Source organism: Brachyhypopomus gauderio, chromosome 18, assembly GCF_052324685.1.
Source record: "Brachyhypopomus gauderio isolate BG-103 chromosome 18, BGAUD_0.2, whole genome shotgun sequence".
NCBI lineage: Eukaryota > Metazoa > Chordata > Actinopteri > Gymnotiformes > Hypopomidae > Brachyhypopomus > Brachyhypopomus gauderio.
Window position 1 is genome coordinate 5038609 of NC_135228.1, and position 72089 is coordinate 5110697.

Here is a 72089-nt window from a genome sequence, read left to right on the forward strand (position 1 = left end):
TGAATAGGCCCCTTCTGTTCTCCTCAAGGCCACTGGCCACTCCTGCTTTCCCACAGTCTTCCTGAAAAACACTAAATTGACACATCAAGTTATTAGCCTTTAATTTTCTTTTTTCCAACATAGACAACATTACAATGTCAGGTCTTTGCATCATCTTAGTTATCTCAGTTGGAAAAATGAGCTTTTTGTCCAAGTCGACACACATTTCCCAGCTCTTGCCAGGGCTTAGCAGACATGCTAACTTCCCACTGCTGTCTTTTGTCTTATCTCCCCTGGCTTGATAAAGGCAATGCTTGGCCGCTGGAGTTCTGCCGAGCTGTTCGCCCTGACCCTGCACTGCTCCAACAGCTCTGCCAGTTTCCTCAGCACCTGATTTTGCCTCCACCGGAAGTGCCCCTGCATTAGGGCAACGTTGCACCCTGAAAGAATGTGCTGGATGCCGGCATTGTCCTTGCTACACAGGGGGCACTTGCTTTTACTTCCGAACCATTGGGAAAGGTTACAAGGGCATGGAAGGGTGTCATAGGCTGCCCTCAGGAGGAAACTGAGCAGTGACTGTGGGGTTCGCCAGATGTCAGCCCATGTTACGACTCTGTGGATGATATCTTCCCAGTGAGTCCAACCTCCCTGTTTTGCCTGGGACACCGCCTTGATGATGTAGTGGTCCTGTGCCACTTGAGAGACCTCTTCCACTACCATAGCCTTCCTCTGTTCCCTTGTGGCTTTGGACCACAACTGGATTGGTTGCCCCCAGCCTAACCCTGCCCGACTGACTTGGACTCTTCTAAGAATCTCCTTGTGTTGCAGTCTGGAGACCGCTTGGTCCACTTCCTCCTGTGCCCTCCATTTCTGCCCAGTACGGACGGTCACTGCTGCACCCTTCACTGCTTTGTCTCTGGCCTCTCTCAGCTCAAGGACAAGGCGAGTCTTCTCCTGTCTATATCCTGTGCTGATGGACTTCAGAGGGAGTTGCAGGGTGTTCTTGCCAAAGAGGCCGGTGTCTGAGAAAAAGCTAGGCAGTCCCAACCACTTCCTGATGTACCTCTTTGAGATGCTGTCCAGCTTGCTGGTAATGGACGATGGGATTTCTCCCACTTTCAGTGGCCACATCAGTAGATGGAAGAGAGTGACCTGGTAGCACCATACATTCTGCTTGCCTGGAAGTTGGCTACTATAGATCCTGTACTATAGGCCCTCTCTTAACTGTTTCTGTACTGTCCTCCCCATCTGCCTGTCCGATAACTCCAGTGTATACTCTCTCCCAAGACTTTGGATAGGCTGTTCTTCTAGGATCTTCTCTCCTCCTGCTGTGAAGACAGTTCTGTCATCCCTAACCCCTTTTCTGATTGAGAGGCTCCTAGACTTGGCTGCCTTGATCTTCATCCTTGCCCAGGCTATCAATTAATCGAATCACTTGAGGAGTCGTGCTGTACATGGAGCAGTTTGTAAGATGCTCGTTACATCATCCATGTACCCTCTGAGCGCAGGGAGTCTTCCAACTGTCCCGGTTTTCACGTGCCTGTCCCGGTTTTCAAGGGCTGTCCCGGTTTTTCTTCTTTATAATATTTGGTCCCAGCCAAAAAACTAGGGTAGTTCAAACCACGATTCAGACTGTTTTTGCACACCTTAAATCTGTTTTTCTTCTCACTGTGTCCATTTTAAACCCCTCTGGTAACATTTTACATTACGTTTTAAACCCCTCGCCCCCCGCTCAACAACTTACGTTCCCTGTCACATCCCCCCCCACCCGTGTCACCGCCACCCTGTGTCAGTATGACAGTGTCCTTGTTTTTTGTCGGACCTAGGTGGCAACCCTAGGTACTGAGCCATAGGCATTTGCCAAGTCTAGCCATACCGCGTGTAGTTTGCCCTTCTCCCTTTTGGCACGCTGAATTTGCTCCCATATCACAGATGCATGCTCAATACAACCCGAAATGCCTGGACGCCTGCCTTTCTGACAGCTTGTGTCGATGTAGTGGTTTTCGTGGAGGAAGCCGACCATCCTTCTGGACAGGACTGAGAAAAAGATTTTCCCCTCCACTTTCAGCAAGGCAATCGGCCTAAACTGTCTGATGTCTGTGGAATCTTGCACCTTGGGGATGAAAATTCTAACTGCCTCTTGACACTCTCCTGGGATGGAATGCTTCTTCCACACAGTGCACATGAGCTTCCACAAGATATTTAATACCTGTGGACAGTTCTTGTACATCTTGTAAGTCAGCCCGTTTGGTCCTGGAGCTGAGGCCGACCTTGCTCTTCTGATGACCTCTTCAACCTCACGCAGCCTGGGTGGGGTAGTGTCAAACAGGTTCTTTGGGGAGTCTGGACGTGGTATGTAGCCTGGTGAGCCAAGAGGTATATCTTTGGCTATGTCTGTGTATGGGCCATTGATGTACTGTTCTAGCTCCTTTTTTGAGATGGCGAGTTTGCCACTTCGCTTCTCGTCTTGCAGCTGACGGGCATAATGGAACGGCTCTTTGAAGAAATCTTTTCTTGCCTTCTCCTTCCGTCTCCGGCGCCTCCTGAGTCTCTCTGCCCAACGTAGCTTGGCAAGCCTTTGCTTGAGGTCGTCCCATAGTGCCTTGAGGCCTTCCTTTTCCTCCGGGGCTGCTTTCCTCCACCTTTTTCGTAGCTGGCGCCTATTGGCTATGAGCTCCTCTATGTATCTCTCCCTCTGTCCTTTCTGTCTCTGAGCTGTGGCTCGCCTGGTCTCACACACTCCAAATCTCTCTTTGCACGCCTCATAGCTGATCTTACTCAGCAAGGCCAGTTTCTGCTCAACTGTTCCTCGCAGGGAGTGCTCCAGCACTTCTTTCAGGTGATCATCAAGTCTGCGCCACTCATCTTGGTCTTTTGCTCGTGGCCACTTGATTTTTGGGTGCCTTTCTGGATGTTTGTGCAAGTTTACTGGTGTGGCTCTTGGGGGAACATTAAGAGCATCCTTCTCAGAAGCTGCCTCCATCTCCTCTCTAACATTTGCTGAGGTTACCCTCTCAGCACTGCTGGGACCTGCTGCACTGTGATTTGTCACTTGGCTTTCAGTCCCTTCTGTCTCACCTGCCAAAACAGTGCGGTCATGCTGGTTGGGAGTCCTCCCACACTTCATTCTCTCTTGATGGATGCGCAACCCTTTGAATGATGTCACCTTCAGCCACCCGCAAGGACACTTCCGGAGAAACTTCTCATTGCCGTTGTTTGTTCCATTTGTCACCATTTGATCCATCAAAGTAGGCCCATCTTCCACCCCGCTTCTCGCAGGGCCTTCGGGTTGTTTCTTCTCATATCTATTTGTATATATATATTAGGGGTGGGCATATGTAACGGGGGTGTCTTGCCCCGTTTGGTCGGGGTAGTAGCAACAACCTTACCTTGGACGACGGGAGAGCGGAAGGATCTGGGTCCCCACCCTTCAGTATAATTAGCCTCAGTGCTTATGTGTATAAGTATGGATAGCCTGCCCTGTTCTATGCTATGGCTCCTAACTTCCCCAATAAATAGATGTAAGGTAAGCCTCTGCCTGAAATGGTGAGGTGGGCTTCGGTAGACCCTGACACGGTGGCAGCCCGAAGGATTGGCGTTAACCACACTGTGAATGGCAACAGGTTTGTTAACCCCCCTTTCCTCCCTCCCTAGATCCGGACAGGACAGGTGAGACGCCCCCACTCCAAGGTAGGTACACCAGTAACACAGTAAATACCCTGTTGGGCATACACGTATACACAATATAACTTAAACAGTCACTATACTTAAACAACTATAATTTGAACAATTATTAGCATAGCTTATTCATTTAAAACATAGAAATCTGGGTTTTCCTCTGAAATTAAATGAAATAAAAAATAAATAAGTGACAATGACAGCAGTAAATAATCCACAATATTACTTCTGCACTCCCATTGGATATATTTGACAGTCCACGGTTTGAGAGAAAGAGTCTATGAACAGTCACGTGGATCTCAGTCTCTGATCACGAGGCAAAAGACTCTCTTTTAACGAAGCCTCATAAATAAAATACCCAGTAAAGACAAACAAATACAAAATAAGTCACTTCCCTTCAACTGAGGAGGCGAACTGCTGAGAGGATGTCGTCTGGATGGCAGGGTACACGGCAACAGTCTGGCACGGAGAAACAGTCTCTGGAGACCAGGAACATGCTGATTCTCTGTGTGGCCCTCCCACACTGCCGCCAGACGGTAGACGCGGTCGCAATCTCTCGCGTTGTGCGCGAATACGGCTCCTGCTCAACTTGTAGCTGACGCTAGCCTAAACGTGCGCACACGGACACGCAGGAAAGTGTACAAAAATAATAATAAACCAGCAGCCTTCATCTGCGGCAACGCTGTATCCTCCACCACATGCATGTTACAGAAAAGGCCTCACGTGCTCTTTCTGCTACACGAAGGTGGGCACGTCCGCCATTTCGCGCGCTACACAACAGCTAAGTTTTCCTCGAGGCAAGTCCCGACTCGATACGCACCGGAGTCTAGTTAAAGAGCCCTCAGACCTGTTCGTCTCACTCCCAAAGCTGGTGCTCACAAAGACAGACTTTCTCTCATTTGAAAACACGTAAACACTCGTTTGTTTTCTCTACATGGCTGGAGAGCAAGCATAGACGTTTACTGCTCTTACCTCCCTGTTCACTTTCGATTTCCTTGACCCGCCCCAAAAGCCATATTGCGACCTGCCATTCGTCTTCGGACAATACTTTAACCCTTGCATGCCCCGGTACACATAGTACATTGCTGGAGATTGCAGAAAAGTAACCGAAGCATCATAAATATTTGTGTACTCCACACATAGATTAATTTTTTTTAATCTAGATTAATCTCACTGAAATCTTTTTAATCTAGATTAAAATGGCTCATTCAGAATATGCGTGCTACCCAAGTAATGACTAAAAGTCAGTCTTTGAGATAGGGTTTCTTAATACAGAGGGTGCATTAGACCAGGGGCTGATCTCCTGTTTCCAAAATGCATCAATGACTGCTTGAGAAAGCTGTTCTACTTTGATACTTGAAGAAAAAAAAACATGCTCAATAAAATGTAGGCTACTCGTGTTTAACGGTTTATTCAGTTAAACTTTAAGCCTACATACTTTAAGAGGGCATATTCAGTGAAACATGAATTTGTAAGCCTACATACTGTACATTAAAAGGAGTTTATAACATTTTATTCAGCTAAACATGAGATTTGAAATTGTGTTGATTCCACTAATTTTACCTGGATTGCTAATTAGAAAATCTAGCAAGCTTGAGCAAAATCCTGGTAAGGACTTTTAATCGCAGCACCTGCAATTGACAGCACTAATATATATATATATATATATATATATATATATATATATATATATATATATATATATATATATATATATATATATGTATATATATAGTGTTTGTATGTGTGGATAGATAGATATGTGACCCGGGGTGGTATACAATGTACTTAATGAACGTAAGTTGTTGATTGACGGGGGGGTGGAGGTAGCGAACGTAAATTCTTACTGGGGGAGTGTAAAATGCACTTGCGAGATGGTAAAATTTGCTGTTGGAAAAAAATTAATTTCAAGATTACAACTTGAATTTTTCACATAAAAAAAATTCAGATCTTTAAATTCAAATCAAAACTCAGAAATACAGATTCAGACTTGCAATGGAACATCCACGCATCTCAGGAAAAGTAAACCTTTTAGAGCAATCTGTGGCGGTGAAGTATTGCTCGGTCTGTAACGCTTTGGTGGTGGGTATATCAGTATCCACTCCAAACCGGATAGAACAGAGTCTTACAACTGAGTTCAGGGGATGAGTCGTGGAGGAGGGAGGAGGCCAGAAACAAACGCGGCAGTCGTGTTTACTACAAGAAGCCTAGTTTATTTGGCACAGTCTGGGCTCCAGCTCTACGGGACCATCCATACATGAACGAAAATCACTGTTACAAGCTCTCTTGCGTTACTCAATGAAAACAACATAAATGAGCAAGGGCCAAGCAGTCTGTCGGTGAGTCGTACCGAGGGAAAACTAACAAACTCTCTCTGCGTGCTACGTACTGATGCAGGCGCACTCGCTGTTTCTTAAAGAGACAGTGTACAGTTCTGACTGTTACAGGTCGCGTTTGTGGCAGAGAAAACTAATGAATCCCAACGAGGTAAGTTCTTCAGATTCACGTATTCGGCTAATTATTTATAGTTATTGGAAATATACAATGCGCTACACGGCAAGTTTGATGTGTTGCGTTACTTAACGGTGGTTGTGTTATAATGTAGGGTAACTTTAGCTAGCTAGCTTGTTAGTAGTGGTTAACTAAGAGCTTTGGTTAGTATGAGGTGCTCTGACTTTAGGAAGGCTTGGATATTCCGTTGCTTGCACGTATTGAAACGGGGAGTTCAGAAATAACTTTTAAGCACTGTTGTCAAATTGTCAAACCTGGTGTGCCATATAGCACTTGAGAGTTCAGTTTTTAACTCAACTGAAACACCTGGTTCGACTCATCTGGTCAGTTGGGGTTGATACTCATCTCTTCAGGGCTGTGGTCTGCTTGGAATTATTTAAATGTAAGATTTTACTGTCAAGAGATGTCTGTTAGGACTTATGTATGTTTAAATGACACGGTAATTAAAAAATATTTGTTCTTGTTTTCTGTTTAGCAACTAACCTTTCTTTAAAATCATATTTGGGAGATGCTTCGCTTGTGTCTGGAGCATGTCCTTGACAGGATTCCTTTGGATTTAGATTATATGGAATTTATCTATGCTCAAGATCTAGTTTTCCTCACTGCCATCTCCCCTAACATCAACATACCCCATAATATATCGGAAGCTTTAACAGAGCTAAATATTGCAATTAACATGGCAAAGCAACAGAATGAGACACGCGTGGTGGTTGCACAACAGGAACAAGGAAGGGTGCCTTGGACTGTAATGGGACAGACTCATGAGGCTGATTTGGATCCATGCGCAGGTTTTAATAAAAAAATAGGACAATCCAGAGAACGTAGTCGAATACACAGGCAGAGGTCAAAATCCAAAAATCCACAATAGAACAGAGGTAGCAGAAGGGATAGGCAAAGGCGAGGTGAGAACAGGACAGAGATCATACACTAGAGACGGAAATCAGGGGAAAACGCTCGGTATGCAAACACTGGTGGAATGGCAATACTTCGCAGTGAGAAAGGGGCTGGGCGGGTTTACATAGCCTGTCCATCACTCCTGTTATCAAACAGCTGATCTGTTTAAAACTCCGGGGAGTCGGACCTCTGGTGGCGAGGCCTGGGAGTGCAGGACCTGACATGGATGACCAAAAATGGTGATCAGTCAAGATCACCTGACCAGTTTACTTGACATGCTTTTAATTTTTTTTTTTATAAATGTTGAGCATATTGTAATATTTTACATATTTTTTAAATGCTCTTTTAATTACAATTTTTTCAGAATTGCTTTAGCCAAACCCATGACCTTGCCATTGCTAGTGCTTTGCGTAGTAGCAAATATGTACCATTAAGTTAATAATTGTGCCATTCACATATTTTTATATATTCTGCAACAAGTTGAGAATGACCAGATATCACGCCTCATGTTCACAGTCTGTGGGACTGGGAGGAGCAGTTTAATTTCTGGAAAAAGTGTCCACAACCAGCAGTGCGTTTAAACCAAAATATGTATCAGGCATTCTCATATTCTCTTTAATCCTGTGACATGGCAGACCAAACACACCAGAGTACAGAGTTCTAGTGTGATGGGATTTTGTATATGGAAGCTTGTTTATTGAAATAACAAAGCAGATATACATCACCATCATAATAACATTAGGGTATAAATAGATGATTCAGTATATTAAAGTGACCACTCATTTAGTGTTTAAACACTTGTCTCTCTCTCTCTCTCTCTGTCACACACGTTTGTGTAAATGTGGTCGGGGTCTATATATGTACTTCTGTGTGTGTGGCTGTTTATGTAAGTGTTCACTCATCTAATTAGTCTAATGTACTACACGTGGTGCTCATTGTGTTAAGTATATATTGTGTGCGTTAGTCTTTGTGAGTCTACGGTCGTACTTGTTACGTGTCTGTTAATTTTGTAGCTAGTGTATGTTAATAAATGTGGTTATTCTGGAAAGTCGACACACGCGTGGGTGTGGGTGTGAAGAGAAAGAAGAAGAGAAAAGTTTGCGGTCAGCACTTTGCTACTCAAGCTACGTTTGCAGACTATATATTAACCCAACAGACACCATTTAAATTAGTCAGTTTACCAAACTGTGTAGTGCTGGAGGCTTTACTTCGTCAGTGAGTCTACACCCACTACAGAGGAGGAGCAGAACGCTGCACTGTGAGTGGTGTATTTTCACAGCCCATTTGATCAACTCCACCAAGCGTTGTGCACCGGTTGGAAACAAGTGCATCCACACCTTTGTCCGCTACAGGACAAAGTACAGGACAGGACAGGAACTCAGCTGGATAATCCCTGACTGCTGCCTCAGACAAACGCAAGTGAGAGTTCTGAACCTGTGAGTATCTCTCCAATGGACCTTTCTTACTCACTGAATCACTTTATGTTTCGAGGTCCGCGTAAGTGCATCAACAAAATGAGCCCCAACTTTATAAGCACTTAAAAGAACTGTCACACATCCGTGTGTTTGTTGTTCTTTTTGCATCTTTATGTATTTTTATAACCTTTGACGCCATTTTACTTTGTGTGTTTGAATAATTGTTCTCTTATCGGAGCATTACTAAATCTGAGTGGGTCAGTATAGGAACGTATTTAATTATTCAGTGAGGAGCTGGATTAGTTTTTGTATTGAAAGTTTAGAAATATTTAGGAACTACTGTGGTGTAATTTGTGATTATCAATTTTTTCTCATGTCACTTTGCTTTTAAATAGTAAATAGCTACAGCGTTTCTGTCCACCTGAGTAAAATGTGGTTTTGTTGTTCCTTTGCCACCAAAACGCTAAAGACTCTTCAGGTAGTCCTGCAATATATATTTTTGAAGGCACTGCTTTATTAAACTCTGAATTTGAATTAGGCGCTTTTGGGGAGGGGTTACAAACATAAAGTACATTTAGTGTAGTAGTATAGACACAAATTATTTTTATTACTCCTATGCACCAATTTAGGTTGTCAACTCGGCATCAAGAACAATGAGTCATTATTTTATGCATGTGTAGTGTTGGGAGACGCGGGAAGGATTCATGAAGGAAGTGTTCACGATGAGTGTTTGCTCCTTATTCATAAAGGGTGTTTTCATGAAGATGAGGCAGACGCAAATGCTGAGGAGAGCAAATTAAAGGGTAATCCCAAATCAGGGTCATATAGACAGTCTAGGTGCAGATCAGTTAGGGCAGGGGTGTCCAAACTTTTTTCACTGAGGGCCACATAGGCCTACATAAAAATATAGGAGAGGCTGGGCCACTTACTAGAAAGATAACCACCAAAGATATATAGCCTTAACTTTAGTGTATTAAAGTTAGAAAAATAAATTAAAAGTGGTCAAATATTTTATATTGTTGAATATAATTCAATAAATTGATCTTTATTGATTTATATAAAAAAATAAACTTTGGTAGCTTTTTCTCAGACCATCAGCTTCATGTTTCTTAGAAGATTTACAGTACAGAGAAAAAACAATAAAGGGGGGAAAATGCGACGGGTAAGTTTTAAGCTTATTTAAGTTATTAACATTGATTTGAAATGGTTATCAACATTAACAGATTGAGCTGGACTTAATAACAGGAGTACCTATGTGGCACTATTGAATAGTAGTATACATGGAAATAGTAGCCCCCCATTTAATTTTGATGTCCAAGGTCATTCTTTTCTGTAATTTAACAGTTTAATATATTTCACCAGTAGAGGGCGCTTGGTACCATATTCACCACTAACTGCCGCTCTGACCGACAGAAGTAGTCGGCCAGTCAGTAGCGAACGCACCGAGTGGTAACCTGCCGTTTTCTCTGTTGTGCAGGTAAGCTGGGTGGTAGGCTAAATGATATAAAATGAGAGCGAATATGAGATGATTCTTGTGCAGTGTAAATGGTGGACTCTTGGTCCGAGGCAGTTGTGGTAACAGGCTGCAGAGCGGGTTTATGTCTGTAAGCTAAAGCTAATGGTATGATCGGACAGGCTAATGCTAGGCTGTGGAGCGCACATGGTCGTATACCTGAACTAGTTAAGTTAGTTGGCCGGGATTAGCATCCGTGCTAACGATATAGCTGTGTTTAGTTTAAAACTGCACTATATATGTTTTCTGTTTACTGGAGGAAATGTAAAATACTTGTTGTTCATTTAATTAAAACGGAGTTCATTTGAAGATGCAATTCATAAGAGTACTAAAAGAGGTTGAAACTGATTTAAGATGGCGGTTAAGGACACGGTAAACCGGGATAAGAGTTTATACTGATACTGGTTTATACAGTAAACTACATTCTGGTTATTTAGTGAGTTCATGATAGCGATGTTTGTAGACATAAAACTGTAAAAGTGCAGAGACATTAATGTAATTGATGATTATTGATTGAATTGATGAAATGCAAATTGTTCAAATAATACTGTTTTATTATTTGCATTTACAATACATGTCTTGTGTAACTGCCGCTCTGGGGTGGGTTTCCCAAAACATTCGTAGCGCTAAGTAGTTCTTAACCTCGTACGTTTCATACGAGGTTACGAAGTACTTAGCGCTATGAACGTTTCGGGAAACCCACCCCTGACCGACAGAAGTAGTCGGCCAGTCAGTAGCGAACGCACCGAGTGGTAACCTGCCGTTTTCTCTGTTGTGCAGACAAAATAAATATGTTGCACCTGGGTTGCAACCCAGATGGGTTGGCCCATCATTTTCAGAAGTGTAACACATATAATTTTAGTAAATTGTTCTGGTGAGTATCAGCTGCGGTAGGTATGTAAATCGGGCCATCCAGCTGCGGTGCTGATCCGAAGCCACTTGTGCAGTCGTACATTATACCAGAGGCGATTGCTCTAAGACTGCAAGTGTCTAATATGTGAAAAAATAAGTGATCAAATATACTGTTGTGTGTACATGTCATTGACTATATATGCGGTACAATGCGCTGTTTACAGGGGTCGGCAACCTATGGCACGCTGGCCAGCATCAGGAAAAAAAATTAATAATAAAAAATCTGACAGAGAGCATGATCCTCCAATCGAAATTTAAAGGGGTGTGGTGATAAGGTGATTGACAGTTAATAGCTGCGTTGGTTGACATCTAATACCAGACGCTCAAACGTGAACGCGCTCAACAGCAAAACTCTATCAAAACTCAACAGCAAAACTCTCGACAGCAGTATTGAAACCTTTTACCTTTGTTTATTTTGTAAAACGTCAAAAGTGTCTATACTGGTGGGCGTATCCTAACGAATGTCGGGGCGGAGATACGGTCTCTGGTGGAGATATTGTCCCGCCTACTGGTTCTAATGTGCATGATCTAGCTCCAATTTTCATCTACTGCGCAAGCGCATCCAAGATGGCGGTGTCCGTGCGGCCATCTTGGTGGCTTCAAAAGTTCACAATGGGAGTCAACGGTAACATACCCCCCCCCCCCCCCCCACTCCAATCTTATTTCTTGATAGTGGCACACTCATTGACTAGACACGTTAAAGTTGGCACTCCATGCCTCAGGTTGCTGACACCTGGTGTGGTATATTATTAGAATTATCTGGGATCATCTGTTATCGACTAGTTTACCCTAGAGACGTATCAGTGTTCGTTACGTTGTGCCTGTTTCTGGTGTGTGTCTAGCGCGGGTAAAAAAAAATAAAGGTCACATACAAAGTGTTCACCGGTAATATGCCTCACCGTTTATCTTATTAGTGTAACAAGTACACAACATAATGTATGCTCCTATGATCATTTGTTTAATTTATCTCTCTTATAAACGAAGTGTGTAGCAAACACGCATCGTGAACACACCCTTTATGAACAAGGAACCAACTTCAGCTGTGAATAAGTAACCAAACGAATCGGGAGCTGCAAATAAGGAACCAACTTCAGCGTCATAACAAAAGCGGGAATCCAATCACCAGTGGGACTCGCGAAGCAGCGGAGCTGAGCTGAAACTTTAGCACTAAGCGTTGAAAATGGCCAAGCGAAAAATATCGCATTGTTCATCACAGTCTACGGACCATAAGAGAACACACTTCTTTATAATAATAATAATAATAATAATGCATTTTATTTAATGGCGCCTTTCTAGCACCCAAGGACACCGTACAATAAAAGACAATCATAAAATTAGACAAAGGAAATAAACATTAAAGATAAAACTAAATTAAATAAAATATTCCAATAAAGACAGAGGAAGTTTTATAAAGAAAATGCAATTTTAAACAGATGAGTTTTGAGTCTGGATTTAAATTCTGTGAGTGAGTCTGTATTCCGGAGTGCAGATGGTAGTGAGTTCCAGAGTCGGGGAGCAGAGCGGCTGAAAGCTCTGCTCCCCATAGTGACAAGACGAACAGAGGGTACAGTTAACTGTAAGAAGAGGATCTGAGAGTACGGGCAGGAGTGGTGACTTGAAGTAGATCTGACAGATATGAAGGAGAAAGATTGTGGATCACCTTAAATGTAAGCAGAAGAATTTTGTAATCTGAGCGGAACTTGATGGGTAACCAGTGTAGCTGTTGTAAAACAGGAGTGATGTGGTGCGTGGAGGGGGTTCTGGTGATAATTTGGGCAGCTGCATTCTGGACTAGTTGGATTTTATGGAGGGATTTGTTGGGGAGGCTGGAGAGAAGAGAGTTGCAGTAGTCCAGACGGGAAGTGACAAGACTATTAATAAGAATGGCAGTGGTATGGGGGGTAAGCGAGGGGCGGAGGCGGTTAATATTACGAAGGTGGAAATAAGCAGACCGGGTTATGTTATTGATGTGTGATTGAAATGATAGAGTGCTGTCGAGAATGACACCCAGACTCTTAACCTGAGGGGAAGGGGAAACTGAACAGTTATCGATGATTAAGGAAAAACTGTTTACTTTGGATAGTGATGCTTTTGTACCTATGAGAAGAACCTCAGTTTTGTCACTGTTTAGTTTAAGGAAATTTGTAGTAAACCAGGATTTTATTTCTGCTAAGCAGTCTGTGAGGGTGGAAGTCTGGAGGCTGGGGGACGGTTTTTTTTTTTTTTTTTTTTTTTTGACAATTATTTTTATTGTGGAAAGTATTAAAAGTACAAATTACAAGAGAATATCGATTACACAGTTTTCCATTTTCTATCTTACACAAGAACAAACAAACAACAAAAATACACCCTCCCCACCCTATCCCCTAGACATAAAACTAAAATTATTTAGGCAAAAGAAGGCAAGTGTATCTGAAACCATTATCACTACATATACATAAAATTCACACAAATACAGGAGCGCGTTTACACAAGCACATCTGCCTACACCTTATGGCTTTAGATACATCATTCACAGAAAAACACAACTGTAATGCCAGAAAGCGCGACAGTGTATTCCGTAACAGGTCTTATGCTGATCATATTTTAGATAGAGTTATCTATAAATTACTCATACAGATTGGGTGTTCTGAACAATGTCAGGCATAAATGTAAGCGTACCAACATATGTTAGGACTTGTTCCCAAGTGAAAAGAAATTTATCCCTAGACCCTCTAAGTGAGTATTTTATCTTTTCCAATTGAATAAATCGCATCAGATCGTTCAGCCACATGGATGCTTTCGGGGGGTTTTTTGACTTCCAGTGAAGTAGTATTCTTCTGCGTGCCAGCAGTGTTGTAAAAGCAATAATGTTTTCATTTTTTTTCGTCATTATCTCATTAGTGACTCCAAATATGGCTGTTAGTGAGTTAGGCTGAAAGTCAATATTTAGCGCCTCTGATAGGGTGTTAAAGATCACAGACCAATAGGTCGCCAGAGCAGGACATGACCAAAACATATGGGTCAAGTTGGCGGGGGTGTTACCGCATCTGTCACAGCGAGTGTCCAAGTTAGGATATATTTTGGCTAGGCGTGTTTTAGAAAAATGGGCTCTATGTAACACTTTGAATTGTATTAGACTCAGCCTTGCACAAGATGTGCTATCGTTTACCCTTTGTAAGGCACAACTCCAAGTGTCCTCTCCCAATTCCGTTCCTAACTCACTCCCCCAGTCCCTTCTGATCTTCCCAAGGGTCACGTTTTTAAGTGAAGCTATGCATTCATGTATTCTTGAAATTAGTCCTTTGGGTTTAAATGGAATCTCTAATATATCATCTGCTACTGAATTAAGAGATATATTTGGAAAGTTGGGATCATGACTTCGAAGGAGGTGGCGAATTTGAAAATACCGAAATAGGTTAGACCGATGAAGACCAAATTTTTGTGATAAGTCATCAAAGCTTGCGAACACAGAATTTATGTACAAATCTTTAAGTTTGGAGATACCCTGTCTTTGCCAGTGAAAGAACATAGAGTCCAGCCTAGCTGGGGGGAAAAGATGATTATTGCATATAGGGCTTGTGTATAAAAGATGTTTGAGTCCGAAATCCCCCCGGAATTGGGCCCAGATCTTAAGTGTATTGATGACAACCGGATTGTTAGTAAAGTCTGATAATGAAAGTGGAAGATTACTGGTAGCCAGAGCCATGAGAGATGTTGTCTTACAGGATATAGCCTCGAGGCGGCACCAGTCTGTATCCGGTGTATGAAACCAATGAGTAATTTTCAGGATGTTTGCAGCCCAATAGTAATAACACAGATTTGGGAGGCCTAAACCACCCTTTAATTTAGGTCTCTGTAAAAGTTCTAAACGCAATCTGGGGTTTCTACCGTTCCATATGAATGTATTGAAGGCTTTATGAATAGATTTAAAGAAGGACTTTGGGAGGTAGAGTGGGATACATTGGAACAAATAGAGAAATTTAGGAAGCACACTCATTTTGATACAATTCACCTTCCCCGCCACCGACAAGTTAAGTGTTCTCCATTTCTTTAAATCTAGTTTAATTTTCTCGACTAGGGGGTAAAAATTTTCCTGATATAGATCCTGCATGTTTCTCGTAACATTAATGCCTAAATATTTAAACCCGTTTCTTGAGATTTGGAAAGGTAGGGCACCATCAGGGATTCGAAGAGCCAAATTGTTAACAGGGTAGCATTCGCTTTTACCAAAGTTCAGTTTATAGCCAGAAATTGTGCCGAATCTATTAAGAACACGAACAATATGTGGTATATTAGGAATAGGGTTAGATATATATAATAATAGGTCGTCTGCATATAAAGACAGTCTGTGCTCTTCCCCTCCTCTATAAATTCCACTTATTGAGTGTAGCGATTTGAGTGTGATTGACAGGGGTTCTATGGCCAAAGCAAAAAAGCAGTGGACTGAGAGGGCAACCCTGTCGGGTTCCTCTAGACAGTTGAAAATGTTGTGATTTCTTACCATTTGTGATTACTGAGGCTCTGGGTGAGGAATATAGAAGTTTTATCCACGAAATTAGATTAGGGCCATATCCAAATTTTTTTAAACAAGCAAACAAATATTTCCATTCAACCCTATCAAAGGCCTTCTCCGCGTCAAGGGAGATAATCACCTCTGGAGTATCGACAGAAACCGGAGTATAAATAATATTTAACAGTCGGCGAATATTGGTAAATGAATGTCGTCCCAAAATAAAACCAGTTTGGTCAGTAGAAATCACGTCCTGCATTGTGGACTCTAAGCGCATAGCAAGGACTTTAGCTAAAATCTTCACATCACTATTTAATAGAGAGATAGGACGGTATGAACCACAATCAATTGCATCTTTACCAGGTTTAAGCAGAAGGGTAATTGATGCCTCTGTAAGTGTTTGAGGCAATAAACCATGGGATAGTGAGTCGTTAAACATGTCCAGAAGAAGAATGGATAATTTGTTAGAAAATATCTTAAAAAATTCGATTGGGAACCCGTCAGGGCCGGGGGTTTTGCCACTTTGCATTGCCTTAATTGCATTAATAATTTCTATGTTTTGCAATGGGAATTCGGCTTCCTTCATATGTTGTGTGTTGATAGAAGGAGTCTGGAGGCTATCAAAGAAACGGTCCACTTCTGCACTTCTGTCTCCGTTTATTTCTGACTTATAGAGATTGGAATAAAAAGACGCAAATGTTTCATTAATTTCACCAGGATCAATAGTTAACACCCCATTCGGTTTCCTTATTTGTGGGATCTGTTGGGCAGCTGTCCGGCATCTAAGTTGATGTGCCAGAAGACGCCCGGCTTTTTCACCATGCTCATATATATACCCACGTGAGTTCAACAAGAGTCGTTCCATATTTCTAGTTGATAATAGATTATATTTAGTTTGAAGGTCAATTTTTTTTTATAAAGTTCAGGAGAGGGGGATATTGAATATTGAGCATCCACTTCGCTTATAGCCTTAATGAGTTGTTCCTGTTCAGTCCTACACATTTTATTAATCTTAGCTGAGTAAGCGATAATCTCTCCTCTAATAACGGTTTTCAATGCCTCCCAAAGCAGTGAGGGTGAGATATCATTGCTCTTATTAAACTCTACATAATCATCAATCTTTTTTGATATTAGCTCACAAAAGGCACTATCAGCCAGTAGCGTCCTATCCAGTCTCCAAGAAGGTAGCTCCCTATTGTTAAGCGGGAATGAGATATCCAATAATACAGGGGCATGATCCGATTCAATTATTGCAGAGTATTCAACATTTGTGACACAGGGCAAGAGGTTCCTATCAATAAAAAAATAATCTATTCTACTGTACGAATGGTGCACCGGAGAGAAGAAGGAAAAAGCTCGGCCCTGTGGAAATAAAGAACGCCAGGGGTCAACATTGCCAGTTCGGTCCATAAAAACTGACATAGCTGTGGCCATTTTTGAGGGATGTACCGGTTTGGGGTTAGAACGATCCAGTGCTGGATTGACGACACAATTTAAATCTCCACCAAAGATTAAATGATGCGAGTTTAAATCTGGGATAAGAGAGAAAACTTTTTCTATAAATTTAACATCGTCCCAATTCGGGGCATAAATATTGACCAAAACGACAGGTTTGTGGAGGAGATGCCCTGATACTATAACAAAGCGTCCCTGTGGATCTGAAGTAACAGAGGTTACGCTAAACTGAAGTTTTTTATGTATCAATATTGCTGTTCCTCGAGTTTTGGAGTCTAATTTTGAATGGAATACCTGGCCTACCCAAGATTTTCTGAGTCTAATTTGATCTTTTAATAATAAATGTGTTTCTTGAAGAAAGATAATTTCAGATTTTAAGTGTTTAAGATGGTTAAAGATTCTGGCCCTTTTAACGGGTCCGTTTAAGCCTTTTACATTCCAGCTAATGAAACGTACTCCTGTCCTGCTTACACTAGGTCTTTTTTCCATAATCCTATGAGAATAGATAAACAAATAAAAGCAGATAGTACAGTACTTGGATAGAATGGTAGTGACAGCATACACGGTTTTCTGACTAGCCTCTCTAAAAGTATAGAAGAAAATAAAACAAAATAAAAAATAAAAGAAAGTCTAGGGGTATCCCTTCCCATATCCCTCTCCCAATCTACAAACATGAACAAAACCAAACCTAAACCTATACTTGACACTCTCATCGAGGCAAGCTGCAGGCCTAACACTGTACTCAAACTACCGGTTATACGACCTATGAATCCTCCTAGCCTTAAGGGCTCCCAATAACTTTTAACCCATTACAATTTACATAGCTTCTAAGATAAAACGCGCGCATATAGTAACACAACAATATGATAAAAGAACATAAATGTGTATAATGTCCGCAGCTGTGGGTTGAGTAACAGCATGAGCAGCCATACCTTCAGCAATATGGTTGTTAATACGAGAGATCTCAATGATGAAGTCACTGAATAGGTGCAGACACTACAACACATTAGAACTGTAAGTTACTGTTCAAACTTAAGAAGAAAAAAGGGAGAATGGACTTCACTCTTTGCCAAATTTTTGTTCGTAGAACTTCTGAGCTTCCTCAGTCGAGTTAAAGATAAGTACGTCTCCTTCATACATCACACGCAGCCGGGCCGGGTATAGCAGATGAAATCGGACGTTCTTCTGGTAAAGTGCCTGCTTTATTCCGTTGAATGCGGCGCGTTTTTTCGTGAGAGCTGCGCTGAGGTCCTGGTAGATCCTAATAACGGTTCCTTGATATTTCAGTTCGTGATTCCTGGCCCATCGCAGTGCCGCTTCTTTCTGCTGAAACCTGGAAAAACAAACCAAGAATGGGCGCGGAGATTTCCTCCGACCCGACCGAGCAGTCGGAGATCGGTGAGCCCTTTCCAGTTCAGGTGGCGAAGCAAAAACCTCGGGTCCCATGGTCAGCGTTAACAGTTCGGACATGAACGTGAGCGGGTCTCTGCCATCCTCACTGCCCTCAGGGATGTTCAATACGCGAAGGTTAGCTCTTCGTGAGCGGTTCTCAAGATCATCGAGTCGATCCAGGAGGTCATGTCTTTGCGTCTGGAGAGATTTAATAGTGGATTCCGCTGCAGATAAGCGCTCGAAATTATCCCCGGCCACGGACTCGACTGAGGTGAGGCGATTCTGAAAAGAGTTCACTGTGGTTTGTAACGAATCTAATGCGGCCTTTAGCGGTTTAATGGAATCGTGAATCAAAAGAGAGAAATCTTCTTTAAGTGAGGATCTCTGCTTCTCGAACTCTGCAGCGAGTTGATCTACAGATAGAAGTGCAGTAGTCATAGTATCTTCGGGACCTGTTGAAGTTTTTGTCGTCTTTGGGGGACTGTTAGCAAACACTGCTAACTTCCCTGCAGCACTCGTGGCAGCTCGCGTCGCCGGAGTTTGCGCTTTGTTATCAGGTTTTAGACTCTTAGAGTTACTCATTTTGCCATTAATGTTTAAAGTTTAGATTAATAAAGCACGTTTTATCGAAAGATTGAAATAAAGGTTAACTTTCAAGAGAAATTTAGAATTCGAAATGGGAGCCCTCGTCTATGCGTCTAACCCCTACATCGATAGCCGGAAGTCCCTCCGGGGGACGGTTTACTGGAGATGTAGAGCTGGGTGTCATCCGCATAGCAATGAAAACTGATATTATATTTACGGAAGATATTGCCAAGGGGAATATATGTTATAACATGTACATTGTTTTAAGTTAATTTTAATGGGATCTAACTTCACTCTTATGTGTAGCGGTGTGGCCGAAACCAGGAAGTAACTCCGACTACGCCACCCCCAGGGGTATAAGCTCCCGAGGGAAAGTGAATTTGTAGATACAAACCCCTCAAATTAATCCCAATTACCAGGGTTCCCATGCAATTCAGGTTTTTGCAATCAAACAGAGACAGTGTCGGAGTAGAAATGTTTATTATCAAAAGTATTCAATTATATATATATTTTTATCAATCTATTAAAATGGTTGCACCCAAACACACTCACACCTACTCACTCACACATTGTGTATGGTCAGGGTAGACCCACAAAACAAATCCAACACAAATACTACGAAATAAGAAATAAATCAAACGGACAGGGAAGGGCTTACCGGAGGGAGGACCGTCACCACGGAGTGGTTCAACAGAACCACCTGTAAGATACGCCGACTTCACACCCCAGTGACACTACACTACCATAATGGTGAACTCACGGACGCAAATGCCCACCACCACCGGCTGTGGCCTCCCTACTGTTCGCCCCTGCTTCTGCCAAAAGAACAAAGGAAATATAATTATTGGCCCTGTACAATACCCCCCAAAGAATGGCTGAGCACACCAGGCCAGCAGCAAGACAATCCCCCAAAATACAGTGATCACACACATGAGAAGTTGCACACTTGACTAAACGCCAAGCCCGAGTACTAGTCTCGGAGGCAGCAGTCATGAATGTGGATCCTACGTGAGAGGAGGAAACATTAGCCACGACACACTATAAAAATGTAACACTAAGCGAATACGTGACGGAATAATCACATACCAAACCACAGGGAGACCGCAAACTAGTTAACCCACTGCAATGGATTACAAGCGTGTAAGCGCAGAACACAATGAACTCTGAGAAGCCACAGCGGAACGCTGGCCACGGAGTGAAACTCACTCCATGGAGAACGTAGGCAACCAAGGATCCCAAACGCGGCCTCAACTGAGATCGCCCACAGGCGAACAGGGTCTGTTGTCCCGCCAGGGGGGCCCATCAAAGAGCCCAACAATTTATTTTTTATTTAAAGTCTATAATTTTTAATATAATCTTGAAATCTTTCATTAATATTAAATTCTGTACTCAAAATAAGCTCAGTGGCTAAAATAAATGTTTTTTTACCTATCTGCATATTTTCCATTAGGTGCATACACCCCCTCCTCCCACTGTAGCCGGCTGGTACCCGCCAGCGGGAAATACATTGGTGGATAGTTAAATGGCGAGTAAACAGAAATCTGGGGAAAAAAGGAAAAGGGATGAGGATTACAAAGGTGAAAGAGATCACACGAAGAGATTTTTAAACAGAGGGCATGAAGGGACAGCAGGGCTTGACGGTGTGTCCAAAGATGACGGTAAGTAAATAATAAACGCTGATGTTGTAGCGCGGTAAAGTTTAAGATGAATAAGTTTGTTGTGAAGATGCTCATAAATAATCCCTGACTGTCTGAAACAGCCCAGACCAGCAGCACAGCCGAGAAAGCTACAGAAGAGGCAGGGAAAGATGACAGGGAGAGAGAGTGTAGCCAGCCCAGAGCGATGTCGGAGGAGGGGGAGGCTCCCAGTCCTGACTCAGGGCAGCGCGGTAGGTTACCGTAACAGCGTCAGTTAGCTGTCAGAAACAGCTTTGATGTGTGGCTATATTATATACTATATGACCTAACACAAGGATAACATAAGACATTCACCCTACAATTAATTGTCGTACTGTCTTATTTTATTTAAAAAATGACATAGGAGGGGGGAGGGCACATGAAATTTTCTTGTCCCGGGCCCCAGCAAGACTGTCAACGGGCCTGCAGACCAACATCACAGCTCGGACAGGAGGGACCATCAGTGCTCCTCAGATCCATGGGAATCAGATTAATGGACAATTGACAATAAACTTTTCACATGGAGGTAAGATATGAATCTGAATGTTGAGATGATCAGAGACCACAGTTAATTATTTATAATTACTGGGTATATACATACGAGGTGCATGAATACAATTCTCACAGTTGCAAATCTTCCTTTCTAATTTCATTATTACCTTTTTGGTATAACTGATTAATCAGACTCCTGACTATAATTCTACAAAATGTCTGATTTTGTGCAATCACAAAAACTTGAAGAATTGAAGGCATTGGGTGGTCACACCAAATATTGAGTTGATTCTTTGCATTGATTTTGGTAATTGGGGGAAAAAATAAACTATAAATACACATACATTTTTTTAAAGCATTCTTACTTTGCATTTCTCACAAACCTGCCTAAAACCTTATATAAACATATTGTATATACACTATATTGCCAAAAGTATTCACTCGCCTTCCTTGACTCACATATGAGTTTAAGTGACATCCCATTCCTAATACATATGATTCCATTTGACATTGGTAGCAGCTAGAACAGCTTCAACCCTTCTGGGAAGGATGTCCACAAGGTTTAGGAGTGTGTTTATGGGGATTTTTGACCGTTCTTCCAGAATGCATTTGTGAAGTCACATACTGATGTTGGATGAGAAGGCTTGGCTCTCAGTCTCTGCTCTAATTCATCCCAGAGGTGGTCTATCAGGTTGAGGTCTGGATTCTGTGCCTGCCAGTCAAGTTTATATACACCACACTCTGCCATCCATGTCTTTATGGACGTTGCCTTGTGGACTGGTGCACAGTCATGTTGGAAGAGGAAGGGGCCAGCTCCAAACTGTACCAAAATTAAAGCAATTAAAGCAATACTGAAAAGTGGCCACCCTATATACAACCAGCTTTGTTCACTCACACATCACATGCATCTTGTGCTGTCCATATTTTATTAAGAAGTGAACAATAATAATTGAACCATTGAACATATAGATACTAAACATAATACGTGTCAGACATGACATTCAGACACTGTCAGATTCAGAGATTAAAAAAAAGATTTTAACTTGGAGAGGTACGAGTAAAAAGAGTAGTCCATTGAAACGCAGAGTCTTCCCTGTTGACTCTCTTACGGTAATGTCGCGCTGAAAAATATTGACCTGTCTTGTCAATGGATGGAGCCAGATCCGTAAACGCGAGAAGCCCACTTTCGCCATTCCAGATGGCTCAGTCAAAACCATTACGTCTTAATGAACCAATAAATAACATCAGTGGTGAAAATGAGTGTAAAAAATACCAGGTTCACATGTTTTTATTTTGTCACAAAAGGCTTCGAACATGGGCTAAAGCACAGGGTAGACTCAAATGACAAGAGTTTACAACTTCATCTTCAACCTTTTCAGCCCTGGCGCGAATGTTATCCTCAGAGGTCCCTGGATTCACCATTTAGGACTACAGACACACTAGAAAAAAATCTTGTTTCTTATTTGATGTCACCATTAACTACACGGGGTTGACGCAAACTTAATAGGCTTATCTATCTACCTATTTATCACAAGAGCTTGTGGCTAGCTCTGAAAGTGTTCAACGCAAGCTGTAGCGAACAGCAGTAACTGTTTTACCGCAAAATATGAAAACGATTGAAACCATTAATAACCCAATTAAATTCACTGGGAAATGTACGATCTGGTAAATGTAGTGGTAAATGTATGATCTGGTAAATGTAGTGGTAAATGTATGATCTGGTAAATGTAGTGGTAAATGTACGATCTGGTAAATGTAGTGGTAAATGTATGATCTGGTAAATGTAGTGGTAAATGTACAATCTGGTAAATGTAGTGGTAAATGTACGCTCTTCTGCCTTGTCCCCGGTGTAGATAGCACTAGGTCCTGCTTCCCGTCCCGCTTAGCGTCACAACATGAATGAAGAACGTTCGTATGACTGAACGCAATTCGGCCTCTATGTTGGTTCTGGGCGGAAATTGCTGGCCACTGCGTCATTGAAATTGCAGATTTCAGAAGTGCTCTGTTTGCTTATTAAGTCAATATGATAATATATATATATATATATATATTATATATCTATAAAATATCTCCCGACCCCCAAAAAAAAAACAAAAAAAAATACAAACTCCTCGGATCTACACAATTCGCGTAGGTCACCCTTTTCAACTTCAAAATGGCAAATTTCGCCAAAAGCAGTCTTTATAGTTGCAATTCCTCATTTATATCTATATTTTTCCATTGTACTTGATAAAGTAAATAATATTAATAAAGTTAATTATGTTGTTAATTATGTTAAAGTTGGGATTTTCCACTGTTCTCTCCAGTTCAGGAAAAGTTCCATTCCAGCACCATCCCAGATCAGACTGGAGGATCCCCAGAGACTCCTGCACTCAGTGAAGGTCTGTTAATACACATCACTGATTATGTACTGAAGATCACATCTGAATATACACATCACTGATTATGTACTGAAGATCACATCTGAATATTCACATCACTGATTATGTACTGAAGATCACATCTAAATATACACATCACTTATTATGTACTGAAGATCACATCAGAATATACACATCACTGATTATGTACTGAAGATCACATCTAAATATACACATCACTGATTATGTACTGAAGATCACATCAGAATATACGCATCACTAATTTACTGAAGAAAATGCAATCGCACAGGTGTAAACTGTAGAATCAATGTATTATAGAAATAAAGAAAATACTTTGTACTTTACACTTTCTTATATGTATATATACAGGAGTTGGACAATGAAACTGAAACACCTGGTTTTAGACCACAATAATTCATTAGTATCGTGTACAACCTCCTTTTGCGGCCAATATGTACTGATTTCCGGTTCCGGTCACTGATTTCCGGTGTGACGCGTGGTGCAGGGCGAAGGACGAGGCACAGATCCTTGTGTAAACGCACGGTCACTTTTATTTTCAACAGATATTGCGCAGATGGCGCACGTAAAACACGTAGCAACACACACACACGTATGACACGTAAACAACGACAAGCACAGGACACTGCCCGAATGCACATTAAATAGACAGACCACATAATGAATGAATGAATGAATGTTCGATTTATATAGCGCCTTTCCAAATTCCCAAGGTGCTTTACAATGTAACACAGATACAAGCCACAGACAACCAATCACACACACATCGGCGAGAAGCGGCAGCCAATTGTGCACAGCGTACTCTCTACCGGAAGCCACAGCCCCCTGGGGGACTGAATGGGGTGCAGGAAGGGGAGAGAGGACAGACCCTAGTGGCAGAGCACCATCCACCACTGGGCACACAAGCAAACACACACACACTCAGACACTACTTTTTATTGAACATAGAGACACAGACACACACTCAGGGAGAATTTGTCAGGGACTGCCAATTTACCTAACCTCCATGTTTTTGGACATAAACCCCACGTGATGACGAGACGAGCCACAGGTGAGATGGATGATCACAAGACATAACCGCACCCACGGAGATCCACAGATGCAGACGAATAGACGCAGACGACGTAAACACACGCCCAAAGGGAGAGGTCGGGGACCGCAACGTGACATCCGGTTCCGGTCGAGAGTTACACTGTGTGCTTTGTTTGCTGCCGCTTCTCACTGGATCTTCTTCTATTTCACTTTTCTGGCTGTTTTACTACAGGACTTTACAGGACTTTTCCTCGACTGCTCTGGATTTAATTTTTTCTGGACATCTGTTTTGAACTACTGCCATAGCTTTGCCTGCTCTATGGTGCCATCTCTAACCTTTTGGTAACACCGGCAAATCACTGGCTAATGTTGCTAGCTGTGAGCCTGCCTGCATGAACCATCCCTGTGGCTCTGGTAAGACAAGTGAATATTTTTCATTCTTGTTGCCATCGGCTACCAGCTTCCATCCGTAGCGTAGGTTGCTGGTTGGGTGTCTGGTTGGTGTTTGGTTCTGCTTCGGCTAACGTAGTGATTGCGACTGGTTCTCTGGTGTTATGATGTCGAGTTGGTGGCTAAGTGGGCTCATAGTATGTCTACTTTTGTCATCCCTTGGATTATAATTTTTTTTTTATCCTCTTTATCCTTTATACTCATACTCCTGTGAGGACTTACGAAGGCTATGTTCTTACCGCCGGCTTGATGCACATACATACAATCTCTGCTGCTCTATCGGCATCTGCAGACGACCCCGATATATACATTGTGGCCGGAAAGGTCAGACTTATCCAGCACCTTGATCTTTGTGTATCAATCATCCTGCCGTACGGATCACTGATCGTGGCTGTAGGAGACGTCCTGGAAGAGCGCATCGTGGGGCGAACCATAGGTTTCTACTTGAGGTTCCTCGTTCCTCATCGTTGAGCCAGTTTGCTACATCACTCTCTCCACATCATTTATCTAACCTGTCGCTACTGAACTGTCGCTCGCTCACAGATAAGGCTGCATTAGTCAATGACCTTATCGACCAGCATCAGTTGGATCTATTCTTTTTAACTGAAACGTGGCAGGTGCCGGGAGATTTTACTTATCTGAATGCTGCTTCTCCCCCCAAATTTAACTATCTGGCCTCACCTAGAAAAATAGGTAGAGGTGTGGGCCTGGCGGTTTTATTCAGGGACAACTTTGAATTGTCTATGTGCAACCCACAGGATGTTTCCTCCTTTGAAGTTATGGTTCTTAAGGCTCCTGGGTGTATCTTTGTGATGGTTTATCGCCCCCCGAAGAGTTCTCTGACTGAGTTTTTGTCTGAATTTTTAGGGACATCTTGGCGTTCGCCAGTTCACTTTCCTCCTCTATCATTGTTCTCGGTGATGTTAATATCCAACTTGTCTCTTCTGCTTCTTCAGAATTTCTGTCATTGATAAGCTGTTTTGACCTAACACAACATGTGGACTTTCCAACTCATAAGAAGGGTCATATTCTGGACATAATCTGCTCTACGGGTGGGATTATTACTAATTTAACTGGTCATTGTGTTGGTGTGTCTGATCATATACGAATCAATGCCTCCTTTTCTCGACCTGTTCCCAAACCTATTTCAAAAACTGTACTTACTTATCGTAATGTTAAAGCTATTGATTCTCTTTCTCTGTCGGCATCTCTGGAAACATTTAATTTTGCCCATCTTAACTCAATGCAATCCATTGATGATGCTGTATCATTCTACGAGCGTTCTCTACGTGCTTGTCTTGACACCTTGGCACCGATGAAAACTAGGTCTGTACCTTCTACTCATAGATCGCCTTGGTTTACTCCTGCTCTCTATAATATGAAAACAGCTGGTAGACGTCTCGAACGTCTTAAAAAAAAAATCTAGGCTGCAGGTTCACTACCTAGCTTACACTGATCATCTGGCCTCATATAAAGAGGCCATAAATAATGCTCGTGCATCACATTATATTGACGTATTTAGTGCTGCTGGTCAGAATCCCAAGCTTCTGTTTTCAGTAGTAAATAAGCTCCTTCGCCCCCCATTAATATCTAATACTGCCTCAACTGATCTATGTAATGCCTTTCTGAAATTCTACGGTGACAATGTGTCAACCATCTATCAAGAATTGTCAAATACCCCTTTTGACTGTCATGGGCCTATTATTTTCGCTCCATCTCTGTCACTTTCTTTCTCAAATTTCTCTCTGACTGACTCAACTTCTATTGTCAGTATTATAGCTAATTCTAAGACTTCATCCTCTTGGCTAGACCCTGTTCCTACTTTTCTTCTTCAACGCTGTGCTTCTATCCTTTCTGAACCAATAGCTATCTGGTTAATCTGTCACTCACTTCTGGCTATGTTCCTGTGTCTTTGAAAACAGCAGCTGTTTCACCTATTATTAAGAAACCTGACTTAGACATAACTATTTTGAGCAATTACAGGCCGATTTCAAATCTCGCATTCATTTCAAAAGTTATTGAAAAGGTTGTGGCTTCCCAGCTGCTTGATTTCTTGAACTCTAATGAATTATTTGAAAATTTTAAATCTGGTTTTCGTAAGCACCACAGCACCGAGACTGCTCTTCTCTGTGTCCTAAATGACCTTCTCCTTTCCGCTGATATAGGCTGTATCTCTGTTCTGTTGCTTCATGATTTTACTGCTGCCTTTGACACAGTGAATCATAGTGTTCTTTTGACTAGGCTCACTGAGATTGGTCTCTCTGGAACTGCAGTATCTTGGTTCCATTCGTATCTGACTGGCAGGCTTCAGTTTATTTCAATTGGGAACCACATGTCTGATACAGTGCCCATTAAGCATGGTGTCCCTCAGGGTTCCGTCCTTGGTCCCCTCCTTTTTATAATCTATATTCTCCCCATTGGTTATAGTTTTTATAGTTATAAGTTACAATTTCATTGCTATGCTTATGACATTCAGATTTACCTCAGCTTCAAACCAACAGCACCTTTTCCTCCACCCCAGTTATATAGATGTCTTATTGACCTGAACTCCTGGCTTAAGGTGAATTTTCTTTCGTTATATGCACACAAAACCGAGTTTTTAATCATTGGATCCAAGTCCACTGTTAACTCTTTCAAAAATCCTGCTCTCACGGTAAATGATATTTCAATTACTCCACCAGTCGCTGTCCGAAACCTAGGTGTTCTCTTTGACCCTTTTTTGTCTTTAGAACCGCACATCAAGTCCCTGTCTAGGTCGGCATTTTTACACCTTCATAATATTTCACGTATTCGTCCTTTACTATCCACTACTGCAGCTGAATCTCTAATCCATGCTTTTGTCACCTCCCGTCTAGACTACTGTAATTCACTGCTATATGGACTCCCCGCTAAGTCACTTAGGTTACTTCAAATAGTGCAGAATTCTGCAGCTCGGATTCTCACTTACACTAAAAAATCTGAGCACATTACTCCTGTTCTTGAGAGACTTCATTGGCTGCCCATTACCTTACGTATACACTACAAAGTTCTACTCTTCACATTCAAGGCACTTCATTGCCTGGCTCCTAAATACTTACTTGACCTCCTAAATCCCTATAAGCCTTCTCGTAACCTCAGGTCTTCTGAAGCAGGCCTTTTGGTGGTCCCCAGGTTCAGGCTCAGCTCTATGGGTGGTCGGTCCTTCAGTGTTGTGGCCCCTTTGCTCTGGAACTCTCTCCCTTCCTCTCTTCGCTCTACTTCTTCTCTCCCTCATTTTAAAACTTTATTGAAAACTCATCTTTTTTACCTTCATTTTTTCCCTGCACCCTCTTCGGGCCCTGTGTAATTTGCTTTGTATTTGTAAAACGTCTTTGGGTTTTGTAAAGGCGCTATATAAGGCTAACATTATTATTATTATTATTATTATTATTATTATTATTATTATTATTATTATTATTATTGTTGTTGTTGTTATTATACAGTGTCAATTCATCTTGGGGATGATAAATAAACTGTCCTGGACAGTGGTCAGAGTGATTTTAATCCATTCTTCTTGCAGGATAGTGGCCAGGTCACTACTGCAGGCCATGGGAGATGTTCAACTTGACTCTCATGTTCATCAAACCAATCTTTCACCAGTTTTGCTGTGTGTATTAGTGCCTTGTCATTCTGATACACTGCACTGCATTCAGGATACAATGTTTGAACCAGTGGATGCATGTGGTCCTCCAGAATGGTTTGGTAGTCCTTGGCAGTGATGCACCCATCTAGCACAAGTATTGGGCCAAGGGAATGTCATGATATGGCAGCCCAAACCATCACTGATCCACCCCCATGCTTCACTCTGGGCATCAATCTGGGTGGTACGCTTCTTTGATGCTTCTCCACACCGTAACTCTCCCGGATGTGGGGAAAACAGTCAAGGTGGACTCATCAGAGAATAATACATGTTTCACATTGTCCACAGTCCAAGATTTGCTCTCCTTGCACCATTGAAACTGACATTTGGCATTGGCACGAGTGACCAAAGGTTTGGCTATAGCAGCTGTGACCCTGTGGAGCTCCCAATGGACAGTTTTGGTGGAAACAGGAGAGTTGAGGTGCACATTTAATTCCGCCGTGATTTGCGCAGCCATGGTTTTATGGATACAATACGGGTTAGCACCCTAACATCCCTTTCAGACAGTTAATCCTGTTGGATGTGGTAAGTCATTTTTGGTGGTATGCTAACATTACCCTGGGTAATGTGGCTCTTCACAAAGACCTCCTATCTTGGTCACAGATGCTCCAGCAAGACGTGCACCAACAATTTGTCCTCTTTTGAACTCTGGTATGTCACCCATAATGTGTGCATTTTAATATTTTGAGCAAAACTGTGCTCTTACCCTGCTAATTGAACCTTCACACTCTGCTCTTACTGGTGCAATATGCAATTGATGAAGATTGGCCACCAGGCTGGTCCAATTTAGCCATGAAACCTCCCACACTAAAATGACAGTTGTTTCAGTTTCATTGTCCAACCCCTGTGTATTAATGATAATGATAATTATAAAGTATACTTTAAAATAAACAAGACCTGACTGCATGACGTTGACAAGATGAAACACATGAAATGTGTTGATGAAACGGATGAATGAACGCACAGTGAACTATACCCAAAGGAAATACATATATGGATACAACCAGACATAGACTACATACACTTACCCAAGGGGAGGGGCCAGGGGCTAAAACGTGACAGACATCATGTGTTTCTGTTTTAGAGCTGCTCTCTGAATATCGGCAAAAGCTCAAACTCAAACTACTGGAGAAATGTAAAATAATTAATGAAGGCATCTCGGTTCCTGGGAGCTCAACCCTTCTGAATGAGATCTACACAGAGCTCTACATCACAGAGGGAGGGAGTGGAGACGTCAATAATGAACATGAGGTGAGACAGATTGAAGCAGCATCCAGGAGACCAGCAACACAGGAGACACCCATCAAATGTAATGACATCTTTAAAAACAATAAAGTCAAACCCATCAGAACATTGCTGACTCAAGGAGTTGCTGGAATTGGGAAAACAGTCTCTGTGCAGAAGTTCATTCTGGACTGGGCTGAAGGAAGAGCCAATCAGGATGTCGACTTCATATTTCCACTTCCTTTTAGGGAGCTGAATTTGATAAAGAAAGAAATGAATCTGATGGATCTAGTTCATCACTTTTTCCCAGAAACAAAACAGTTACAGTTAATAGACTGTGATGCTTATAAAGTCATTTTCATCTTCGATGGTCTGGATGAGTATCGACTTCCTTTAGATTTTCACAACAATGAGAGATTGTGTGATGTAACAGAGTCGACCTCAGTGGCTGTGTTGCTGACGAACCTCATCAAGAGAAATCTGCTTCCCTCTGCTCTCCTCTGGATAACCTCCCGACCAGCAGCAGCCAATCGCATCCTTCCTGATTGTGTTGACCTGGTCACAGAGGTACGGGGGTTCAGTGACCCTCAGAAAGAGGAGTACTTCAGGAAGAGAATCAGTGATCAGATCTTGGCCCATAAAATCATCGCACACATGAAGTCATCAAGAAGCCTCTACATCATGTGCCACATTCCAGTCTTCTGTTGGATTGCAGCCACTGTTCTAAAGAGAATGTTGGGTGAAGCAGAGAGTGGAGAGATCCCCAAGACTCTGACTCAGATGTACACACACTTCCTGATCTTTCAGATTAAACACAATGACAGAAAGTACAATGGCACAACTGACACTGATTTTAACCAGACTAGAAATATTGTTCTGGCACTGGGAAAACTGGCTTTCCAACAGCTGGAAAAGCACAACCTGATCTTCTATGAGGAAGACCTGAGAGAGTGTGGCGTTGATGTCAAAAAGGTGTCAGTGTACACAGGAGTGTGTACCCAGATCTTCAGAGAGGAGTTTGATCTACAGCTGGGGAAGGTGTTCAGCTTTGTACATCTGAGTGTTCAAGAGTTTCTGGCTGGTTTATATGCATTTCACTCCTTCATCTCCAACAACACAAATGTGCTGGAACAGAAAACCACTGCAGTCCTACATGACTTCAAAAAGACAACAATGTCTGACTTCCTTAAGAATGCAGTGGACAAGGCCTTACAGAGTAAGAATGGACACCTGGACCTTTTCCTCCGCTTCCTTCTGGGTCTCTCACTGGAGTCCAATCAGACTCTCTTACGATATATACTGACACAGGCAGGAAGCAACTCTCACAGCAAAGAAGAAACAGTCAAGTACATCAAGGAGAAGATCAGTGAGAATCCTTCTCCAGAGAAATTCATCAATCTGTTCCACTGTCTGAATGAACTGAATGATCATTCTCTAGTGCAGGAAGTCCAAACATACCTCAAAAGAGAAGGTGACTGTCGTCTCCGTGGAGCCAGTCTCTCTCCTGCTCAGTGGTCAGCTGTGGTGTTTGTGTTGCTGAACTCAGAAGAGAAGCTGCATTTTTTTGACCTGTGGAAATATGACCCATCAGAGGAATGTCTAATGAGACTGCTGCCAGTGATTACAACATCCACAATAGTTGAGTGAGTATTTTCATTCATAAACACACTACTGCACTGGGGGAATTTTCCCAAAAGCATCATAGAATCAGTGCAAAATCCTAATAAGACTACGAACATTGTTACACACTATAATAAAACACCTCTCTCTCTCTCTCTCTCTCTCTCTCTCTCTCAAACACACACACACACACACACACTGAGTATTGAGTTTCTGTATAATCCCTCTCCCTAACAATAGAAACAGGTGCAGGTGAATTAGAATTTAAAATGTGTTGAATTCTACAGCACAGTCTAGCATGAGTTATGAATATGCATAACCAATTTAATACAATTACTGACTTTAGTATCTACATTACATAATGTTATCTGAAGAACAGAGTTTCATGTAACACAATATTGATTAGCATAACACAACTGCACATTAAATAGTATAAATTACAGAAATGTTGCATACAGAATATTACCTGAATATATTGTCATTGTCATTAAGTCACAACCCATTTTTATACAATACAAATGTTATAACAAATTAAAAGGGTAAACAATTGGTGGTTACCATGGCAACAAGATTGGTTTGCAAGCAGGGCTCCAGACAAAAAATTACTCAATGAGCCAGTAGGTCCTAAAAGGAAAAAAATCAGGTGCCAGTAACTTTTTCTAGGCACCATAATATATAAACTAATAAGCATTGAAACCCTCACATCAGATCAGCTGTTATTTAGGATCTCTGACATCCAACATAACTGTGTTTCTCTTCCTTGTAACTGCAGTAAAGTTGGTTTCATGTTCGTGGTCAGTTTTTGTTTAAACATTTCAATAGCTTTTAAACAGTCCATCATAAGACCATAAAACAAGGTCTATTACACAAAATGCATCCTAAATAACAACCTAGAACTCAGATATGTGTCTTTATACCTTGTTCCAATTTGTGGTGGTCAGTTTGTCAAATATTTCAATAGCTTTTAAAATGTCCATCATAAGAGCATAAAACAAGTTATATTACATTAAGTGTATCCTAATCAGCAACCTTGTTTTGTGGTCTTATGAGGGACCATTTAAAAGCTATTGAAATTACTGCAGTTCTCTGAGGCCTTTACGACCATCACTTGCGTCCGTGTTAAGGTAATTTGTAGACGGTACCTTAGATGTTACAGTGGTAGTACATTTAAAATAACTTTAAAATACATCTATTCCTGATGTAAACAAAGTTGTAGAAGTTTTTCTTCTATTAACTTAAAACTATGTACAGTCATAAAGAAGTGTGTCCTCTTATGGTCCGACAGAGATATAGACTGTGTGAAAAATCCGATATTTTTGTCTTCGCCATTTTCAACAAGCTAACGCATGTGATCAGATTCCTGCATTTGTTGATGGGCAGAGACGAACATGTGAGTGGAGCTACAGCATATCGATTAACTTTTAAAATACAAACCTAAAAGAAATTAGATTTTTCCAATTACAAAAAATCCTCACCCATAAAATATTATGTTGTTGAATCGTCTGTCGCCACTACCGAGTGAAATAATTATATTACTTTCAAATTATTATTTATAGTTGCGATTGCGACCATTTTAGTCTGGAGCCCTAGCATGTGCCTCTGTCTTTTTTTAAGATAAAAGACGAGTACAAAATTAGAAGAGTAACTTTAGTATGCACATATACATAGTAGTTATGAATTCAGATTTGATATAAAACACACTAATTGGCTCGAGGTACAAGATGGCGTCATTCTATTTCCGGCATTTGAGGATGTGTGTGAGAAGTTCCGGATTGAGCACTTCCGTGATTTGAGTATTGATATCAACACGAAGAGATAGCAATCTAGTTAGAAATAATGAGTGCATGCAGGGTTAAAGAGAGACGACTGACCTTCCAACGGGTAAGAAAGTCAGCGTTACATTGCTGTGTGTGCCCTTATGTACCAGTTTGTTGTGCTATAACGCCGAGATAAGTTTTCACAAGTTTCCCGTTGACGCTGCATGCTAAGTAGCTAACTAAGATCCATAGGGATAAATGTCAAACAATAAGTGATCAAACATATACTGTTGTGTGTTCATGTCATTGACTAAAATGCGCTACAACGCGCTCAACTTTTGTTCAGAATCAGCTTCTTTTCACTGGTAACGACGCGGCTTTCCTCTCACACAGTCCCGCAGCATCACAGTGCTTTAAACGGTGTGGACGCTGAGCATCTACAGAGTTCAATAGCGAAGCGAAGAGTGCAACGAAACGAGACGAGCCATTGGATAAATGCTGGGCATTGGCCCGCCCATCGGACGCTCAGCGTCTCTGGGGGTCTATGGGGCAGTGGGCTGGCCCGGACGCTCAGCTTCTGCATGATGATTGGATGATCTGTCTGCGGCTGAATCCCTTTTTGATTGACAGCGAAATGAGCAAATCTGCGATCTTTTGGTGTAAACCTCCGTGGCAGCATTTAATTTTAATTTTTTCATTCTGTTCTGAGTTGAACCGGAGATTTTCCTAATCCTCTTAGCGGCATTTTCTTCGTTGAAAACGACTAGCGACAAATCGAGCTTCTATTTCTGGTGGTTTTTGTTGTAGCTGCTTGTGTTTGGAGACTGACTTCTATCACTCAAGCCGAAATTGAGCTTCCCTTCCTTGAAAGACCAGCATCCGCCACTGCTTTAATCCCACCTTGATCTATTTTATCAGTTCTACACATATAGGGCAGTTCTAAAATTACGTCTTGTTGTCCTTTTGTCTCTCTGTATACTTGTACAGAGAGAGACAGAAGGACTACAAGATGTAATAAAACTACAAAGTTATCCTATATGCGTAGAATTGATAAAAATAGACATTGCATCTCTTTAAACCACTGCTAATGAGATTTGCAGTTACACATTTAATTAAGAAAGATTTCTGCATTGATTACACATAGTTAGCATAAAGAAAAGGACTCAATGTCAAAACACATTTAAGATTTATTACCAAACAATCAAAAATCATTAGAAAAAAATACTGTTTTAGTGAGCTATATCAAACTGCCAAAAGTGGTGAGAAGTCATTACACTGTCATGTAAAAATAAAAAAAGAAATAATCTCCCTTCTCTCTAATGACTTAAGTGTGCCGTGACAGATCGTCAGGTGTGCCGTAGGAAATTGCCCAGCTCATTTAAATGGTCAAAAAAAATTTTACACTACAAATGAATTTGCGTTTTTGAGTGTCTGTGTCTGTGATAAAGCGTTGGCTGGACAAGTAAATAAACACCAATTGTTTTGCCAGTGGGTAGCAGCACGTAGCACAATAGACGGTAAGGATGACAGGTGTCGTGAAAACAGTGATGAGCTGGAGAATTTTGTGGTAAAACAAGACGTACAACAGCGATGGAAAAGTATTTGAAGAGGAAGAATTCTGACTCCAAACTGGGCCCTGGACAATTTCAAACCAGAAGAAGGGTCTAGTATGAGTATGAAAAAAGAAAAAAGCTTGAGGCAATACAGTGAAGTTATATTTCATTTGGGTTTACATTTTCCGGGAATCCAGCAGCACCGATTCCGTTATGCTTAGTGTGTGAAGTTATCTAATAATGCCATGGTACTGAGCAAACTTAAAAGGCATCTCCAAACAAAACATGAACACTCAAAGAAACAGGTAGCTCTCATGAGAAAAACTACAAAGGTTTCGGAGAGAGCTCTCAAAGCTAGCTACTTAGTGGCTGAACTCGTAGCCAAATCAAAAAAGCCACACACTGTAGCAGAGACATTAATACTGCCTGCATGCAAAGCCATGGTGAACGAGATGCTCGGCCCTGATGCAGTTAAAATCCCTCTCGGACAATACGATTGCCAGACGTATTGATGACATGTCTGCAGACATCGAAAATGTGGAAAGTTTGCGGAATGTGGAAAATGTGGAAAAATCAGTGGGAAGTTTGCAATGCAACTTGATGCGTCTACAGACATCAATGGACATGCGCAACTCTTGGCCAACGTGCATTTTGTGGATGGAAACACAATCAGAGAAAACTTTTTCTTTTGCAAAGCACTAACACAAAAAACAACATATAAGAAAATATTTCGGGTCACATCGGAATATCTTGAGCAAAAAGGCCTTCAGTGGGAAAACTGCACGAGTGTGTGCACTGATGGAGCTGCAGCCATGATCGGGCGCACCAAAGGCTTAGTAGAGTTAAAGAGAAACACCCAGCTGTTATTATTACACATTGTTTTTTGCACCGCGAAGCGCTTGTTGCAAAGACTATACCAGCAGACTTAGCTCCTGTGTTGGATGATGTCGTGTGGATGGTAAACTTTGTAAAGTCCAGACCCCTGAAATGCCGTATTTTTGCATCTTTATGTGAGGAGATGGGAGCAGAGCATACAACCTTATTGCTCCATACAGAAGTCCGATGGCTGTCGCGTGGCAAAGTTCTGGTCCGTGAGTATGAGCTGCGGGATGAACTTAAAATATTTCTGACTGATGAGGGGTGGAATGATGCAAAACTGCTTGCAAGTGATGAGTGGTGTGCTGGCATACCTGGCAGACATATTTCAACATTTGAATGAATTTAACACACGGATGCAAGGCCAAAATGAAAACCTGTTCACAAGCACAGACAAAATCAATGGATTAAACCAAAAACACTGGTTTAAGCCATATCACAGTCTCTATAGATGCACTGAATAAGAATATCCTCCTCTGCAAATACAACAAAATCACACCACTCCATACCCGTAAGTAGGAGCTGGCCTTGTCCCTGCCAGTAGTAGCTGTCGGTCTGCTTTAATTTCATTGTGCCACTCTGCATTTTTAGGTAACTACAGTACACATAGCTTTTTACATTGGGGCATTTAATTTCTACCAATCCAAAGGGTGGGCTCTCAGTCAGGTCAAACACCAGACCATCAGGAGATGACCCCAACCAGGGGGCATCTGGGTGGATGACCAAACCACAAGGCCAGTAATTTTGATCCACTCCCTTTCTAATCCTTTGTGACAGGATTTCTGCAGAACTGTGGGCATTGAAACTTGACATTATTTATGTTAAACATAAGTTACACTGAATGTCATTAAAACCTCTGACACTGGGGTGCTTGCAGGCCACTATTTTTCCCTACCCGGTATTTTTAATCATTTCCCGCATTTTAATATTTGAAACATTGTGGTTCATATCAATATGCTAATTTATGTAGTGCCACCAGTATGTTTTTGTCTAACCAACGATTTTATATTTTTCTGGGAGTTAAGTCTGACTCATAGTGGTAACGTTGTAATAGTCCTACACAGCTGTTTTAAGTCCATTATCTTTTTTGGATATTTTTATTTGTTTGTGTGTGGTCAAGGAGTGAGCCACCCCAGTGTCCAGGTTGTGCCCTTTGTGGGGTGTTTGCTATGGTGGTATATCTTTTTGTTGAGCACAGTTGGTGCAGCTGCTTAGTGTGGTTACAAGCATTTGGTATAGTAGTAGTGTTTGTGGTCATTTGTGAATGAACTCTGTGGGTGGTAAATATTCTTGGCCATGCCTTTTTAGTCTGTGCAGTACTAATTAGAACTCTTGTATAGCTTATCCTTGTCACGTTGGGCGCTAGGCGGCGGACGAGACAGAAATCTGGCGTTTTCTGGCACACACGTAACATTTATTTACAGTAATTTGCGCAGACAGCGCACGAAGAACAGTCAGACATACTACGTAAACTTGACTCAAACAACGATGAGCACAGGACACTGCGCGAATGCACATTAAATAGACAAACCACAAACCCCACGTGATGACGAGACGTAACCGCACCCACGGAGATCCACAGATGCAGACGACTAGACGTAGACGACATAAACACATACCCAAAAGGAAGGGGTCGGGGACCGTAACGTGACAGACTCCCCCACCAAGGGCCAACAGGTCCAAGTACCCCGAACCCACATCGATGGGCGGATCCGAAGCGCTCAGTCCTGCGTCTGAGAGATGACCGCCCTCAGTGGAGAGTCCGCAACGAACAGGGGAAAACACATTAGACAGACACACAGGAACATTCACAAACACACAAACAGGAACATTCATACACAGAGGCACAAGAGGGAAAAGGGGATTTGGCTGACACAAAGGCATGGACACGAACACAGGCACAGACGCAAACACAGACGGAGCCAGGCTTCACGCCTGCAGGAGAGCGGCCAGCGGGGAGAACACAGGAGCTGCAGGCGCTGCGGTGGCCGGTCTTCCCCCCGCCCTCGTCGCAAACCCTCCACTGGGCGCGGCACATCTGGCGGATGCTCCTGCAGCCCTCTCGGTGGGCACGCTACCGGCTTCTGTGGAAGCCCTTGGGGGGCATGCCACAGGGTAGGTCTGCCAATCCTCCCTCTCTCTCTCTCTCTCCTGGACCACACTGGGGAAATCCCCCTCCTCCTGGCGATCACCCTCTGGACCTGGCAGTGGGAGCGTTGTTCTCGACCTCCATCTCCTCCTCACTGCCCAGACTCCAGCTCATGGACTCCTCCGGGCTCTCACCCCTGAAGTAGTCCATGGCGCTTCCCTCGGAGCTTCAGGGGATACGCCCTCTTCCGAATTCCTCCTCCCCTTCAGGTTCCTGGCGGAGTACTCAGAGAGGAGCGAACTTCCCCCCTCCTCCTCCTCCTCTGTGAACTGCTCGCTGTCCGTGTACTCGGTAAAACCCAAACACACGGAAGGGGGACAGTCTTCTTCCTCCTCGCCCACACCGTAGTACTTGGTGGGGGCGGTGCACACGGAGGAAGGATGGTCCTCTTCCTCTTTGCCCTCACCATAGTACTCTGTGGGGGCGGAGCACACGGAGGGGGGATAGTCCTCTTCCTCTTCTTCCTCCTCACCCTCACCGTAATCTACAGTGGGGGCGGAACACACAGAAGGAGGATAGGTCTCTTCCTCTTCACCCTCACCATAATCCACGGGGGGGGGGGGGGGGGGGGGCATACAGAGGGAGCAGGGTTTTCCCCCTCCCCCTGTAGCTACACCACTGTGTGTCCCTGTCACTCTGACACCATCAGTGTTCAGTCCTGTAGCTACACCACTGTGTGTCCCTGTCACTCTGACACCATCAGTGTTCAGTCCTGTAGCTACACCACTGTGTGTCCCTGTCACTCTGACACCATCAGTGTTCAGTCCTGTAGCTACACCACTGTGTGTCTGTGTCACTCTGACACAGAGATGGGGACTCGAGTTTGGGACTCGTACTCGACTCGCACTTAAGTCGCATATACAGTGACTTCAGACTCGACTTAGACTTGCATTCAAAAGACTTGCGACTCGACTTGGACTCGTGATTTGAGACTCGTGAACAATCTTTTATTTGTAATGTTCTTTTGTGTTTCATTTGACAGCCTTTTCTCCGCCTGTCTAAATGCTTTTTATTTCCCGCTGACGTAACATTTTCGGTGCGCGGACCCTCGTGCTGGTCGCGACGCGTCAAGTATTTCGCAAGTGACCGTTGAGCGCGACTCCGCACACCTCACGCGAACCTGCCGCTGTGTGCCGCAAAACATCGCGATCATGGCGGCGCTGGTGAGGACGCTCGCTTCTGTTCCACCATTCATAATAAGTTTTGGGTACAAAACAAGTACAAGTAGCAAATAGAAGAGCAGCAAACTACAGAGTGTGTGGCATAAAAATACAGGACGCTGGTTCCACCACATCTAATTTTGTTCACCACCTGAAAACCCAGCCGGAAAGGTTAGTCACTGCCTGAAAGGTTATTAGCATTATTGCAATATTGATATTGACTTGCCAACAGTGCATCAGTAGAGAGGGTGTTCAGTCATGGAGGCCTCATAATGCACCCTCACCGAGCCAGGCTAAGTGCAAGTACCCTGTCAATCCTGATCTTTTAACCCTCCTGTCGTGTTCGGACTTAAACCACTCATAAATATTGTGTTTTACATCTGATTGCTGCAAGGCCTTATGCCATCCTCCACACTATGCACTGGAACATATAAAAGTGATGATCATCTTTTTTATTGGATTTTGAGTGTTTTAAACCAACGTTTTACATCTGTGTTGTTGCCGGTCAAGCGTGACCATCACAGGAAATGAATGGGTATTCAGAATATATTCATCTATCAGACAGAAAACATCCCCATACACACTCACACACACACCTACACACACACACACACCTACACACACACACACACACTCACACAGACACACACCTACACACTAACTCACTCACTCACTCACACCTACACTCACTCGCTCACTCACACACACACCTACACACACATCTACACACACAGACACACTTGTTATGCCTATGTTTGCAAGGCCCACTCTGATCTGAGTGTGACATGCCACTCATGTGCATGAATTCACATGCGCGTGTGCACACACAGACACACACACACACCTGCACACACACACACCTATACACACACACACACACACACGTACACACACACACGTACACACACAGACACACGTACACACACAGACACACCTACAGACACACACACATGTTATGCCTATGTTTGCAAGGCCCACTCTGATCTGATCTGAAAAAATTTTTTGTGTTAAAACAGACCGGTCTTTTTAGACCGGAAACACTAAAGTAAAAAACGTGAGGTCAACAAAATCTAAGGGTTAAAGATGTAATGCGTTAGTTGCATAAACAGTTTCCTTGTATTGGAAACTGAAAGACACCTTGAAGTTCAAATAGATTGTGTTTGATCCAGTTCATTAGGAGACAAATAGTTGTTGCTGCAGGGCTTTTTATGTCAGAATAATTATTATTGTAAAATTTGAATTCTTTTTTTAATTTTTATTTTATAATCACTAATTTGGTTGCTATTTTCTTTATATGCAGACCTTTCATATATATATATAGTTAAAAATGTGATTTTTTAAATTTCATAGCCCTCCTTTATCTTTTAGAACAAAATATAGCAGATGTTCTACTGAAAGAAGAGAATATTGTATCCAGAAAAATGTCAGTTTTGTAAGAAAAATACTTTTTGGAGAAAAATACGGATACAAAATTTATCTGGAAAACATTTGTGTGTGCGTGCGCAAAATTGTATTTCTTCATTTACCAGTTTAAGCTATTATACATCAGAAATGTCATAACAGACCATTACAACTATACAGTGATTTGCGACTACAGTGTCACTCAAATATTTGGGACTTGGACTTGAGATCAAAGACTTGAGACTTGACTTGGACTTGCAAAAAATGACTTGTGAGCATCTCTGCTCTGACATAATCAGTGTTCAGTCCTGTAGCTACACCACTGTGTGTCCGTGTCACTCTGATATCATCAGTGTTCAGCCCTGTAGCTACGCCACTGTGTGTCCATGTCACTCTGACATAATCAGTGTTCAGCCCTGTAGCTAGACCACTGTGTGTCCATGTCACTCTGACACCATCAGTGTTCAGTCCTGTAGCTACACCACTGTGTGTTCATGTCACTCTGACACCATCAGTGTTCAGTCCTGTAGCTACACCACTGTGTGTCCGTCACTCTGACTTAATCAGAGTTCAGTACTGTAGCTAGACCACTGTGTGTCCGTCACTCTGACACCATCAGTGTCCAGTCCTGTAGCTACACCACTGTGTGTCCGTGTCACTCTGACATAATCAGAGTTCAGCCCTGTAGCTACACCACTGTGTGTCCATGTCACTCTGACACCATCAGTGTTAAGCCCTGTAGCTACACCACTGTGTGTCCGTGTCACTCTGACACCATCAGTGTTCAGCCCTGTAGCTACACCACTGTGTGTCCGTGTCACTGCTCTAACACCATCAGTGTTCAGCCCTGTAGCTACACCACTGTGTGTCCGTGCCACTGCTCTAACACCATCAGTGTTCAGTCCTGTAGCTACACCACTGTGTGTCCGAGTCACTCTGACATCATCAATGTTCAGTCATGTAGCTACACCACTGTGTGTCCGAGTCACTCTGACACCATCAGTGTTCAGTCCTGTAGCTACAATACTATGTGTCCATGCCATTGCTCTAACACCATCAGTGTTCAGTCCTGTAGCTACACCACTGTGTGTCCGTGTCACTCTGACACCATCAGTGTTCAGTCCTGTAGCTACACCACTGTGTGTCCGTGTCACTGCTCTAACACCATCAGTGTTCAGTCCTGTAGCTACACCGTTGCGTGTCCATGTCACTGCTCTGACACAATCAGTGTTCAGTCCTGTAGCTACACCACTGCGTGTCCGTGTCACTCTGACACCACCAGTGTTCAGTTCTGTAGCTACACCACTGTGTGCCCGTGTCACTGCTCTGACACCATCAGTGTTCAGTTCTGTAGCTACACCACTGTGTTTCCGTGTCACTGTTGAGACACCATCAGTGTTCAGTCCTGTAGAGACACCACTGTGTGTCCATGTCACGCTGACACAGTGTTCAGTTCTGTAGAGACACCACTGTGTCCGTGTTACTCTGACATCAGTGTTCTGTCCTGTAGCTGCACCACTGTGTGTCCTTGTCACTCTGACATCATCTGTGTTCAGTCCTGTAGCTACACCCAGGGGCGGACTGGGGAGAAAAAGTGGTACAAACCCCTGTACATCTGTACAAACCCCTCTGCAGTTTCTACACACCACCTCATTCAGTTGTCCGATCCACCAGAGCATCATTCCTCCTGGTATCTGATTCCTGCAGCCATCACATAATACTGGGCTTTTGCTGGGTTCATGATTTATCATTGTATCTATTGAGAAAGGAGACTCTTCAAAGTGTGAGACTAGGAAACAGTGGGGGGAAAGAGTGTCAGATCTTTGGATTTTGTAATATGATGTCTGCTTAGACCACATGTATTATTATTAACACTAATTGCGTTATATTGTATTTATTCACACACAAATCTGCAAACATTTCTCAGGCTTACTGAAAAAGATGAAAATTACACTGAGTACACTGTTTCATAGATTTCAGTTGTTTGTATTTTGTCAGTTGATATGTTTTCTTATTACCTACTGTACATGCAACAATTTTCTGAGGACTGTGGTATCGCTGTTTGAGAATCAGTGATTTCCAGCAACAGCACCACCTCCTGGTGAATCCAGAGAAACTCTTACTAATGTTTGTGTAATTACGGTTGCTCATCTAACAGAATATTAGTGTGTAGATGGTATGTGGTTGATTTACTAAATATTGTATGATATACTTGGTGTGTGTTTTCCAATAGACCAATGCTTTATGCATGAGGGCAGTGGTGTGTGTGTGTGTCCTGTGTACATTTTTGTTTGTGTGTATGCGTGTCTAAGAATTGGGAATGGGGCTGTGTCTCTGTGTTAGATTGTCTGTGCATGTTTAAGTGTAAGGACTTTTTCTCCTTCTCTTTACAGTCTGTCTGAGTGCAGTATTCCAGAGGAAGGCTGTGCTGCTCTGTGTTCAGCTCTGAGGTCAAACCCCTCACACTTGAGAGAGCTGAATCTCTACAACAATAAACTAGGAGACTCAGGAGTGAAGCATCTCTCTGCTCTACTGAAAGATCCACACTGCAAACTGGAGAAACTAGAGTCAGTTATTCACCTACAATCTCTTTATACACTCTCACACGGTCAATATTTCCTCACTCACACACATGGTCAGTATCCCCTTTTTTCTCTGAGACACACACTATCACTGCCACGGGTAGTTCCACCCCTTCTGTCGGTCATATCCTTTTTCATGTGTTTGTGTTTTCACTTCCTTTAGGATTGTGAAATATTGTATAATGGGGACGATGTGTTAAACTTGTGATGTGACGCACCAAATCATTTTGCACATCCATAATAAAAGGGCAGTGGGAGGGGCAACCAGTTGGAGCCAGAGATGGGGACTCGAGTTTGAGACTCGTACTCGACTCGCACTGAAGTCGCATATACAGTGACTTCAAACTCGACATAGACTTGCATTCAAAAAACTTCCAACTCGACTTGGACTCGTGATTTGAGACTCATGAACAATCAATCTCTTCTCCGCCTGTCTGTATGCTTTTCACGTCCCGCTGACGTAACGTTACGTGACACAAATGCGTGAGCCGCAATCCATCACCATCCTGGCGGCGCCGGTGAGGATGTTCGCTTCTGTTTCACCATTCATAAGTTTTGGGTACAAAAACTTAGCACAAGTAGCAAATAGTAGAGCAAAAAACTGCAGCGTGTGTGGCATAAAAATACAGGACGCTGGTTCCACCACATCTAATTTTATTCGCCACCTGAAAACCCAGCGGAAAGGTTAGTCACTGCCTGATGGGTTATTAGCATCAGCTACAAACAAGCTTAGCATTACAATTAGTGTGTTACTTATAACACCAAGTTAGTTTGGTATTGATTTGCCACCAGTGCACCAGTAGAGAGGGTGTTCAGTCATGGAGGCCTCATAATGCACCCTCACCAAGCCAGGCTATGTGCAAGTACCCTGTCAATCCTGATCTTTTTTTTAATGTAATGCATAAACAAAATGTAGTTGCATAAACATTTTCCTTGTGTTGGGACACTGAATGACGCCTAGAAGTTCAAATAGATTGTGTTTGATCCAGTTAATTAGGAAATAAAAGTTGTTGCAGGGCTTTTTATGTCAGAATCATTATTGTAAAATTTGAATTCTGTTTTTCATTTTTATTTTATAACCACCAATTTGGTTGCTATTTTCTTTATATGCAGACCTTTCATATATAGTTAAAAAATGTGATTGTTAGAAAGATCTAGATTTTTTTTCACAGCCCTCCTTTATCTTTTAGAACAAAATATAGCAGATGTTCTACTGAAAACAGAATATTGTAACCAGAAAAATGTCAGTTTATAAGAAAAAATACAGATACAAAATTTTATCTTTAAGCTATTATACATCAGAAGTGTCATAACAGACCATTACAACTATAAAGTGATTTGTGACTACAGTGTCACTCAAATATTTGGGACTTGACTTGGACATGAGACCAAAGACTTGAGACTTGACTTGGACTTGCAAAAAATGACTTGTGAGCTGGTTGGAGCTCACTGAATGGTTATGTGGTGGGATTCTCACTGAAGCGATCATACATACATACGCTGTAATACCATGCCGCCATTTAATTTGAAGACATAAGATGGCATGAAAAAGGTCAATACTGCCCAACCCTAGTTTCCTTTTGGTGTTCGTTTATTTTGAAATCTCCTGGTTGTGTCTTACTTAACACCCATCCCTTGTACTTGGCTCCCTCATCATTGTCACGTCCAGCCCCTCCCTCCTCCCTGGTCCCGCCTAGCTCCCGCTCCCATTCGTCCCTTCGTCTGTCTGTCACGCCCTCGTCGTTAGTCTCACACACCTGAGTCTTGTTTCACCGTCTCGTCTCTGTGTATAAAGTACCCCGAGTGTTTCATTCCCTTGTCGGTCATTCCCTGTACGTAAGTTCCTCATTGTTCCTCAGTTGTACCTTGCATTCTGTTCATGCCTTTGCCCTTGTACCTTTGCCCTTGTACCCTCTCTGTTTTGTTTCTAGTCTTTGTATGTTGGTTTGGTTCCCCCCCGTGTTTCGTGCTTGTGTTTACTTCGTGCATGGTCCTCGTCTTAGGTAATCTCTTGTAGTTTATATTTCCTTGTCTGTTTAGTTCGTAGTCTACGCTATTGTTGTCCCAGCATCATTGCTCCCTTCATTGTATACCTCCCCTCACATATGTTTCGTAGTTCTCGGTCCATTGTGGTTTTTGCGTTTACGTTTCTCTGTAGTTTAGCTTACCCGTGTCGTTGGTGTTCTCTCCCTATCGTTAGCCTAGCTCCCTCTGCCTTCTGTGGTTAGTCGTGTTTGTCTCTCTCTTCATTAAAACCCTTTAAATTCTGCAATTGCGTCATGCCTGCCCGTCACAAACGTTACAATCATTGTTTTCAAGTGTGTCTCGTCCTGTGTTCAGTCTCTTGTTTTATGGGTTATTGTGAGTATTCTGAGTTTATATGCTGTTTGGTATCTTGCTATTTCATGTCTTTATTGCTAGTCTTTGTGTCTCTCCTGTTCAGTGTATTGGTGTTTACTGTCAGTGTTAGTTGGTACATTTGGTTACTGTTTGGTTTCTCTTGGTTCAATGTTAGTGTACTGTGTCTAGCTTGGTTTGTCTTATTTGTTTTGTTAATAAACCTCACTACCATCCACACCTGCATCCAGCCTCCAATACCCCAATGTTACAATCACTGTATTAAATATTCACTTACACTGTCTTGCTTGTTCACTCTCTACAAACACACACACCACTGTATGTCTCCTGAATACACACACAGTCTTTGTGTGAGTGTGTGTTGATCTGTATGTGTGAGGAGTTTTTCTCCTCTCTACAGTCTGTCTGAGTGCAGTATTCCAGAGGAAGGCTGTGCTGCTCTGTGTTCAGCTCTGAAGTCAAACCTCTCACACCTGAGAGAGCTGGATCTGAGCAACAATGAACCAGGAGACTCAGGAGTGAAGCAGCTCTCTGCTCTACTGGAGGATCCACACTGTACACTGGAGAAACTACAGTGAGTACTGACTCTTTATGCACACACAGTCAATATCCTCTCTCTCTCTCTCTCTCTCTCTCTCTCTCTCTCTCTCTCTCTCACAGTTTGTGTCCACTCTTTTCTCTGTAATGATTAGATTCACATACACACACTCACTTTCCTGCCTTGAACTGTGATAGGATGCCACCTGTGCAACAAATACATTTGTGAATTTCCTTGCTCCTACATATTCCAGTCAAATGTCAGCTGTATTATAAGAAAATTGAAGTGTTTGGGAACGACAGCAACTCGGGCATGAAGTGGTAGGCCACAAATGGGTTTCCATGGTTGAGCAGCTGCATACAAGCCATACATCCCCAAGTGCAATGCAAAGCGTCGGATGCAGTGGTGTAAAGCACACTGCCACTGGACTCTAGAGCAGTGGAGACATGTTCTCTGGATTGCCAAAATGCACTTCTGCATGGACGAGTTTGGGTTTGGTGGTTGCCAGGAGAACAGTACTTGTTTGACTGCATTGTGCCAAGTGTAAAGTTTGGTGGAGGGGGTATTATGGTGTGAGGATGTTTTTCAGAAGCTGGGCTTGGCCCCCTTAGTTCTAGTGAAATGAACTCTGAATGCTTCCGCATACCAAGACATTTTGGACAATTCCATGCTCCCAACTTTATGGGAACAGTTTGGAGCTGGTCCCTTCCTTTTCCAACATGACTGCACTAGTGCACAAACCAAGGTCCATAAAGAAATGGATGGCAGTTTGGTGTATAAACTTGACTGGCCTTCACAGAATCCTGTCCTCAACTTGATAGAATACATTTGGGATTAATTAGTTCGGAGACTGAGTCAGGCCTTCTCGTCTAACATCAGTATGTGACCTCAAAAATGCACTTCTGGAAGAATGGTCAAAAATCCCCATAAACACACTCCTAAACCTTGTGGACATCCTTCCCAGAAGGGTTGAAGCTGTTCTAGCTGCTACCAATGTCAAATGGAATCATATGGATTAGGAATGGGATGTCACTTAAGCTCATATGTGAGTCAAGGAAAGTGAGTGTATACTTTTGGCAGTGTAGTGTATATATCAATCAGTATCCCATGTTTTCTCTGAGACACATCACTGTGTGTGTCTCCTGAATACACAGTGTTTGTTGATTTGAAAGTATGAAGTTATTCTCCTTCTCGCTACAGTCTGTCTGGCTGTGATATTCCAGAGGAAGGCTGTGCTGCTCTGTGTTCAGCTCTGAGGTCAAATCCCTCACACCTGAGAGAGCTGGATCTGTACAACAGTGAACCAGGAGACTCAGGAGTGAAGCAGCTCTCTGCTCTACTGGAGGATCCACAATGTACACTGGAGAAACTACAGTGAGTTGCTGACTTACTGACTCTTTATACACACACACACACACACACACACCCTCGGTCAATATTTTCATCTCTCACACAGTATTTCCTGATGCAGAGCCAGTTTCTTCTACCCCTCTCGCTCTCTCTCACTCACACACTCAGTTTGTAACCCCCTTTTCCTGAGACACACTATCACTGTAATAATTGGATTCATATAAACCCTTTCTTACTCATTCTCTCTCTATATACACACACATACACAATCATCACTGCATGTCTCTCCTGAATACACAACAGTTTCTGTGTTTGTGCGAGTGTCTACGTGTTGATCTGTAAGTGTGAGGAGTTTTTCTCCTTCTCTCTACAGTCTGTCTTACTGCAATATTAGAGAGGAAGGTTGTGCTGCTCTGTGTTCAGCTCTGAAGTCAAATCCCTCACACCTGAGAGAGCTGAATCTGGAGAACAATGAACCAGGAGACTCAGGAGTAAAGCAGCTCTCTGCTCTACTGGAGGATCCACACTGTACACTGGAGAAACTAGAGTGAGACACTGACTTACTGACTCTTTATACACACACAGACACTAGTGGATTTAATTTTAACTTTGTTGATGTGTGTGAACATGTATGGAAGAGACATTTGGTGTAGTGTGTGTGTGTGGTTATCCTGTGTGTTGGCCTGTAAATGTGAGGAGTTTTTCTCCTTCTCTCTACAGTCTGTCTAGCTGCAGTATTACAGAGGAAGATTGTGCTGCTCTGTGTTCAGCTCTGAGGTCAAACCCCTCATCACACCTGAGAGAGCTGAATCTGAGCTACAATATACCAGGAGACTCAGGAGTGAAGCAGCTATCTGCTCTACTGGAGAATCCACACTGTACACTGGAGAAACTACAGTGAGATACTGACTCTTTATGCACACACACAAACACACACACTGGAAAAACTCTCCTAAATACACATACAGTAACTATTTGTGTGAGTGTATGTATGTGTGTGTGTGTGTAGATCTGTAAGTGTAAGTTTTTCTCCTTCTCTCTACAGTCTGAGAGGCTGCAGTATTACAGAGGAAGGCTGTACTGCTCTGTATTCAGCTATAAGGTCACACCCCTCATCACACCTGATAGAGCTGAATCTGAACAACAATGAACCAGGAGACTCAGGAATGAAGCAGCTCTCTGCTCTACTGAAGGATCCACACTGCAAACTGGAGAAACTAGAGTCAGTTATTCACCTACAATCTCTTTATACACTCTTTATACACTGGAGGATCCACACTGTAAACCCAAAGTGAGCTACTGGCTTACTGTCTCTTTATATACACACAGTCTTACTCTCACTCACACAGGTGTCAATATTTGCCTAGAAAATGAACTTTATCCCCCAAAACACATTTCAACTTCATTGCAGCCCTGCCTAAAAGGACCAGCTAACATTGTTTCAGTGATTGCTCCATTAACACAGGTGTGGGTGTTGATGAGGACAGGGCTGGAGATCAATCTGTCATGATTAAGTAAAAATGACACCACTGGACACTTTAAAACGAGGCTGGTGCTTGGCATCATTGTTTATCTTCTGTTAATCATGGTTATCTCTAAAAAAACACGTGCAGTCATCATTGCACTGCACAAAAATGGCCTAACAGGGAAGAGTATCGCAGCTAGAAATAATAATAATAACATTTTATTTGTAAAGCGCCTTTCTGGACACCCAAGGACACTGTACAACACAAGAAAAATAAGATACAATTAAGAGATACTGTGACGGGCGGGGGTGAGCAACAAAAAGGAAGCGATCACGCCAAGTCTCAGGGAAAAAGGATGGTTTAATAGAAAGTGTGCAAACCTAAAACCCGTGCACTGTCTCCAAATTAAGGATATAATGACCAGCGGTCAACTAGTACAAAGACAAGACATATATAGGCAAACAAACGACCCTCAGGTGAGACGGATCACGGGCTCCGCCCACCTGAGGGACGCACATGACGTCACCAAACAACAACAACAGCCGCTGTGGACAGAGGCGGCCGGTAGGGGGCCGCCTCACCGTGACAGACCCCCCCACCAAGCCGCACTCCCCTCCACTGGGTGTATGGCACACAGCGGCTGCACACAAAACACGAAGGGGCAGGAAGGCAGGGACAGGCATGGACACCTCCTGAGTCCGGGAGCTGAAACACAAAAACACACATTACTCAGCTCGCCTCCCCGGGCGGGACCCTGGACCGACCGGGCCGTTAACAACACAAAACCACGCCCCAGTCGGTCACAGGGCCCTCACGCCCTAACCGGCATTCAGCCGGTAAGCCCCACGGGTGTGAGGACGAGGGGCTACGGCTCCTCTCGTCCCTCGTGTGTGTGTGGGTGTGCAGGCTACCTCTCCATGGCGTGGCTACTTCACCTCCTGGACCTACCTCCTCCCAGAGCTGACCCCTGCCTTCTGCTAGGGGTCACCCCAGGCTCCTGGGGAGCCAACCCCTCCCGGGGCCTCTCATCACAAGGTGGACTCCTCCACCCAACCCAGGAGCGCCAGAGACCGAGGCCCAGAGCACCCCCGACGCGGGCTAGGGAGCAGCCCCAAGGGCCTCCTGGTCACCCCGGGCAGGAGGGAGGATCTCCATCTCCAGCAGGAGCTTCTCAGACCGGAGCCCCATGGTCCCCAAACATCCGGGGGCCCCTTCCCTCTAGGGAGGGGCTCTTCCTGACCAGGCTCCGGTCACCCCACAACACAAGGGGGCTCCTGCCAGGTGGAGACCCCCACAAGGTCCAGGAACACCACAACATCGCCAAGGAGAAGCACCTGCACAGAAAACAATTAGTGCGCAGACACTGAACGAACGGGACCGATACTTGCGTGCACTACACATAAACGACGGTGACGCGCCGCTCAGAGTCGCAGTCGCTCTCCACATAAAACACATGACACACGGGGAGCGAGGCGACAGTGACGAGCGGGGACCGCGTCACACACACAAAACACTTAACATATAACAAACGTGCACGCACACAGATCCTCACGTCCGTTCACCTGGACACACCAACACCACACAAGACGAAGAGCTTACCAGGGAGACTGCCCTGGTCCTCGCCGTGCCACAAACACAACACGAGCACGGCGGAGCTCTTCCAACAAACAAACGACAAACACGAAGAGTTTTTTCCCAGGGCAAGGTAGGGGGCCGCCTCACCGTGACAGATACAAATAAATATGCATAAAAATACAATATAACAAAAATCTCATCCATATGCTAATTTAAAAAGATAAGTTTTAAGTCCTGTTTTAAAAAGATCTATAGATGTACAAGCCCGCATTGCATCAGGGAGCCCATTCCACAGCATTGGACCCACAACACAGAATGCTCTTTTCCCAGTGGAACTCAACTTATAGGGCGGAACCACAAGCAAGTGTTGGCTTGACGATCTAAGTGTACGCATCGGGGAGTATGGCTGGAGTAACCTACTTGAGTAGGGAGGAGCAAGGTCATGAAGGGATTTAAAAATCAACATGAGCAGTTTGTACTGGATGCGATACTGCACTGGAAGCCAGTGAAGGTGACACAGAACCGGGGTAATATGCTCCCAAGATCTTTTATGGGTGAGCACCCTCGCAGCTGAATTCTGCACATACTGCAGCTTGCTCAAAGCCCGCGCAGGGAGGCCATACAACAGAGCATTGGAGTAATCCAGTCGGCATGTGACAAACGCATGGATCAAGGTCTCAGCAGCAGCAAAAGAAAGGAAAGGGCGAATCCTAGAAATACTCCTAAGGTGGAAGAAGGCTGCCCTACATGTATTTTTAATGTGTGACTCAAAAGATAATGTAGAGTCAAACGTGACTCCGAGATTTCTTACCTCAGCAGAGGTAGAAACATCAAAACCCGGAATATTAACAGTAGTGTCACCAAGTCTCCTAACTGTAGTAGGAGAAGCAATTATGATGGCCTCAGACTTTCTATAATTTAAACTCAGGAAGATTGCACCTCAGTCAACAATCTATCACATCATCAAGAACTTCAAGGAGAGAGGTTACATTGTTGCCAAAAAAGCTACAGGGCGCCCAAGAAAGACCAGCAAGCGCCAGGACCATATCTTAAAAGTGTTTCAGCTGCAGGGTTGGGCTACCGGCAGTGCAGAGCTTGCTCAGGAATGGCAGCAGGCAGGTGTGAGTGCATCTGCACGCACTGTGAGGCGGAGACTCTTGGAGCAAGGCCTGGTCTGAAGGAGGGCAGCAAAGAAGCCACTTCTCTCCAGAAAAAACATCAGGGACAGGCTGATATTCTGCAAAAGGTACAGGGAGTGGACTGCTGAGGACTGGGGTAAAGTCATTTTCTCTGATGAATCCCCTTTCCAATTGTTTGGGACATCTGGAAAACAGCTTGTTCGGAGAAGACGAGGTGAGCGCTACCACCAGTCTTGTCTCATGCCAACTGTAAAGCATCCTGAAACCATTCATGTGTGGGGTTGCTTCTCAGCCAAGGGAATCGGCTCTCTCACAGTCTTACCTAAAAACACAGCCATGAATAAAGAATGGTACCAGAATGTCCTCCGAGAGCAACTTCTCCCAACCATCCAAGAGCAGTTTGGTGATCAACAATGCCTTTTCCAGCATGATGGAGAACCTTGCCATAAAGCAAAGGTGATAACTAAATGACACAGGGAACAAAACAGAGATTTTGGGTCCATGGCCTGGAAACTCCCCATATCTTAATCCCATTGAGAACTTGTGGTCAATGATCAAGACCACCCAATGATAGGTGGACAAACAAAAACTTACACATTCTGACAAAATGCAAGCATTGATTGTGCAAGAATGAACTGCTATCAGTCAGGATTTGGTCCAGAAGTTGATTGAGAGCATGCCACAGAGAATTGCAGAGGTCCTGAAGAAGAAGGGTCAACACTGCAAATATTGACTTGCTGCATTAACTCATTGTAACTGTCAATAAAAGTTTTTGTTACTCATAATATGATTGCGATTATATTTCTGTATGTGATAAAAACATCTGACAAACACACATAAAAACCAGAGGGCAGCAATTCATGTGAAAATATATTTGTGTCATTCAAAACTTTTGGCCATGACACGCACTCGCACATTTCTGTATGTTACTCACCAGAGGTGTCAAGTACAAATACTTCATTACCGTAAGTAGAAATTTTGCATATCTATACTTTTCTGGAGTAATTATTCTTCATCCGACATTTTACTTCTACGTTCTACTCCTTACATTTTAGAAATAGCCTCGGTACTCATTTTGCATTTTACTAAATTGCTGTAATGATCATGGCATCTGGTGGCGATGAGGTGGACGCATGAGTTGAGCGGAGCGAGGTGTTGTGAAGGGCAAACCGAAATCAGGGTCATTTAAACAGGCAATGGTCAAATCTTCTCTTCCGGCTTTCAGGAGAGTAGTCACACTTATCTCTTGCTCCTGCACTCCCTTAACTCCCTGGTTTTTGCTTAGCTTCTCTGTCTCGTCTTAGTGCCCTGACACTGATCTTCAAATTTCAACAAAGAAAATGGATTTGATTAGGTAACTGACAACTGTCAACTGTTGTTAACTGTCAACGCAACTGACACAATTTTTTGCACAAGGAGTCATGAGTCGGGAGAACCCACATGTCTGGATGGAATGTTCTCAGTTGGATATGTGTTTGACTCATGGGGGACCTGGCATAGTTTGTGTCTTGCGCCTCTCTCCCTTCGAAGATGTTGAGGAAGTGTTCTTATTTGGAACTTTGATCACTGGGTTTTTGCTGATTGGATTAGGCATTGCCCTGGTGTATCGAGAAATTAAGAGTCGAACGCCCGTGGAAATTGCCCAACATGGTTGAGCTGTTGGAACGCAGGCTGTGACTGATAGTAAAAGCTTGGATCCGATCGTGGAGTGTATCAATGCTTTACTTGTGAAGTTGGATTCATTGGAGGACCACTGACTTAAGAGCAGTTTTGCTTGCTCAAGTGCTCAAGGACTGGCTCCTTGCTAAATTCTTCATTCTTGCTTATCTGCATTGGCACCCAAACAAAATTCTCCCAGAAGGTCGTCGTCTTGGTTACCTGCTCCTTCCCCCACACAGAGACTGTCAGAGATGGCTCTCGCCTTCCATCGCGAACTTTGACACAAAAACTGTGTGCCAGGCCTCTGGCTCCCCCCCTCCCTATCTGAATGAATCACGCCTCTCTCTGCTTGACTGTCTGTTTTATCAATGCTTGTATGTGCTATGGAGATTTTTTGCGTGCACACACACTGTCCTGTTGTGAGAATAATCTCTGGTCATATTTTTTTGTCTCCTCCTAGTGTTTATCTCTCTATGTTTCTGCCCCCAATCTGTGAACGATGGCGCATCTAAATTTACGTGATGCAGTGGCCACTCTGGGTTCTCGGTGCAGTACACTGGGGCTCCAGCGGAACTTGAATTTTCCACTTGTGGCATCAATAAAGTATATTGAGTTGAATCTGTGATTGAAAAATTTAATTTTTAATAAAACTATACAAAGGAATAAATCAATAAAAGCAGACTTGCACACAAGAACCACTGGACAGATACATGACACACAGGGCCGTTACACCACCAATGACCATCACAGACTTCACAGAATCCAGGGATTAAATACAGGGGAAAATTTCAAAATAAGAGTACACAAAAGGGAAACCAGGAAATCTATCAACCCAAAACGAGGGGTTGTAGAAAGAACCGTAACACATGCATTCGTTTTAATGGACATATTTGCGGCAGTTAGCCTAGTGCATCCGTATTTTTTAACATTGACATTTTAAAAGAACATTATAGTCATTATATCTTTTAGAAAAATGTTTTTGAGGGAGGTGGGGTAGTGCCCTGTAGGCCCTGTGACGTGGCCTACATTTTTGTCCTTAATGACATTTTCCCTAGTATCTGTACTAAAGTAATGAATGTGAATACTTTTGACACCTTTGCTACTAACATGTACACACACTTTATCTGAGTGGTCTAATATGTGAATATGTGGAGTTTGTAGTTTTAAGCTGTAGTGTGAGCGACATTGTTCATATATGGGGTTTGTAGCTTTAAGCAGTGTGGGGGGTTTGAATGGGTTTGTGTGGTGATATTAAAGACAGAATGAGGAGACTTGTATTTACATGGTTCCAAAGTTCAGTAGGATTTCAAATCACAAACACTAAAAATTTACTGAGACACAATCTCACCTATTACTGCAGTAACACAAAGTACAGTATGTTTGGGGATTTATCATGTGGACACACAACCACAGTATGAGCTGTTAATGGAGAACTGTGTGGTTACAGTGAACTTGTACAGAACTCTAATGCAATTGGCTGATTAATGTTAAAGTTGCAAACCAATAAGAATCATACCTGTGTGTGTGTGAATATTCTGTAGTCTGATCATTTTGTCCTATTCTCTGTCTTACAGTGGCTGAGCTACACACTGATCTGGTCTGAGTCTCACACACGGAGAAGAGGACAACCAAAGACACACTTGATTGTACATATGATTCTCCATGGTTGTGTGTTAGTGTGAATGTGTGGTCATGACTGCAGCAGAGGGCTGTGTCCCCTCCCCACGTCTTCCAGCATCTGGACACCACACACACACACGCACACCTGACCTGATCTGAAATTCTACCTTCTTCCTGTTCTCCAGCATTTATTAGTATGAAGTTTTTTAGATCAACACCTACATATGAATGTAAAACAGATTTATAAAAAAAAAAATCTTTCTAAATAAAAATCTTGTTTCTCTAAATTACCCCATATAAAGCTTAACACTGGTGTTATGGGGATGTCATCTTTGATTATTAGAATTACTTTCCTCCTTTGATAATGAAATTGTGCTTGCAGTTGGTGTTGGGTTCAGTATTGACTTCACTTCGATCAGTCTAGAATGACCTTTGACCCTGTCTAACCCTAGTATTTCATGGTATACAGGATCAAGACACAAGCTCTCATTAACATTTCACTCCACTGAACACAATACTATGGGCCTCTCATTTGAATTACTATTATTCAGAAACAACTGGGAATATCTACTAATGGATTTCTCGTTTTATTGTAAACAAACGTGTAAAATTGTGTGCATGTTGTACACTAATTGTATTTTTTATAATGTGTTAATGATACTTAAATGCTTTGATCTTCCACTATGGTAAAGATGTCTGTGATTTAGGGTAAAACCCCACAGCTTTGAACAGGAGAATCACAAAATACTTAAAATTTCTTGGAAATAACACACGCATTTAAAACATCATCTTGTAACACATTGAGGAAGCAGGACGCTGAATGAAGAGCAGATTATATTAATGTTTATTACAAACCATACGGTACCATTCAAACAGATGACAGCAGGACAGGGACAAGAACTGAGGCGTAGAGTAACGCACACTTAACACTAGAAGCGCCGCCCCTCATTTACATACTTATACCTATTAGCGCCGAGGGCCGGTCATCTGACCGCTTTCACCACCTCCTACTAGCACCGTGTTGTTTTCGCCTACTTAAAGCGCGCCTCGGGCGGTCAAAAGACCGCTGAGTCTTTACACAGGGAAGCTGGTACTGACACATAATTAACACTAGATGCCTTTTGCACAAAAGGAAGAATGAGCTGCCCAAACAAAATATTCGTAATGGTGACATTTGCACGTAACGTCAATATGTTAACAAATTAATGTGACTAAATAACCTTTTAGAATCAGTGCCTTGTGACCTTGTTCTCAGTAGCTTCTCCATTGCAAGTTTTGTTTAGTTTCATATTGCATTTCCTGGTTTGTGCGAAAACGTAAATGCAAAATATAGTTTCAGTTTTGTTTCTTGGTTAGTGTAATAGATTGCTTGGTTAGTGTAATAGTTTGCTTGGTTAGTGTAATAGTTTGCTTATTTGTCTGTGTGTTATTCTGTTAGCATATATGTCACTATATTATCGTGTTCTTCGCCACACCACTAACCCACTGGCCCGCACCCCCACTGTGAAGCGTTCACGTCTTTTGTCTTGCTAATGCAACAGACTGCGCTGCAGCCTTCCACCCCCACATCCACAGAAAGCTTGTTCAATACTCAGAGTAGCAAAGTGAAGCCCGTAGACCGAGCTAAAGCAAGTTTGTTTGTATACTCAATGTTACACCATTTCAAGTTTTAATGTCTAAAAGTTGTGTATGTTAGTGAATTGTAGGCTATGGTGAACATAACAAATCTACAAATAAATGTCTTTAATGTTTTGTGTTAGACAAAGAACAAAAAGCATAAATAGGCAAAATTAATTACAAAAATATCATTATAAAAGGTAGGCTATGTACTTTTGCGTAACAAAACGCAAAATTATTAAAATGATACTTTTGATGGCTTCACGAATATAGTTGCCTCTCTCCTCTCTAATGTTCACTTTTTTTTATCTCGCCGTATTGTGTTGCCGTTTCAAATGAGGTGTTTGATCGGTGAATAGCCGATGTGTGATACCACGTCCTAACAACCGTGTTATCACCGAGCATTATGCCATTCGGTGATTTACAAGTAGCTTATATTGCATAAGTTTCGTTCCCCACCTCAAATTAAGTTCCATTTATGTAGTGAAATGTGAACTTGAGAATAAACCTCCACCGCTGTGGTTAATGTTCATGCACTGTTTGAACAATATTTATTTATTACAAGGAGTCACGCAAACCGTGTTGCTGTTCGATCACCCAAACCGAGCTTTCAAGCAAACTATGTTGCTGTTCGATCACCCAAACAGAGTTTTCACTCAAACTGTGTAGCCGCGTCCCGACGAATTTATAGCTCGCGTTGCTTCATGAATGCTATAGTGATCAAAGTGTTCATAACAGCACAGACCATGCCATCATCTCAGTTTCGCTCGCAAAGGTATGCATTTACATACGTAACTTGCATTCTGCCTAATTATTTTTGTAATGCCAGTGTGTCAAAAGCAGCCATACATAATGTATGTATCTAACAGCTAGCCCTGGCGAAGAGGGATTATACCCAAGAGTAGAGGTCTGCACTCCTGCGGTAATCCCGCGGGACCCGACAGAATATCTTGCGGTGCGAGACAGAATTTAATTGTTATTGGCGGGAGCGGGAGTTGAATTAGTCCAGGCGATGCGGGAGCGGGACCACATATACATGTAGAAAAATCCCGCAAATTAATAGTCTAGAAAATTATAATAATAACAACGCAATGATTTCCATGCATAAGGAACAGGACGAAAACAACTAATCATTCAGTAAGTAAGCAATAAACTAATTCAAAATATTGGCTAAGCAACTGATCATGTGAACATGAAGTGTGCGTCATTTTGTCATTTTGATACAGAAATGGCAGAGACTGTAGACCAGGGGTCGGCAACCTTTGAGACATGGAGTGCCAACTTTAACATGTCCAGTCAATGAGTGTGCCACTATGGCGGCAAGTTTAAATTGTTGACCGAGGAGGGGGGGAGGTGTAAATCAACACAAAAAGTATTATATCGCGATCGATCGCCAAGTTTAAACGCCTCCGCCGTTCGCGCGAGGTGTGCGTGCAGAGTCGCGCGCTACGGTCACTCGCGAAAGTATAATCCATTAATATAATAATTTATATTAAAATATATATTTTTGCTGATGCTGGTCCAGCGTGTCGCGTGCCAGTGACTATGCCTCGGTGTGCCAGTGGTGGCACGCGTGCCATAGGTTGCCGACCCCTGCTGTAGACGGTCAACCAGTTTCAGCTGTGGAAAATTCTATTAAAACAGGCGAATACACCACAATTAAGCCAACTACAGGAAAGTCTGATGTATGGAAGTCATATTCCATTGTAATTAAAGGAGATGGAAATCGGCTTGTTGTGATACATGTCAGAAAGTGTTGGTGTACGTCACCTAACGGGATGTGTTTGGACTGTGATAAGAAATCAGTCCCACCAGGATTTCGCGGGCCTTTTTTGTGATTGTTGCGGGCTAAAATGTTTGATGTTGCGGGTGTTTTTCAAAAAAATTGCGATGGAAGTTGCAGTGTTTTTTTGCTTTTTTGTGAGTACATTACAATAGGGAGTAAATGTTGTATGGTTTCCTCTATTTAGTAGTCCATTTTAATTATCTATTTACCTAATTATTCAGGGTTGCCAACATTTCAAGATTGCTTGAAGTGAGATTTGAACCTGGAGGGGGTGGCGAACATTAATTGTTGACGGGGGGGCGGGGTTAGCGAACGTAAGTTGTTACCGGGTGCTGGGTGTAAAATTGGACACTGATCTTAAACTTGATGCACATATTAAATCAGTTGTCAAGACGAGCTTTTATCATTTAAGACAATTGGCCAAAGTGAAGCCATTTCTTTCTGTGCATCACTTTGAGATTTTAATCCATGCATTTATTACAGCTCGTTTAGACTACTGCAATGCACTTTATGTGGGAGTGGACAAGACATTACTTACCCGATTACAGTTGGTCCAAAATGCTGCTGCTCGTCTTTTAGTTGGCGTTAAAAAACGGGACCATATTACGCCGATTTTAGCCTCACTTCACTGGCTCCCAGTTCATTTTAGGATCGATTTTAAAATTCTGCTATTTTGTTTTAAATGTCTTCACGGCCTCGCCCCTCCTTATTTGTCTGACCTGCTCCACCCATACATCCCCTCACGCTCACTCAGATCTGCCGCTCTGTCATTATTGGCTGTCCCAAAAACAAAGAGGAAGCTGAGAGGTGATCGTGCCTTTTCAGTCGCCGCCCCAAAACTGTGGAACGATCTTCCCCTGTACATCAGGCAGGCCGAATCACTCTCTGCTTTTAAATCCTCTCTTAAAACACATTTATTCTCTTTGGCTTTTAACTCAGTCTGAGATGTTGGCTCTTATTTTGTTCTTATTTTGTTTTATTGTTTTAATGACTGTTCTTTGTGTGTGTGTGTCTTTGTGCTGTATGTGTATACACATGATTTGTTTTGTTTCTTGTTTTTAAATCTTGTTTTTAGTTGTGTACAGCACTTTGGCCAATAGCTTTGATTTAAAGTGCTTTATAAATAAATGAAGTTGAAGTTGAAGTTGAAGTTACCGGGCGGCCTGTAAAATGGACACAAATTAAGTATTATATCGAGATCGATCGCCAGTGGTTGGCGCCAGAGCGAACTAGTAACTCATAGATATGGATCAGAGATAAATAAACTTTATCTCTGACTTTAAACTTTATCTCAATTTAAAGTTTAAACTTATAAACTTTATCTCAGACCCTCGCCGCTTGCGTGAGCTGCAGTGACTTCACGGGCTACCGTTGCATTGTGGGGAATGTAGTGTTTGTGCGTGCAAAACACCATCGGGCGGCTGTGGCCTGCGGGCCGGTTCTAATAGTAATTAAATATCATCCAGGGGGCCATAGATAATCAATTCGCGGGTCGGATCTGGACAGTTTATCCCCGCTTTTATGTAGTGTACCGGGATACTGCTTTTCCCGATCTTTTTGCCGTTATTTTTGTCGCTCATGCTGCTTTCAGTCTGCTCCTCTTGAACGTATATACGGAAGTAAGGCGGGAGTTTGTCGACGTCACATCAAGACGACATCAGTGATTGGTCAAATTTGCGGGAAAGTTGCGGTGATTGGCTGAAGTTGCAACACCGCCCTGAATTCGCGGGGTTTGCTTGAAGTTGCGTTGAAGTTGCAAATCGCAACATCGCGACTTTCTGGAGGGTCTGAGAAATGGGACAGCGCGATCCATCGCTATATTGCTGTTTTAATAAATACATAAGAAAATTTCAAGTACTAAATCTAATTAATTCAATTCATATTAGGATTGCGGGCGGAAGCGACAGAAATGTGTATGTGGTGGGCGGGTGCGGGATTAAAACAAGCGATTTTTTGGCCGGTGCGGGCGGGAGCGGGATTAAAACAAGCAGGTGCGGGCGGGAGCGGGATTAAAACAAGCGATTTTTTGGCGGGAGCGGGCGGGAGCGGGTCTAAAACGGGCGGGAGCGGGATTAAAAAAGCAGTCCCGCGCAGACCTCTACCCGAGAGATCATTTCTTTGAGATATTGACTTGATAAGTAATTACCATTCGCAGAATTCCTGCAAACTACTAAAGCATTTATTAGACAAAGCAAGACTCACTCACGGTTTGAAAACCGTTGATGTAAATTTATATATAGTATATATTAAATAATATTAATAAATAAAGTATATATTTTAGGACTTTGGAAAGTGAAACACTTTCACTTTCGTTCAACGGACAAATTCCGTTTTGTCTTTACACATAATCAGTTTGAACTTTGTGAATAATTTAGTTTTGAAAACTATTGATCTTTATTTAGTTATACTAAATATTAAATGACATACGAATCTTTGCGACACCCGCTGGCAGAAAAGAGAATCACAGTCTTGAAGTGTAGGCGACGACGATTAAATTACAGAGATACGAGCTAAATCGATTTAAACTAGTCCAGGGTTTCTTTTAACAATGTAAAAATACTAGTTTATTAACCCTTTCAGACCCTGCGTCCACTGCAATGGACATCACATGTTTTCTTCTCTTTTTTATGATTTGTTGTACAATAGACCAATTAAAATCTGTTAACAGTCAGAATAGACCTTTACCAACCAATCAAATAACACATTAGCCCTGTCCATTGCTTTAGGAGCCAAAAAAAACCACACTGAAGTTAGCAATGGCAGCACTCCAGCCAAAGAGGCAGAGCAAGGGCTCATTTTAACTACTTTTATCCGATTTAGAACACTTTATCCTCAATGTTATGAGTTAATTTTACACTTATGGGGTAGTTTGTGAAATTAAATGTTCAATATCAATTGTAAAATCATAAAGTTAAACACAGGATTTTTTTTAATCTTGTTGTCCATCACAGTGGACAGTGGGTCTTAATGTATATAATTCAAGCATGCTTTTTAGTGCTGCTGTTAAAACTTTTCTTTTGCAATTGCAGTGTATACAGACAAATAATCTGTTAAATACAGTGTAAAATAAGATAAAAAATATTTATTCCACAGAGTACACTGCACATGATGTTAATTGACAGCGGAAATATATCAGAAATTGAAATTTTGGATAGTGATGATGGTGAAGATGCAGAGAGTGCAAGTCTCTCAAGAGTAGGTAAACGTAGCTATATGTTAAATACAGGTACTCCAACACTCCCATTGTTGTCCATAACACAATGTATGAACATAGCTACTTTTAATTATTGATTCCAGGAGATGAGTAAGTACCAGTGATGGGGCAAGAAGTTGTTCTTGAGACAGTAAATGATGAGGAAGGATCAGGGAAGGAAAATGAGGAAGAAATTGTTTTATATTGTGAAGGTGATCCTTATGCTAACCTGTCCAACGTCCAGTGGCCAGTGGCGTTTATGTCAGGGTTCGACCCAGGCACGTGACTCCTGCTGCCACTAGGCGGAGCCCGCGAGCTGTAACCAGGGGCAATCAAGCCCGATAGGTTGCACCTGTTCTACAGCCTATTTAAGACAAGCGACTTCAGCAACTCATTGCTGAAGTTGTTTGTTGTTCTATGCACACACAGCCCAAGCCAGTTTTCTCTCGTCTCCGGACTTCCTCTCGTTTCTCTAGTTCTCCTGTTTCAACCCTGAGTGTTCTCAGGTTGTTTTTTGTTTCCTTCTGTCTTTTCCCACTTTGTTCTACGTTGGTTTGTTCTCCAGTGTTCTGGTTAACAGATTGACAGGTACCAGGTAGAAGCTATAGGTCTTGTCACCATAGCTTCCTCTTTTGTTTCTTATTTTTTTCCCTTCCCCTCTGACACGTCGAGTTTGTCTCCGTGTACTTTTCGTTTTTTCCCATTTTTCTTTTGTGGACGCGTTGTATTTCTTTCCGCGTGTTTTTTGTTTGTTTTACTTACCTGGTCTTTGCACACGTCGAGATTCTCCGTGTTGTCTTTCTGTTGTTTCCCTCTGGGGTTTTTGTTTTCAATTTTTCCCGCATTCGCGGAGGTTTCATTTGGCAGTTTTTTGCCGTTTGTTTTATCGGGTCGCGTTTGAGTCCTCACTACGTTTAAACCAACGCGTCACCGCCGAGATCGGCGGCGAGGCGTAACAGAACAACTTCAGCCTGTTATGGACTCAGCTGACCCGTCAGCCGACGAGGTGCGGAATGCCCTCGCTATGCAAGGGCAGGCTATCGGTAGGCACGAGCAATCTCTTCGGGAAGTACTTACCCAGCTCCAGGCTATCTCTCTCGCGGTTCAAAAGCCAGATCCGCCCGTGACAGCTGCCAGCCCTCCGGTTTTCTCCGGAGCTGTGGGGGTACTTGCCGATTCCCGTACTGAACCCGCATTGCCCGCTCCGGCACGTTATAGTGGTGATCCCAACGAGTGTAGGGGGTTTTTATTACAGTGCTCTCTGATTTTCGAGCAGCAGCCATCCCGTTTTCCCACCGAGCGTGCAAAAGTGGCTTATGTGATGGCGTTGCTTTCAGGGAGAGCACTGCGGTGGGCTACACCCGTGTGGGAGAATCAACCCGAACTCTGTTCCTCTTTCGAACGGTTTTCTAGGGCTATGCGGCAGACGTTTTTTCATCCGGCTTCTGGAGGTATTGTCGCGTCTAAACTGTTGCGTTTACGACAGGGCAGATCGACTGTGGCAGAATACTCATTAGAGTTCCGCACTCTTGCAGCTGAGAGCGACTGGGGTTCAGAAGCACTGGGGGCTATATACACAGAAGGTCTAAGCGACGAGATAAAGGATGAACTGTCCCTCAGAGAGCCACCCAGCGGTTTAGACGACGCTATAGTTACTCACAGTTAGGTTGGACAATCGGTTACGGGAGCGCAAACACCGCCGTTTGTTCGCTCCGTCTAGTATTAAACCAGTGTCTCCTGTACTCAAGACTGCTCAGGGGAACGGCGAAACTTCAGAACAGCCCGTGCAGTTGGGGCACACTCGCCTCTCTCTTCAGGAAAGACAAACTCGCTTACGAGAGGGCAAGTGTCTCTATTGCGGCCAGGCTGGTCATAGGATCGCCGAATGCCCCGAACTTCAGGGAAAAGGGCAGACTCGGCAAGTTAATGGGGTTGCACCGACGGGTCATGGTGCTTATGTCCCCAACTGCGGTCTGATGCCCCACGTAGTAGTCTCATGGAGGGGTTCTGACGAACACCGGGTTGTGGCTCTCGTAGACTCGGGGGCCACTGGTAATTTCATCGACTCCAACCTCGTAGCTTCCCTCTCCGTACCTCTGGTTCCCTTAGAGAAACCTCTCTCAGTGTCCGCCGTTGACGGCAAGATGCTCACTTCAGGTGATGTTACCCACCAGACTGTTCCTCTAACGGTTACTATAGGGAACCATCACGAAACACTCACCCCTTATGTCATCGCTGCTCCTAAACTGCAGCTGATTTTGGGGTTTCCATGGCTTCAACGCCACAACCCTGATATTGACTGGCTCAACCTTTCTATCAACCGATGGAGTAAAGTATGCGAACAGTCGTGCTTGGTGCCACGCTGCAGTAAACCCGGGGAGAGACCAGAGGAAATAGCAGGTTTAGAAAAAGTCCCTGCTGTTTACCACGACTTAAAAGAAGTATTTAGCAAGCGCAAGGCGGGTTCCCTACCCCCGCATAGGGCCTGCGACATAGCTATCAATCTCTTACCTGGCACTACTCCTCCTAGGGGGCGTTTATTTTCTTTGGCACTACCTGAACGCAAGGCTATGGAAACCTACATTCAGGAAGCGCTCGCTGCGGGTACTATCCGTCCCTCTACCTCTCCCGCTGGTGCTGGTTTCTTCTTTGTAGGAAAAAAAGATGGGGGTCTCCGTCCTTGTATCGACTACAGGGGACTTAACAAGATCACCATCAAAGACCGTCACCCTTTGCCTCTTATGTCTTCCGCCTTCGAGGCCCTTCAACGGGCAACGGTTTATACTAAGTTAGATCTCAGGAGCGCGTATAATCTGTTGCGAGTCAGAGAAGGCGACGAGTGGAAAACCGCCTTCAATACACCCTCTGGTCATTATGAATATTTAGTCATGCCGTTTGGACTCATGAACGCACCCGCAGCTTTCCAGAGGTTCGTTAATGGTGTTCTTAGGGAGGCTCTGGACGAGTACGCCTATGTTTATCTCGACGACATCCTGATATATAGCCGTACCATCACAGAGCATCAGCAACATGTTCGCCGCGTTCTCCAGTTGTTATTAGAGAATCACCTCTACGTTAAACTGGAAAAATCATTGTTCCACGTCTCCGAGGTGGCCTTCTTGGGGTTCATAGTCGCTAAGGGTCACCTGGCTATGGACCCCGCAAAAATCAAAGCCGTTACTCAGTGGCCCGTGCCCACGTCCGTTCGTTTGGTTCAACGCTTTCTGGGTTTTGCCAACTTCTATAGACGATTTATCAGAAATTTTGGTTCCCTTGCTGCTCCGCTTTCTGCCCTTACTAGTAAGAAGTTGGGGAAATTCACGTGGACCCCTGAAGCCCAGAAGGCGTTCGAGACGCTTAAGGGTCTTTTTACCAGTGCTCCGGTGTTGCGGGTTCCTGACCCTGAGCTCCCTTTCATTGTTGAAACCGATGCCTCTGATTTGGGCGTTGGGGCGGTTCTCTCTCAGAGAGTCGGGGAACCGCCTAAGCTGTACCCCTGCGCCTACTTTTCACACCGGTTCACCCCCACGGAAAGGCGGTATGACGTAGGGGACAAAGAACTCCTGGCCGTTAAAATGGCCTTAGAGGAGTGGCGGCACTGGCTGGAGGGAGCTCGTCACCCTTTTCTGGTCTGGTCTGACCATAAAAACCTGACGTACCTCCAGCAGGCCAAGCGTCTCAACGCTAGACAAGCAAGGTGGGCCCTGTTTTTTAGCCGTTTCAATTTCACGTTGTCATATCGTCCGGGTTCTAAAAACACTAAGCCCGACGCTTTGTCTCGGCAGTGGGAACCTCCTCATGTTGACAGTTCCCCGGAAACCGTGCTTCCCCCGGGGGTTGTAGTGGCACCCATCAGGTGGGGTATAGAAAAAACCGTGCAGGACGAACTCGCCAATGAACCCGGGCCTAGTAGTGTTCCTCCTGGCTGTCTTTACGTCCCCTCGACCGTCCGGCGCAAGGTCCTCTTGTGGGGACACACTGAACGTTACGCAGCGCACCCTGGCGCTAGGCGGACCGCCGAGCTCATAAGAAGAAGGTTTTGGTGGCCAGCTATGGATCAGGAGATCCGCGACTTTGTAGCCTCCTGCGAGGTGTGTAACCGAAGTAAGGCGCCACGCAACAAGCCTAGGGGGTTGTTGCACCCGTTACCCACACCCTCCAGACCGTGGTCTCATATCTCCCTTGACTTCGTCACCGGGCTTCCGTCCTCTAAAGGACTTACCACCATTCTCGTGGTCGTGGACAGGTTTTCCAAGTTTAGTAAGTTTATCGGCCTGCCCAAACTGCCCTCCGCCCGGGAGACCGCGTCTCTCTTGCTCATCCATGTTGTCCGCAATTACGGGTTCCCTCAGGACGTGGTGTCCGATAGAGGTCCCCAGTTCGCCAGCAGCTTTTGGAAGGCGTTCCTGTCCCTTCTCGGCGCCTCCGCTAGCCTGTCTTCGGGTTTCCATCCCCAGTCCAATGGCCAGACCGAGCGTGTGAACCAGGACCTGGAGCAGACCCTCAGGTGCCTGGCTTCCACTAACCCTGCGTCCTGGGCTGACCACTTGTTGTGGGCCGAGTACGCCCACAACACGCTGTGGCATTCGGCCCTGGGCATGTCACCCTTCGAGTGTTTGTTCGGATACGCCCCTCCGCTGTTTGCAGCCCACGAACAAGCCGTGGCTGTGCCTTCCGCTGTGGCTCAGTTTCGGTGCTGCCGCAAGGCATGGTCACGGGCCCGTTCGGCCTTGTTGAAGGCATCCTCCGCCTATTGCCGCAGCGCCAACAAGCACCGTCTCCCTGCGCTGTCCTTCCGTCCTGGGCAGTGTGTGTGGTTGGCGGCTGGAAACTTACCGGTTCGGGGTGGTACTAAAAAACTGGCTCCTCGCTTCCTGGGTCCATTTAAGATAGACCGTCGCATCAACCCGGTTACCTACCGTCTGGTTCTCCCTCCGTCCATGCGTGTCCACCCGGTGTTCCACGTGTCCCACCTCCGACCGTACTTGTGTGGTTCTTCTCCCGCCCCGGCTCCTCCTGCGCCGCGTATGGTTGGTGGGGGTCCGGTTTACACTGTGCGACGTCTTTTGGACGTCCGTCGGGTTAGGGGGCGGGACCAGTTTCTGGTGGATTGGGAGGGTTATGGGCCTGAAGAGCGGTCTTGGGTCCCCAGGGCGCGCATCCTGGATCGTTCCCTGATCACCTCCTTTTATCGCGACAGGGCTGTGGCCCTGGGCCCGCGGGGACTCGGGCCCAGAGGGGGGGGTTCTGTCAGGGTTCGACCCAGGCACGTGACTCCTGCTGCCACTAGGCGGAGCCCGCAAGCTGTAACCAGGGGCAATCAAGCCCGATAGGTTGCACCTGTTCTACAGCCTATTTAAGACAAGCGACTTCAGCAACTCATATGAGACTGCAACAGGACCGAGTGCCCCGAACCCACGACGATGGGCGGATCCGACGCGCTCAGTCCTGCGTCTGGGAGGTGACCGCCCTCGGGGAAGCGTCCGCCACGGACTGCCTAGAACACCCTCCCTGGGAACACAGGGGAAAAGACGTTAGACAACGGCACGGTCACAAAAACACAAACAGGCACGCTTACACACATAGACACAAACGGGAAGAGGGGGTTAGGTACACATACGGGTAGACTTACGAACACAGGCACACACACACATGAAACAGGCGCCAGGCTGCGCGCCAGAAGGAGAGCAATGAGGGGAGTGAGATCGGGAGCCACTGGTGCTGCAGGCGCTGCGGTGGGCGGTGCTCCTCCTGCCCTTGCTGCAAACCCTCCACCGGGCGCAGCGCGGCTGGCGGACGCGCCTGGTGCAGCGCGGTTGGCCGACGCGCCAGGTGCAGCGCGGTTGGCCGACGCGCCAGGTGCAGCGCGGTTGGTCCCACCCCTCCGTGGGCCGTACGGGAAACCCTCCTCGCCCGTGGATCTACCACCGGACCTGGCAGTGGGAGTGGCTTCCTCCGGTTCCATCTCCTCGTCACTGCCACGGCTCCAGCTCATGGGCTGTCCCGAGCTGCCACCCCGGGAACAGTCCATGTCGCTGGCTGGGGAGAGCTCGGGGGACGAACCCGCCTCTGGACTCCTCCTCCTCTTCACCGTCCCGGCGGACAGTTCCGAGGGGGAAGGGCTCTCCTCCTCCTCCGTGTAGGAGCCCTCGGACGGAGGGTAATCCCCATTCTCCTCCTCCTCCCCACCGTCTTCCTCGGGGCATGCGGAGCACTCCGATGGGGAGGGGTACTCCTCCTCGTCACCCTCTTGCTCCTCGCCCTCCTCGACGGGGGGAGAGGGAACTACGGGCGGAGGGAGGTAGTCCTCTTCCTCTGACTCCTCCTCCTCCTCTTCACCGTAGTCGATGGTGGAGACATCGTCTAGCGACGGAGGGTAGGCTTCCTCCCCCTCCCCACCGTAGTCGACGGTGGAGGCTTCGCCTAGAGACGGAGGGTAGCCCTCTTCCTCCTCCGCATCACCCTCCTCCTCCTCCTCAGAGTCCTCCTCCCCAAACTCGCTCTCTGGGGTAGTGTCTGTGGCGCAGAACACGTAGGATCCTACCCGCAGAGGAGAAAGAGCGCGGGATGGAGGAGGTTTTCTCTGTCGCTCTCGCCAAGTCTGTACCGCCCCCTCGCGGATCATCTCCGCTATCTCGGGGTCGGTCGTTGCCCGTGCTGAAGCCAGCTGGAACGCGCAGACCGGGTCCTGTTCCAACTGTTCCAAGGTTGGCGTGGCTTCACAGCGCGGTGGCGAGGAGGGAGCGTGGTGATGCCGCTTGCTGGGGCGCTGGCTCTTCTTTGGCCGAGTTGTGTAGCCTGGCATCGTTCTTGGTGTCTCGAAAAGGCTCGTCGTTCTGTGACGAACGGGGTGGAGCGAAGGACGAGACACGGAATCCTTGCTACAGACGTCACTTTATTTCGTCCACACAAAGATTGCGCAATAGCGCACGAAGAACATATAACGTACTCACAGAAACGTGTAGACTATAGACAACGACGAGCACAGGACACTGCGCGAGCGCACATTAAATAGACAGACCACATTAGCCCCATGTGATTACGAGACGATTCACAGGTGAGACACATTATTCACACAACATAGCCTTCACCACAGAGTTCCGCAGACGCAGACAAAGCACGTGGACAACGTTTACACACGCCCAAAAGGGAGGGGCCGGGGTCCTCAACGTGACAGTGACACTTGGATGGATGACCGTGATCTTCATCATTTGATTACTGCAGTCCTCTTTCACTGCTTCTTAGCTGATATCCTGTGAAAACAAATAAGCCACAATTAGAAATAACTAAGAATAGATTCCAAGTAAAAGAAAAGGTTAAGAGAAAAACAAGCGAAAATAAAAACAAAGATGTATACTCAATTTAGTGTACTCAAATCAAACAATATTCATATGGCACTTTTTATACATAAAGTTACACAACGTGCTTCACAGAGGCTGACCTTGAGACAAAGAAAGTCACTTTTGGGGGCCATCCAGACTGAGAGAAGTCAACGCCTACATAAGAATGAATATGTAACTCGTCTCGTATGATATTTCTCGTATGATATTTCTCGTCTCGCAGGATTTGTGATCCAGCAAGCAGCCAGAATGACGTCAGAAAATACAGGTTTTACTATTGAAGATGCCCTCACCACTTTCAAATCGTTTGTTTGGCAGCATTTTGGTTACCCGGCGGAAATGATAAATGGCAAGAGTGTGACTGATAAGACATGGACCATATACAAACATTGTAAATGAAATGAAAATAATGCCATACACCGCGGCCAATACGAGCACGATGCAGAGACATTTACAGCACCACCACAGGTCAGTACTCAAATCAATATATCTCACTTGAACAGAGGTAGCAGGGACAGAAAGGCGCTTTGGCAAGTTGAGACAGCAAAGCATATCGGTAGCAGTGTGGGGATGCTAATATGTGGACATGCTAATATTCTTAAAAATGAACATGGCAGTGTAGTTGCAGCAAATTCAGTGACATATTTGGTCAGGCTCTGTTTGCACTATTTGCACTCTGTAATGACAGAGAAGAACTTTTTGTTTTGCACATAATACTGTGAGTCCCCGACCAACTTTCAGGTCCAGAGTTACGACCAACTTTTTTTTTTTTTTTCACATGGTGCGCAGAGGAGCAGTGGCAGCACTGTGGAGTGTTGTGTACGATAAGCTGAGGCAGCGCAGCCCATCTCGGCAATGCGATTGCTCTCACGCTGTACACACGCACGAGGACATTGTTCGTTTTTTTTCTATACTGTATTTACAATCAAAGCGTACCTAAATCTAGGGTCACGCTTACCGACGAAAACTGATTTACGATGGACTTTTCAGTCTCTAACCCTGTCGTTAAGCAGGGACTCACTGTAATATTGTGTGCGCTTGAAAAAAGAAGAAATATTTACATTTATTTATTTTATTTTAACTTTTATGGAATTTTATTTTAATTTCAATTTGAAGTTTATTAAAAGTTCATGCTTACATGGATGCTAATGCATGTTAAGAGTTATAATAAAACATTTCAAAATGCATGTGTAACTCAGTTAAATAAAAGTCTGTTGTCCAGTCATATAATGTCATTTTAGTGTTCTTAAAATCTCCGATCTCGTGAACCCAATATCGTGTCTCGTCTCATGAGCTGAGTGTATCGTCACACCCCTATCCAGACCCTCCAGAAAGTCGCGATGTTGCGATTTGCAACTTCAAAGCAACTTCAAGCAAACCCCGCGAATTCAGGGCAGTGTTGCAACTTCAGCCAATCACCGCAACTTTCCCGCAAATTTGACCAATCACTGATGTTGTCTTGATGTGACGTCCACAAACTCCCGCCTTACTTCCGTATATACGTTCAAGAGGAACAGACTGAAAGCAGCATGAGCGACGAAAATAACGGCAAAAAGATCGGGAAAAGCAGTATCCCGGTACACTACATGAAAGCGGGGATAAACTGTCCAGAATTGATTATCTATGGTCCCCTGAATGATATTTAATTACTATTAGAACCGGCCCACAGGCCACAGCCGCCCGATGGTGTTTTGCAAGCACAAACACTACATTCCCCACAATGCAACGGTAGCCTGCGAAGTCACTGCAGCGCACTAAAGTGGCGAGGGTCAGCGCGGCGAAGATGACAGCTGTTGAACTGTATAGGTGTATGATACCCTGTCAGTGGCCCACTAGTAAACATTCACACTTTTAATCTCCTTCACTTAACATAACCAGCACTGTGAGCAGTGGCTCCGTCCGTGTGCGAGGGCGTCGCACGCTGTCGATTCGCAAGGTCGTGCACCTCTCGAATTTTGTAACTGCGCGCACCAGTTAAACTTAATTAAGTCAAATATTTATACATATAGTCGAAATGATTCGAAATGATTCATTCAATGATTGCTTGAAGTGTTAAAACCAGGGGTTTTATAAGAAGCATAATACCCATAAATAAATAAATCAGGGTTGCCTCTCACGCATTGAGCGTGAGACACACGCATTTGACTGTCTTCACACGCTCACACGCCACACATCAGATTTCTCACGCCGAAAAAAAATCTAGTTTATTTATCTCTTTATTTCGCTCTGGCACCAACCACTGGCGATCGATCTCAATATAATACTTAATTTGTGTCCATTTTACAGGCCGCCCGGTAACAACTTACGTTCGCTAACCCCCCCGTCAACAATTAATGTTCGCCATCCCCTCCAGGGTCAAATTTCACTCCAAGCGATCTTGAAAAGTTGGCAACCCTGAATAAATAGGTAAATAGATAATCAAAATGGACTACTAAATAGAGGAAACCATACAACATTTACTCCCTATTGCAATGTACTCACAAAAAAGCAAAAACACACCGCAACTTCCATCGCAATTTTTTTGAAAAACGCCTGCAACATCAAACATTTTAGCCCGCAACAATCACAAAAAAGTCAGGTGGGACTGCCTATCAGATACCTGATAGTCCTTGATCAGCTCCTCTCCACTCTCTCCAAGATATTCAACTTAGCAACGCATGATAATGTCCCTTCTGCCATCGACATGATGCTATTAAACACAAAAAGAAAATTTATTGTAGAGAATACATAAATAATATACATACATAACAGCACATACAGATCTCACAAGAATGTAAGCCTGCAATTTCTGCATTCTAATGTTGTGAAGTGTGCAACTTAACATGAATTTCTTTAGGATGTGTGTTGAGGCAAGAGTCAAAGTCTAGCGCATGTCAAAATCTGTGGATTCCCAAACTCTGCCTCTGCCTACTGAAGGCCCACTGCCCACTCTGTTTTCTGCCTTATCATTGCAAATATATTTTTCACAACACAGACACAGATCAGATTAAATAAAAGAGTAATACATTCTCAGTGTGTATGACCTCATTACTAGCTTATGTTATTAAAATAATTAGAAATTTTCCTCATTCACTGAGTCCAGCATTGGTTTTATTTTGGTCCCTGCAGTCCTGCCCTTCCTCCGAAATATCTCCAGGAGTTTGGTGGTGTACATGTCCAGTCTGGACAAAAAGGTTCGCTCCAGATCCATCGTGGTTATTCGTTTAAACTCCGCTTTGATCTGAAATGAGATACAAACACAAAATCGTATTAAAGATGACTCATGAGATCTCGCATACACTTAATTACTGCATGATTAAGAACTGGATTTACCTGATTTTCACAGAACAGGGAAGGCCATCTCTCCAAGAGGTCTTGGATTTTGGGGCAATCATCGACAACCTCTCTTCTTCTCAGAGCGAAAGACTTCTCCATTTTCTCATTAATTGTCCTTTCATTGTTCTTCTTCTTTATTTCCTTCAGCAAATCTAGTCTCTCCTTCTCTAAGGTTTCCTCAGTCTCACCAAATGGCAGTGGTGGCAGATAGTTGACTTCAGCTTTTTTTGGCCTTTTAAAGCCTTTAGGTGAACCCTCTTCACTGAAGCGTCGTCTTT

At 43.8% G+C, this 72089-nt stretch overlaps 1 protein-coding gene and 1 long non-coding RNA gene across 2 annotated transcripts; both read left to right on the forward strand.

Moving 5' to 3' along the window:
* The first annotated feature begins 8380 nt into the window (after window positions 1-8380).
* LOC143482224 (uncharacterized) lies at window positions 8381-20681 on the forward strand. Its single transcript, XR_013122166.1, has 3 exons — window positions 8381-8498; window positions 20277-20484; window positions 20586-20681. It is a non-coding gene; the product is annotated as an uncharacterized LOC143482224 (long non-coding RNA).
* A 235-nt stretch (window positions 20682-20916) lies between these two features.
* Window positions 20917-55144, forward strand: LOC143482370 (NLR family CARD domain-containing protein 3-like; the record flags this gene model as incomplete). The annotated part of the gene is made up of 10 exons (XM_076980717.1): window positions 20917-21028; window positions 23301-23375; window positions 29618-31400; window positions 42667-42840; window positions 45614-45787; window positions 46952-47125; window positions 47475-47648; window positions 47822-47998; window positions 48147-48323; window positions 54515-55144. Coding segments are annotated over 10 exons (3027 nt in total), but the record flags the coding sequence as incomplete, so codon positions are not given.
* Window positions 55145-72089: the final 16945 nt, after the last annotated feature.